Source organism: Marmota flaviventris, chromosome 7 (genome assembly GCF_047511675.1).
Source record: "Marmota flaviventris isolate mMarFla1 chromosome 7, mMarFla1.hap1, whole genome shotgun sequence".
NCBI lineage: Eukaryota > Metazoa > Chordata > Mammalia > Rodentia > Sciuridae > Marmota > Marmota flaviventris.
In genome coordinates, this window is record NC_092504.1 from 55,219,532 (window position 1) to 55,291,620 (window position 72,089).

Genomic DNA, 72,089 nt, shown 5'->3' on the forward strand with positions numbered 1-72,089 from the left:
ATAAAATGTTTCATTAAGGAAAATATATAATTTTACTCAAATTCTACTTAATCATTCTTCTGCTTAGGTCATGTGATTTCAACCACAGTGAGTTTGTAGTCCTTTCTTCTGCTTTGGAATTTTCATTTTTCTACTTCACTCACATTCGGAAGTCATATACTTTCTAAAATGTCACTACAGTAGAAAGGGTATGTGAAATTGTCTCTAGGCCCTTGACCTTCATTTTGTTAAGCAGACATCACTGCTTGAGATATTATTATACATTACTTATTTATTTTATGTCTATTTCTCTCAAGTATAATGTAAACTCCTTGCAGGCTGGAATCTTCTATTTTATTCCTCGCTATATCTGCAACATGAAGAATGGTGCCTGACAGCAAATATTACTCAATTAGCACTTATTTAGTTAAAATCATTGCTGTCACCACCAATAAAGGATATTGGTACTCTGTATGTATGTGTTCCTTACTCCTGTGACAGGAAATGGAGATTTTTCTTCTTCCCTTAGAGACTGACCTAAAGAATTTAAGACCTCAGAACTTTAGGATATGCTTTATGGCAAACTTTAAAAAGGAGCAAATCACAAATCAAATATTGAAATAAGCTGACTATATAATTCAGTTGAGCAGTTGAGATTGGGGACCATATATTTGGAAAATATGAAATAAAATTATTTTGAGGTCCTATTATGTAAAGTTACTTCAGTGCTATCCAAACTGGGAAGAAAGTGATTAAAGGAATGGTTACACCAATTTAGCCTGTGAATATGAAAACAGATGTAAAGAACATGCACAGAAGAATGTGTTTTACATATTGCTTTTAGAAAAGAAATGGGTATCTCTTACCCAGAATCATTAGCCAATCAGTTTAATAGTTTAAAATTGACAGTCTAATCAAAATTAATTATAAAGGGAGATATCACAAAGTACAGAGAATACACTAAATCATGATCTTTATTTTTTCATTTTGTATCTTTGATTATCCTACCAACTCTTCATGGAAGTAAAATGTTATATGAAGTATTGAAAAAATATATGTAGTGACTGGATTTTCAAGTTAAGTCTATACAGGAAAATAAAATAATTAATTATCTCTGAAATTGAAAGGATATACAACTATTTTTACTTTGGTTTGGTTCATAGTACCAATTTATAGATAATTTCAGTGTATATAATCCAGTGTCCAAAAGGGAATCTCACACAGATAAGGCAATTTAATAACTGTTCAATAAATACTTGAATAAACGTGTTATCAGACATCTTATACAATATAAATATTTTTATGTCTATCACCAACCTATTACATTCATTCTATATATGTAACACTGACATTTTATTCATATTTCTCTTCAAAATAATATTTTAAATATATTCTTCCTTGATTAAATATCTTCAATTATCTTAATGCCTATAGGATCATGTTCAAACTCTTCCACATCATTAGTAATAGATAATTTTGTTGGAATAAAATCTCAAAGTGCACTTAAAACATTTTATTTGTGAAAGAAAACTAAAGTATCTAGAAATAAATCCAGGTATTCACAGAAAGCTCCTTTTTGAAAAAAGCAGGAAGAACAAGTAATGAAGAAAGGACAATGTCTTCAACTAATGCTGCCAGGAAAATTTCATTGCCATATGCAGAAGAAAGAAATTAGATTCCTGTCTTTCCCAGTATATAAAAATGAACTGAAAATGGATCAAATTCATAAACTGTCACATCAACACTGTGAAATTACTATAAGAAAGCAATAAGGAAAACATGTTACAACGTTGATCTGAGCAATTTTATTTTTGTTTTTGTTTTTGTTTTATTTCCATGGTTGAGTACATTTATTTATTTAGTTAGTTATTTTTTAGAACACTGGAACAGTACAGTATATACACACATAAGCCATCCAACATATATAACATTGGGAAATATGATATCCATTTGTACATTACACAATATACAAAGAAGTGACTTTCATGACCTGTTCGACAATTAATTTGAAGGAAAGAAATAAAACACTTGAAACAAACAGTGCCTTACATTTTTGACAGTATGTTGCCAGTTTTACATGACATGGCTTGTTTTGACATCAGTTGTTCTTGCCCTTTGAGAATCATACAGCTTCTCAGGTCCTGGAGAGGAAGATTACCTCTAGATAGGGAATAGGGGTGGGAGGGAAAGGGAGGGAGAAAGGGAATAGCAAGGATGGTGGAAGGAGATGGTCATCATTATACAAAATACATGTATGAAGATGTGAATTTGGCGTCAACAATTTTATTTTTGCATATGACCCCAAAAGCATAGAATGATGCCTGACAGCAAATCTCCCTCAATCAGTACTTACTTAGTTAAAATTATTGCTGTCACCACAGATGAAGGACACTGGCATTTCTTATGTAAGTGTTCCTTATTCCTGTGATAGAATGGAGATTTTTTTGGCAGAAAGTGAAGTTAACAAGTAGGATAACATCAATTTTAAAAAGCTTCTGCACAGTCAAACAAATAATGAAAAGAAATAAGAGACAACCCAGAGAACGGCACGAAGTAGTTGCAAATTATTTACCTGACAAGGTATTAACTTCCATAATATGTAAGGAGCTCAAACAACAGCAAAATAACAAATAATCGGATTTAAGAATATATGAATGACATGAATAGACATTTCTAAAAACAGGGTATATAAATTGCTAACAAACATGGAAAAAATTATCAGAAAAATTCAAATCAAATGGCATCTCACTCAAGTTAGAATGGCTTGTCTCAAAAACAAAGAACAAATGCCCTGAGAATGTGACAAAAGCAGGACTCTCACACACTGTTTGTGGGAATGTAAGTAAATGCAGCCATTATTAAAACAGAAGTTTCTTCAAAAATTTAGAAATAATGTTATGCCACAACGGTTGTGCGTCCAGGCTCGAGCTTGCAAAAAAGACTAGTGTGATTGCATCACATTCGGCTCCTGAAGGTCTATTGGGGTCCCACGAATCTGGCATAAAATAGAACATCCACATTTTCCAGGTATCCCACAGAAGGGTATATGTTCAAAGGAATTGAAAGAGTATGCTGACAAGACATCTACGTGTACATGTTTATTACAGCGCTATCCATAGTGGCTTAGTTGATTCTGGAATCAGCCTAGGTGTTCATTGATAGGTGAATGGATAAAGAAAATGTGGTGTACATACACAGTGTAATATTCCCAACTATAAATAAGGAATAAAATTATGGAATTTGCAGACACATTAATGGAATTGAAGGACATTATGTTAAGTGCAATAAATCAGGGACAGAGAGACAAATACTTTATGTTCTCAATTATATGTGAAAGCTAAAAAGTTAATCTTAAGTAAATAGCACTGAGAATACTCATTACCAGAGACTGGGAACAGTGTGGGTGTGGGAGAGGAAGAAATGGAAAAACTATGCTTATTGGGTACAGGGGTGCAGTTGGAAGGGTTGAATACTTTCTTTGGCTCAATAGTATGTTAAAATATTTATGGTTGACAACAAATAATTAAGTATTTCAAAATAGCTTATAGAGAAAATTTTGAATGTTCCTGTATAAGAACAAATGTATATGAAATGATAGATATGCCAGTTAATCTGATTTGGTTATTACATACTATATATATGAGGCTGGTGTGGTATATCTGATCTGTAGTCCTAGCCATTTGGAAGGCTGAGACTGGAAGTTTGCTTGAACCCAGGAGTCTGAAACCTGCTATTCCTATTCCAAGAACATAAAAAAGTAATTTTACATACCATTTAAATGTGCAATTACTATATCATTTAACATAAAAATACATTTAAAATAATTGAGATACATATTTAGACACCAAAAATTTAAATTTATTTTCTTAATTATCATGGTTTGTTAAACCTATTAACTTTGTAATCCTAAAAATATTAGAAGGTAGAAACTTAATGTATCATATATGTCATTCCCTGCCTCTACTCTTTATTAGGCATATCTTATATTTAATAGAATTACAACTTGAAATATCATTTGCTCCAAGGCAATTATTTATCAGATGAAGATAGGTTAGTTCTGGAGCTAATTTAGATGTGTATCCAACTATTGCACAAGATATTCAGTTCTTTCTCCAATGCATTTTAAATTAATAAAATCAATATGCATATTAATCATTCATGATGTACACACATTTCAGACAGAAGTATTGTTTTTTTCTTATAGAATTATCAGGAGAAAATATATTTTTGGTCTGTGCAAAATCATCAAGGGAATATTTACACAATGTGTGTCTTTATTCTTAAAATGTTTATTTAAAAATAACAAAAATAAAAAAATTCAATAAATGTTTGATTATACAGTTTTCCAACAAATGAATGTATCTTACCCTCCATATGAATCATCTCTCTGGGGGAATATAAGAAATTAGTTAATATTTTAATTAACTAATTTTAAAATTAGTTAACATTTAATTTTATAATTTGAATATAAAGTGCACCATTTATTGCAATTATAATTGTAACAAATTGAAGGCAAAATCTTAGCAGATGAACACTGTTTGTTATTTTTATTTACAGCATTTTAAAAAGGGGTGGAATGAATGATTTTTCTGTAGCTAATTTACTATATTCAAATACCTATTCAATTCAACCCATACTTCTTAAATGTGTGAAATAGAGAAAAAATTCATTACCATAGATTGGAGATGAAAATTAAAAATAAAATTTTATATTTTATACGGATTTTTAAAAGTAGCTCAAAAACTACTTATATTCAAATATATGATAGGCTGATAGAGTCTATCATTATCTCTTTTTGTATCATCCTTAGATTTTTTTCTAATCTGTTCTTTAGTAACATACTGTAATAAATGGTACTCTCAGAAGCAATGTGTTGTCTAAAATAACCATAGAATTAGTGGTTTATTTGAAGTATTATTAGTTTTTGTTGACAAGTTTCCCATAGTTTCACTAGACATAAAGAAAAAGAGAAGAAAAAGAAGAGGACAAAGAACAAGAGTTCCATCCAGATGAATACCGTCTTTCTCAGCAACACAGATGAATGAATGAAAAACAGAAGATGGGCAGTAGAATTTTAGTAGATTTACAACTTATTTAAGGATGAAAAACAGCAGCTTTATTTGAGCAAGGCTGGAATGAGTGTTTGTGAACTTGAGCAGATAGGCTGTGTGTGAAACAACTTGAGAATTCCTCTTTGGATATACTGCAAAACTGGGTTACTTTAATTGACTTTATTCTTTTTCAAATTCTTTTAATTTCTCATAACCTAGAGGTTTGTATCCTATTGAAAATTAATAAGAATATATTCTTCACAATTGCTTATGATTATGAATATGATAAGAGCCAGGAGAAGCCAAGATGAGGAACTTCATATTGGCCTGAGTCCTGCAAAAGCACAGTGAGAATGAGTAATACTAGCCTTCATTCCTGCATTCACACAAAAATATTTATCAATTATATATATATATATATTTATTTATTTATTTATTTATATTCAAATATATGTAAATATATATATATTTGAAACACATATAACAACCTCATTCTACCAGGCTACAAGTGAAAGTTAAAATGTTTGAAGCTACAATAACACTAAAATGATGGAACCAGAGTTTGGAAGGTCAAAGTGTACATATTATTTCCTTCCTTTTCTGATTCAACAGTTTAGGAACAGGGATTGTATACGACAGGGAGAAACAGGAACAGTGGGTTATAGACCAAAGGAAAACCTTGGGCTACTTATAATTTTAATATCAGTCACAGTAGTAGGATATTTTAGATTGATGGACCAGAACATATCTGATATATTATAAGTAAGGGAAACAGATATCTGATCATCTATAAATGCCAGCATGGTCTTTGATAATGCCATGGTGTTCATTCTCACGGAAATATCATTAAAGGTTCACAGGTCTATCAAAAGTGTGGTATTACATAGATGCTTTAACAATGCTACTCAAGTATGGTATTTGGAGTGATGTTTGTGCCGAATGCTCCTCCATCACATCCTCCTTATCCTATATTTGCTGATGGTCAAAGCATGGTGTGTGTAGTCTCTTACCATAGTCCATCATATTTATTTTAAGTAATATTAAAACTAACAGTATTTATCTCCTTGAATTATCAAAAGGAAAACACAGCAGCTGACAATATTGAACAACATGTGACTGTGTAATGGATATCATAAAACCTCTTTGGCACTGGAGGCACAGTGATGAGCTGCATTCCAGATCTTCAAGGGGTAAACTACATAATAGATTAAATAGACAGGCTGAAGGCAATTATACTACAGAAATGCAGAAGTGAGTTAATTACATGAGTTGATACTGGGAAGCAGAACATGTATACTATAGCTGCAGCTTTGGGACTTACCAGCATATTGATTGCAATCAGCACTCTGAACATAGAAGACATTGTACATGATGTTTCATTCAGAAGGGAAGTAGGCTGAGGATACATCCTCCATATCGCTCCATTATAATATATAAGAGAAAAGAGATGTCCAGGAAAATCTCTGAGGAGGAAGAGAATAGCCAAAGGGAAGACAATATCATGCCAATGTTTTTATCATGGAAGCAAATAGAATGAAACATCAAGAAGGAAAGCCTAATTCCCATAAGCTAATTCTGCTGTGACCTTAAAGTTCGCTTATCATCATGAAACCTCACTTTTCTCATCTGGAAGGTGTTATCATAATAGTTGGATCCAAATTAAATGGGAATGCATATGTCATGTTACAAATGAGAAATGCTCAAATGTAAACTTTAGGTATTATCATTAGTTTAGTCATCATACTGTTCATTAGAAATTCCTGAATAAAAACATCTCTAAGAATAATGGAGGAAATAAATACAAGAAGAAGTGACAAAGTATCTTTGGACAATACAGGGGTCATCTCAACTCTTAGGACTGGCAAGGCCTTCCCTTCTAGTACAGGCCAGATCTTAGGTCTACCAGTTGCAAATATTTTGTATTATAAGGAAGTGTTTTAGGTAGACTAATTATTTCTCAACTCTCAAAGACATTCACATTCTAACTCCTAAAATCTGTGAATATGTCAAGTTGTAAGGCAAAAAGGAATTAATGTTGCTAACCATCTGAAATTGAGATTAGGCAGGTGAGCATATTGTAATCACAAAAACTCTTCATAGTGGAAGAGGAAGGCAGAAGGATGAGAGTCATGTGATGTGAGAAAAATTCAAGTAGTCATCAATGGCTGGAAAATGAAGAAGTCAAGCACTGAGCTAAAATCTCAAGGAGCCTCCAGATGTTAGAAAAGAATGGAAAGTAGATTCTCCTCTATAACTTCTAGAAATGAATGCAGCCCTGAGGTACCAAATTTTATTCTGAAAGCATCCATTTTCAACATATGACCTACAGGTTTGACATAACAAATCTGTTTTGTTTCTGGTACTTTGTTACAACAGCAAAAGAAAGTAACACAGGCAACTTGCCTCAAATATGCAGTGTTACCATGAACACTGGAATCTAATAGATCTGAGCATAGGTGAATTTTTCTAAAAGTTTACTAATTATGAGATCTTGAGCTCCAGAAGCCCTTAGGGTATGCTCCCTACCGCAGTTCTCTGAACTATTCCTGAGACTTCCTTTCCTGTGGTGCTCATCCATATGGCTACTTTCCTGTATTTGTATATATACATATGATTTTATACTTGTATTATAATTTATATAAATACATACATATGACATTGCTTCCAAAAGTAAGTGGAGCAACTTCTAAGAAAAAGTTCTTAGGTCACAGACTCTTATGTGCTCAGCATATGTGTTCACTATACAGCACTCTGTCTGAACTCTAGAGTGAGTAGGAAGAGCTGAGCTCTTTTTCTCTGTAGATTAATGAACAAACAATAAGATATGCCTGTAAAATTTTTTGAGGAAGATAATGAAAATGATATCATGATAAATTACATTTATATAGTTTTTGAAATGTACATAACACTTTCATAATGTTCACTAAATACTCAATATTTTGTGTGATTAATATTAGTTTCTCGTATATAAAGAGAAAATGAAATTAATTGCTTCTTAATAGTTCAGGATGACAGACTTAAAATGTAATCACTATTGCTCATATAACCAGCATTATTATCTGTTAGTAGAAAAAAACTGATATTTTCTCTCTTTAAGTCAGGATGAAGATGCTGAGGAGTCTCTTATACATGTTTTGCAAGAACAGCAAGTAGAAGGCAGACAAGGGTGTTTCATGTTTATTTAGTTCTAAGTGAAGTAGGGAGAATCAGTAAAACATTTTCTAACTTCTATATTTTTACATTTATGTATTTTGTCACTGAACTATTAAGTAGCAAATAAAGACAAATTTTTCAGATCATTAAGGTGCACCAAAGCCACTGTGTTCTTGAAATATCTTTTGTGTTGCACAATTTTTCATATCTCTGGTTGTATACAAAGTATATTCACACCAATTCATGTCTTCATACATTTACTTTGGATAATAATGATCATCACATTCCACTATCATTTCTAACCCCATGCCCCCTCCCTTCCCTTCCAACCTCTCTGCCCTATCTAGAGTTCATCTATTCCTCCCATTCTCCTTCTCCCTATCCCACTATGAATCAGCCTCCTTATATCAAAGAAAACATTCAGCATTTGTTTTTTGGGGGGATTGGCTAAATTCACTTAGCATTACCTTCTCTAACTCCATCCATTTACCTGCAAATGCCATGATTTTATTCTTTTACTGCTGAGTAATATTCCATTGTGTATATATGCCACATTTTTTTTATCCATTCGTCTATTGAAGGGCATGTAGGTTGGTTCACAATTTAGCTATTGTGAATTGTACTACTATAAAAACTGATGTGGCTGTGTCCCTGTAGTATGCTGTTTTTAGGTCCTTTAGGTATAGACCGAGGAGAGGAATAGCTGGGTCAAATGGTGGTTCTATTCCCAATATTCCAAGAAATCTCCATACTGCTTTCCATATTGGCTACACCAATTTGCAGTCCCACCAGCAGCGTATGAGTGTGCCTTTTTCCCACATCCTTGCCAACACTTTTTGTTGTTTATATGCATAATAGCTGCCATTCTGACTGGAGTGAGATGAAATCTTAAGTGGTTTTGATTTGCATTTCTCTAATTGCTAGTGATGATGAACATTTTTTTATATATTTGTCCTTTATCAGTGGTGACAACAATGACTTTAATTGAATAAGTACTGACTGACTGAGATTTGCTGTCAGGCACCGTTCTATGCTTTTGGGGTCATATGCAAAAATAAAATTGCCCAGATCAATGTTCTAACATGTTTTCCTATTGCTTTCTTCTAGTAATTTGGTTGGAATTTCTGAAGCAATATTTTAGATCTCAAAGCAATTTTAGAAACTCTGTCATGAACATTATTAAAGAGACCAGAAAGAGATCCCTTCTCCACTGAGGCCTCAAAAGAAGCAGTGAGAACTCCAAGACCCTTCATTCAGAAGATCCAGACTGGTGGGCCTGCATATATCTGAAAAGTTTGCTCTGTAACCTGGCAAGATATCCACAGTATGGTTTACCCCTTGGATAGTTTTCCAAAACATTAGAGAAGAAAATAAAAAGAAATATTTCTACCTCTGAAAGAATTTATTGAGGCTCAGAAGTCATATTGACCCTGAAGTAAGAGGCAAGAAGAGGTCAGGTCCCTCAAGGAAACCTGCCCATGTTCAGCAAAGGACATCAGGACAGCACCTGTGCTGGCCTCAGGAAGGTAGGAATTTCACATGGGAATGTAAAGGAGAGAGAGACTGGTATCCAGATTTGTTGTTCACATCTCTTGAAAGAACACAGTTTCTCAGAATTCAGTTCCTCTCTATATAAAGAAGCACCTGAATTAGTTGTGTTTTTTTTCTTTCTCTTTTTTTCCTCAAGTTTTCATTCTTCTCAATTTCTAAAGTTAGCAATGTGACATTTTCCCTTACCACTAATATACTTAAGTCATGATTTATTTAATAGTTTTCTTAAAATTTCTCTTAAAAAATCAGTTATCGTTAATAATGTGTTATATATAATCTCACTCAACTCACAGGTTTGATTATATATTTATTTTTAAATAAACACAAAAATATTCAAGTAAAATTCTATCTCAGTTCACCTTCTTTTATCTTTTTATATGTTTTGAATATACATTTGCAACATGAAAAGTACATTTCAAAAACACTTGTTGGGAGTGTAGCTCAGTGTTAGAGCACTAGCCTAGCATGCTCAGGGTTCTGGGCTTGATTCATAACTCCACCATAAAGAATAAAAGAACAGTAATAGTAACAATAACAATAATTTATTGAGGGTGTACGATTTACCAATCACAATTCTAAGCCCTTTGCCCATATAACTAACTTAATGTTTACATCAAACCTGTGACAAGTTAATACTATCAATTGATCCAAGATAAGGAATCAGAGGCCCAATGGAGGTTAAATAAATTGCTCACAGTAACTCTCAGAAAACAGAGAATCCAAAAATCAAACACAGATTTCTAGTTCTAGGGTCAAACCACTACTGATACTAAATCATACCCAAAACCAGGTTGGGGACAGAGGAGCGTTGAGAGGCAATTTTTTAACTTTAGATGTAGTGTGACAAACTTGATTTGCTTTTTCATGCCATTTTGGCCCTCCTAATGATGCAAAAGGGTCAGACAACAAATAATTTCAAGTGATTTAAAAAAACATAACTATTATAGATAAGAGCTAAAAATAGTTATATTTTATAAATGGCAATATTTCATTTACTGTCATTATTCATGTTTACTCTACATTTTCTTTAAAATTTACCATGTGTCTCATGATGTGTGTGACTAGAGAGATACAAAATTAATAGACTGAACTTAACCGTTTTTAATCCCTTTTCCAGAGGGAGACACAGAAAGGTTAATACAGTGTACTAAATGCTAAGATAGAAGTAGCAGAAGGACATGGTAGCACAAGGTCAGGTGATGAACCAGAGAACTAGTATAAGAAAAAAAAAGCACTGAATTGACCAAAAATTAGAAAAGAAACAGAGAAAACCAAACAATATACAATGGATTTTGAAAAATTTATTTTTAAAATTATTTCTTGAAACATAATTTCCAAATCATTTTGTTTATTATAATCTAGATTCCAACTAGATCAAAAAGTTTTAAAATACAAGAATAATAATATTTTGTATGACTAATAAACTCTTTGGAAAATAAGAATAATTAAAACATTCCTTCAAAATTGACTTAAAATGTAAATACCATTCAATAAATGCATAGAAATGTTATTTTGTATGTAACATTAAAGAATATATTAACTTTCATTCATTATTTTGTTCAGATTTGTCTAACCAGAAAACGGTGTCTCTTTATAATTCATAGATCTCATTGAGTTTTTTAAGCATAAACACAAATAGGTATTAAAATCCTTCTCTGTGTCAGATATCCTCTCAGGCACCAGAAAATATTAACTAGTAATAGTTCTAAATAATAAATTCACTTAAAAAACTATACCAGACTAGGATGAATGAGTGTACATGTGTTCTGTATGAAAATAAACATTATCTTCTGGAATACAAATTCAGTATTCCCCTTTTTTTTAGGTTTGCCTAGAAAATCTATCTGCTACAGTTTTCCTTTCTACCCTATCACTTCATGTTTTGAAGTATATTTGAACAAATGTGTTGATAAAATAAAAACATTGAGCAGAATATCTTCCATATTTCTTATATTATTCTTCTTAGTTCAAGTTGAACATGTTGGGTCTGTGCTATGGTTTCATATGTTCTGAGTATATGACTTTTTAATATGTTTTCAGCACTCTGTATTATAGAACCACAGTACTGTACTTTTCCCCAAAAAGTAAAATGTTCAGTGTATTCTTTGGTGTGTAATAATAATTTCCATTGCTTATACTGACTTACAAGGCTTGTGATGCTAATACAATGAGAACTTCAACAAGGAACTTTTAACATTTTCACTACCATCAAAATAACTTTGTACACTTTTAGGGCACTTCAATTTAACTCCTCCAACAGCTGGTTTAGCAGTACTGTTCAGCTGTTATTTTACCATATCTCTGATTTATTCATGCTTAAATTTGCCACAGCACTAATCCAAAACCTTCTCCTAAGCCCTTCTCTCTCATTCCACATTATCACATTAAAGTAGGGAGTCAGGCATTAAGAACATAACCCTCTTAAGCCCCAGCCTCTCCACTAATGGTGTCACCACATAAGAAAGAGAAAAAGCAAACAATTAGATGTATGAATGAGTTATAAAGAAAAAAATATAGGGGGGTACAAATGTCCAAAGAAGATAGAGGGTTGGGGAAAGCTGTTGGAAAATTCATAAGGGAGGGAGGGACAAGAATGCAGGTTATTTGAGCTTGGAAATTTTTGTGAAGCATTTGGCTGTGATGGGAAGGTATTAGTGGGGTTTTATAGGTAAGTAACACTAAATGTAATGCCTCTGAACAGTGAAAAGATCAAGTTTGAAGATTTTATCTTTGACTCCATAAGATCTCCCAGGCCTTTAACTCTCCTAATCTATTCCAATTCTATCCAAACCCTCTTAGCCTGGCTTCCTTTCTTAAAGAGCTTCAACACTGAAAGACCTTTGAGGAGGGGAGGACAGATGGTACATAGCTTGTAGAGGTAGAACAGGTAGAAGCTAAGAGAATTCTTCTTTGTCTTCATAGAACCTTCAGTCCCTTAACACTCTGATTGTACTACATTCTCTGTATTCTCTCTACAGGGCACACTTCCCTTGGACTTCATCCTTGACTAAATATTATCTTGATTGTTCCTATAACTCCCCTGCCCTTCTACTTTTAACCAACCTTACCTGGAAAACACTCGACCATGTGAGACTGAATTTAAGTCTACTACCACTCTAAGCAGCTGAATCTTAAAGTAAGTTTATGTTTATCCCTGGGTTACTAAGGATATCTGATCAAAACTACTTGGTGGTATTATTAGAGTTAGCTGTCTTAACTCTCTTTAAGCTTCAAATATTTATCTCACCAGACAACAACTTCCCTTTCCACTTTATCCATCTACCTTCTGGTGTGACATGTAAATAACTTGATCTAAATCTGAATATAACTTGAACTCTCTACTTCAAGTTTCAAAGGATATATGGTCTTTGAAGCTCATAGCTCTTTAGAAATATTTTAAAATTTCTTCTGTGTTCTATCCTTTTTAATGATGTTCATTTTGGCAAAACTAATGATAATGATTATACCACCTAAAACTGACCAAGTTCCATTGTTGGGGGTATCTTATATATATGTCTAAATTAACTTTACCACTATTAAAATTACTACTATATTACTAATGTAGCTATTAATATTATACCTTGTAGAAGAGAAATTACAGAAACAAAATGCCCTTTCTCCAAGGGTATTATCCTATTTGGCCCTTTTAATTAAAACTGACTTCTTGGTAGTTCTTATAATTTTCTGATATTTTTATGGATTCCTAAATATTTTTCATAGATTCCTCTTTTTTCTCCTACAAAAACCAGGTAGGAAGCTGACCTCAGCCACCACTTATCTAACTTTAAACATGTTTCTTATAGGATTATATCCACTTTAATCATTTAAAATCAATTTTTAACTGTTCAGATTCACCTCTAAATTTCTACCCCCTCCAAAGATAGACAAAATACTTAATTGTCTCCTGAATGTAACATAAATTGAGGAATAAGTATAAGCATTTTGAGTACTGAATCTCCAGTACTCAAAACATTATCTAATATTTAGATAAATTCTCAGGTTGTACTATATATTTTATATATTTCATTATAGCAAATTAAATTGGAAGATAGCATCTACATAGCTCTTTTTTGCCATCAGTAAATAAGCATCAAGGATTTGTCAGACATCCAGATTCAAGATTATCTCATTGGTACAGATGAGGGGGGGCTAAAGATTTTTCCTATGATTGAAAGAGACTTAGAAAATATTAAAACATAAAACACATTACAAAAATTCAACCATGGGTTGCAGATTTATGGCAACATATTTAGTAATACATATTTGTGGAATATTTATCTTGTGAACTAAGCCCATTGACATTTTCCAGAGCATAGCAGTCATTTGTGGATGAAAAATGTCCTCTTTTCATTACTACAAAAAGGCAGGATATATATATCTGGTCCATCAGTCTTATAAAATCTGATGTTTACAGAGTATGAGATTACACCTAACAAAATAGGTTACTCATGTGCCTATCATGTGTTCTTCAACTGTTAACATAATCCACAGTTTTTCATTACGTTATTGGATTTATTCATATCATTTTTAAGATTCCATTCTGAAAAAAAAAAGGATCAACTAAGTTTAAATGCAGCTTATCAACTTCTTCATTTGCAGAAGGGATTATCTGGGTGATCTGAATTTCAAATACCCTGTATTAATTTTGTCCCTAGATTCCTTTTATCCACAAGAGGACATTTCTCTTGTATCCAGGGCCTTTTGTAGTACCCTGCAGTCATTGTTTCATCAACTAAGGAGGGCAGAGAGTGAAGGAACAGAGAGAGGGAAGAAGGTGAGGCAGAGGGGGGGGGGGTAAAAAGAAGGAAAATTCTTGGCCATTATTTCTTTAAAATTTATTCTGTGTTCTCTTGTGCACACGTGTCCTGCACCCCATCTCTCTTAGGGTTACAATTACACATATATTAGACTATATTAGAACATATACTGTTTTTCAAGTTGTAATTTCTGTGATATCATCAGCTTCTGATTCTTTCCTGGGCTATGTTGAATATGATGAACCATTTTCTCTGTTAGTTAACTTTTTATTTCTAGCATTGCTATCTGGTTCTTTCGCTTTACATCTCTGTGCTGAAATGATCTCTGTAATCTTTCTTGTGTACATTTAACACCAGAATCTTCCATATAATAATCAAGGTTATTTTAATACCCTTTTTAAGAATTACAACATCTGTGTTAACAACCAACACTTCTGACTATTGCTTTTGTTTTGGGTGGTACTAGGAATTGACTCAGAGACATTCTACCACTGAACTACATTCCCAGCCCCATTTTAAAATATTTATATCTTGATACAGAGTCTTGCAAGATTCCCAAGCTCAGCTCAAACTTGCAATATTTCTGCCTCAGCCTCCTCAGTGACTAGGATTAACAGGTATATATATGCCACCATGCCCAGCAAACTAGTGCTTTTTTAATCTTCAAACATTCTCTTCTTTCTTTTATGTATTTTTATAATTTTTGTTGAATGACAGGTACAACTTATAGTTCAATAGATAATAAGGTAAATAAATGTGTTTACGCTTGAACATAATTACACTTTTTCTTCTGAGATGTCATTAGTGTGGAAAATTGTGTTATTTTAGTCCACATGAGAGAAAAGGTGGACCACCCCTTGGAAAAATGGAGTACTCTCACCCCTGAAAAACACTACAGCCACTGTTACAATGCAAGAATATCAAGCTAAATCATTTCATATTACTCCAATGTATGACTTGGGCACTTCCAGCCAGTTCTTGTGTTATCATAATTTCTTATTTGTTACATATTATGAGGGATATTAGGTTGTCAATAATACATTCAAAGGATATGAGTTATTTCAATTTTTAATATTTATTCATAGTAGGTAATTCATGTTTATAGCAAAAATACAGGAAAGGAAGCCAAGCTATTGTCTAAAGAAGATATATTTATTATTCCATTATATTATATGCTTAATATAAGATGAAGTAAAGCATAAAATTTTTTTATCACCCTTTCCTACTGATGCCAAAATACATTCAAGTAATGAATATTTGCAAAGTGTATTTAGGAATTAAGTTTAAGGTACTTACTCTTTCTATTATGCTATGGAACTAACTTCCCTTGTTTAATTGTTCTACCAAATGAAGTAGTAATTCACACCCAAATTAATGGGCTTTAATTATTGTTTCATATTTTATACTGATTATAAAATAGAAAAATAATCCTTTTGCTTTTAAAGGCCATTTTATAAATATACCTGGAAGAAAGAAAGTGAGGCATATTTTTCAAATAAAGACTTAGGACTTCGTTCCTTCCTACCCTGGAAACAAGGTATCCTCTTTTCATATAAAGATGCTCTTGTGTTTTGTTTTTGTTTTAGATTCTCTGCTTGATCTCAGTAAGACTCTTATAAGGTACCTATAAATTCAAGATGTATTAATATTCTCTTCGGTTTGGAGATGTTGGAACACAGGGTGTTGTGAATATCTAATATGAAACTGCCATTTCAATACTGCATAGGAAGAGACTTACCAAAGGAATTTTTGCCTCTAGTTTAGGCTGGACTTAGGCATTGGCAAAAAAAAAAAAAAAAAAAAAAAAACTAGAAAAATAGGCTCATCCTGTTTAGAAAATTATATCTTCTTCTGAAGAACTGTACAATAGGGTCAAGTAAACTCTTCTCTCTTTAGACTCTACTTGAAAGAAAAAAAAATACTGAGGAAAAGGGAAGGCAAAACTTCTGCTATGTGAATGAGACATAAATGTTTTCTTCTTTCTAGAGGGTTCTAAAGTTAGATGTCACAAGTGACATATAGGTAGATGATAAATAAATTGAGAGGCTGTGCAACACTGTCAGAAGATTTTTAAATGTTAAAAAATCTGAGATTTTTTTCATTTCTGAAATTTTTAAGAACTCAAATTATAATTCTATAATTCTTCATTATTAGTATTCTTAATAAAACATCTCTTGTTGAGCATTTATATTTTTCACATTTTGACGTTCTAAATAATGTCAACTATGTCCTGTGTACACTTTTTGTAAAAATAGAGATATTTTATGCATTTGAAGAAGGGAAAAGCTATACAGTTTAATATAGAGATTGGTTTTGTGTTTCCTAAAGAAAATTGAACCCAACCTAGATACACACCTAAATATATGCCTGCCACTTTTACTCTTCAGAGACAAACAAAAGGTTTGGCCATCAAAGACCTAAAGTTTAATGCCACAGGGCATGCTTGCAAAAAGTTTCAGACTAGAAATTTTTCCAAGTAGGTGATACCAATCTCACATTGAATCCATAACAATAAATTCCAATACAGCTCCTACAGAATGGCAACTTTTAAACAATTTTAGTTCCAGCTAAACCCTCCAAGACAAATTAATTACAAAATATGCCCCCTTTGTAACTGAGTTAACTTCCACTTAAAGACAGTTAGTTAGAAGTCATTTAATTGTTAAAGGAAAGTTGCTGGAAAAAAATGTTTTTGGTGTTAGTTTCATTCCTGTTAGATCATACTCACAGTAGTTAAATAGTAGGACCCAATTTCTGTTAAGGGTCTTCCTCGTCAAACTAACAAAACCAAGTATTCTTTTGATTGTTTCTCTTTATCAGAGAAATAATTATAATATATATTCATATTTTCTGAAGCAACAAGTTTATAATCTTCCTGTTCATAGGGCCAATCAAAATGAAGCTGCTTCTTTGGGTTTGCATCCTGTGCATTGCTTTTGCAAGGAAGGTGAGTAAAATGGACTTTTACAATCATACCAATGGTATAACTATGAAATAATCATTGGAAAAGATTCATGCTAAAGATAAAATTATTGCCCTGTTTATTAAAAAAGCAGAGAAACATATTGATGAGCATGTGGTTTGTTGTATCATAGTCTTCAAAGGAAGTTTTAAAAACCAAAATAATGACAGTTACAAAAACTAGAGCAACCACAAGGATAAGAGTTAAGTAATGTAGGAGTCTGGAGGAGGAAAGAACTACAGAGAACCAGAATCCCATGTAGACAATTTTAGCAGAGTTTTATCTCTTATAATTATAGAATGCTGAATTGGGACTTCTCTGGCAGGGAAGTTCCACTGCTAGAGGTATTTATACCAAGTCACAAAGAATTCTTGATGGGACAAAAGCAAATGAACATAAAGACCTGCAGTGTAATATAAATAGATAAAAGATTATTTGAGGGCAAATTCTTAATCCTAGCCAGTGAGCAGTGAGTGTGCCGAATACCCTCTTTGAGAAAATAATAACACCTTCACCCAAATAATTGTTTTGAATACTAAATAATTATGTAAAGTGCTTAGCAGAGTATCTAGGATATAGTAGGAAATGATGCACTACTATTATTTTGTCCAAATTTAAAATATTATTCTACTTCCTAAAATTACCTGAATCAAGCTTTAACTCTTCAAATGGTAAATGATGAATTTACTATTCTCTCTATCTCTGTCTCCTTCATACACACACACACACACACACACACATTAGCAAAATTAGATAAATAAGAGCTGAATGATCTTTCATATGATGAAGATTTATGTACACATAGGATATTACACACTAAAATTCATCTGGCCAAAATAAAACTTCCTGATATATGATGATGATGATGATGGTGATGATAAATAATTCATACTGATGATTCCTATCTCAAAGAAACTATAATAATTATAAGGTTTTGCAAATTTCTTCATTAATAAATAAATCTGGGTACAGCATTTTCAAATAAATAACCTTACTAAACTTCTTTTTTCAGAAGTGTTTTCCCTTCAATAAGGTAAATCTTTTTCATTTAAACATAAATATGTCTAGTTTTACTTTAGACTTTGTTTTTTTGTTATGTTGTTGCTGTTTTAATTTTTTTAGTTGTTGATAGACATTTTTATTTATTTATTTATTTTTATATGATGCTGAGGATCACACATGCTAAGCAAGCACTCTACCACTGACCCACAACCCCAGCCCATAGACTTCGTTTTAAATTTAACAATTCTCTAATTCCTTAACAATGTAATTTAATGACTGCTAATGATATTGAAATAGTACTTGTATTTATCTTTTCTGATTTGATGGAAAATATTTATTAAATATAAATATACATGACCTGAATATATTTATCAGCAATTCTTTATTTCTTTTCAATGACCAGGAGCATTAAATAAATGCAATAATTTTGTGGTATAATAAAATGTTTGCTTTGTCCAGAGTTTCTTTCATGCCTCTGTAATATTTATCACAAGGTAGTTGAACAAACTACATGATGTATCCAGCCAGGCTTTTCTTGCATGAGCTGTAGTCATTCTGAATGTAAGTAGAAATCTGAAGAAAAAATGTCTTTCAGTGCTGTTTAATTTAAAATAATCATTGTTTTCTTTGTTTTAGAAATCTTTCTCATCCTCATCCAGTGAAGAGGTAAAATATATTCATATTTATTTATATCTAAGGATACTGAAATGTATCTTACATTATTCATTTTTTCTTTAAAATTGATTTTTTATCAAATAATGTTCAGTGATTTAGCATTATTATATTTTTCCTTGAAAAGCAAAGAATTTATTTAGGAACCTATTCATTTCTTTTCCTCTGATGGGCACATTTAAATACACAAACAGAAATATAAACATATTTACATTTATACATTATATAACTTCTTATTTATACTGATATCCTGTCTAATTTTACTGCCTGTTTATTAGGATAAATACTTAAAAGTCAAATGTAATTATATAATAAAGTTTTACATTTCTAAAAGTATAGACAAAGCAGTATTTTCCAATAAATACAAAAACTGAGTCTGTTTATAAATTGCATCTATTATTGACAAGTTAACTTTGAATACATGTAAAAAATAACTCCATAACACTAACATAAGTATACAAGAAATATTAATGTCGTTTGTCATACTTTAAATTGATATTTATCAAAATTCAAATTTTCTTGAATTTTAATTGAGATATACAGTAATCAAAGACTCTGGGGGTGGCCTTCCCATGAAAAACTGATAAATTTATGAAAAGAAATAAAACTTCATGAATATAGGCCAAGAAACATAAATTTAAAATGTAAATTCTTATATAATTTTGTGGCTTTGAAATTCCCTATCTCACACATGTGTAAGAGACAAACCTGGAACAACCAGAGAATAATATGGAGTTCTTACCAAAAGAAGTCATTTGAAATTTGATGATAAATTCATGAATAATGTTAATAAGGTAGTCATTTAAAATGCAAATTCCATAGGGAAAATTATATATGAAAAGCCAATTGTATATCATCCACATGCTAACTGCCTACTCTCTTGATAACAAATTGAGAAGCCTGGCTTGAAGTGAATGTGAATGGACACTTTGATGAAGAAAGGAGTTCAGAGATAGAAATCTGAATTTGGGAATAGAGGGACCCCTGTCCCTGGAACAACAATAAGGGAGTGAAGAAATGAGGGCTTTTGTAGACAACTTTAGAGATGTTGGGCTAATGAGGACAGTACATGGGGTAGCGCAGAGAAGGCCTGGAAGCACCAATCCTACCTCCTTATATCAACTCTGTAGCATACATAAACATCTCTTAGTTTTGCCCAGGTCTACACTGGCATAATCTGCAGTCTATAACACTCTTATTTGCCTAAACACAAAATACTTTTCCCTCAATTTGGGTTTGTTCAATTTTTTTAAGTAATTATTATAAGCTACATTCAAAACTTATGAAAAGACTAAATTTGAATTCTTCTTTAAAAAAAATCATTACTTATATAATACTACAGCCATAACGTAAGTAATAAAAAGATAGAACATAAAGTTACTTATCATTTACTTCTTTGCTTCTTCCTTAGGATGTCAGTAGCTATGGCTACCCACTTAATCCATCTCTGGATATTCCTTATGGCTCACCAAATGATGATTTCCCAACTCGTCGTTTGCCTACTCTTTCCTATCCTCAAATGAATAGTGGAATGAATAGTGGCCCCAAATACCCTGTAGCTGACTCTGAATCAGGGCAATCTCCATATCCTTGGGTTCAGTCTGCTTCTGGCTCTCCCTATGTGTACCAAGTCCCTAGTTATTCCCCACCTCAAATGAACGCTCCTGAAGCTCCCGCTGCTACGGCTGGTCCTTGGGCTCCCTCTGCTGCTGCTCCTCTAGTTCCTCACTATTATCCTCCTCCACCTCCTCCTCCTCCTCCTTCTCCTCCTAGGGCATTTCCCTTTTCCCATCCTTTAAGTATGTCTGCAGCATCTGCAGAACCAGCTAGTCTATCTTTTGAATCTGAGTCAGCTGCAGTTACATCTATGCCTGTAGCAGCTGAGCCTGCTGCAGAGTCACTTTCTTCAGAGTTGACTGCAGATCCTCTTTCTTCAGTTGACCCCGGTGAAGTCACAGATGCCCTGACTGCTGCAGCCAAACATGCTGCCTCCCAGTCTGCTGCAGTTAAATATGTTGCATCCCGGCCTGCTGATGTCCCGTCGACTGCAACTGAACTTACTGGTGCAGATATGCCTGACACCCAGTCAGCCTCAGCCAAATCTGATGCAGCTGAACATGCTGTAGGCCATTCTGCTTCAGTCAAACCTGGTGGTAATAAGCCTATTCTAGACAAACCTGCTATCTCAGAATCTCAACCCTCTCCTCTTGACCAGGTGGGTTGCCAGTACCTCACCACTGGAATGCATGAGATTTGTAGGAGAAGAAACACAACCTCTCCATAAGCAAACATTTAGAGAAGCTTTATTGAAGTACAATTGACATATGCCAAAGTGCAGGTATTAAAAGAGTACACTTTGATAGGTTTTGACACATGTATACACCCACAAAATCACTACCAGGATAATGAACAGCCAGATTTTGCCCATTCCTTTGTAATCCCAGGTTCCCCTTTCTCCCATTCTTGATCTGTTTTTGTTTGTCTGTTTTTGTCTCTAGAAATTGGCTTGGATTTGGTTTGAATTTTATGTAGGTGGAATAATACTGTAAGAATTCCTTTATGTCTGGCTTCATTTATTTTAGATAATACCATGAAGATGTGTAAACCAATAGTAGGGTTTGTTTGGTGTGTTTTTTTAGATGGGGGGGTTGTTTGTTTGTTTGCAGATTATGATTTTATTATATAGACAGAACATAATCTTTTACCCACTCTTCTATTGATGAGCATTTTGGCTTCCAAATCGAAACTATTTATTTATAATTGTGCCAGCTTACTTCATTATAATGGTAAATGAAAGTGGCTAGATATTATCCCTTTTTCCTGATATTAAGGGAAAATATTAATTTTTCTCATACATGCACAGAGACATATATTCAACATGTAATATACAATACATATGTAAGTTCTGGAAATTCTCCTCAGCTAGTGTCTACCCTCCTTTGCTTCCAGTCTCTTAGTAATCACCATCCCACTGAGATCCTGAAAGAGTCTTCCTCTTCCTATTTTTGTACATATTGTGCTTGTTTGTTTCAGGAAAGAGAGTTAATATAGTTTCTGTTACTCACCTTGGCCGCAAGCAAAGATTTTTAAACTTTTTTAAAGCAGTTGTCATTTAAAAATATTAAGAAGACCTGTGTCCCTATATCTTGTTAGATATTTATTAGGTTATTTTATAAAAGACAAATGTGATTTCAAACTGCACAGAAGGTACTCAAAACCCAGGAACATACTGAAAAAAAATCAAAGCTTAAATACATCAGTGAGTAGTACACAGTACATTCACCGCTACATGAATATATCTAGTACTTATTTCCTAGAAGAAGATAGGAACTGTCCTTAAAGATAATCATCAAGGAATTAAATTAAATGTGTGGGTTTTTGCATCTAGTTCAGTTAAATATAAAGAGCTAGGCATATTCTCCATTGTTCCACACAATAAACATGCTAATTTGATAAACCTCTTCCACATAAGTACTTTTCATCTCCCAGGATATAACTATAGTCCCTGCTTCATTTGAGAGTACAAGGGACATGTTAGAAAGTGAGGATAAGTTGAAGCAGGACATGATCAGAAGGGACCTTGAAACAGTTAAATGCCCTGGACTTCATCCTGTAGCCAAAGGAACTTATTAAGGAACTTCATTGGGAGGAGTGATTTGACAGATTCTCTGCTTTAGAAAACGAACTCTGGTGGCAGTATGTTAAAAAATGAGTTATAAACTTATCAGTAGGACACAACTTCTTAGAATGATTATTTAGAAAATATAGGCCAGAACTATTCAATGAAGTATATTTTGCTGTGTATAAAAAAAATCTTTCTCTTTTTTTTTCCTTTAGAGAAATGACAATTTCGACAGAAATGAGTAACATGCATTTGTTTCTGTAAGTCAAACATGATAATGAGATTTAGAAATCATAGTTTAAATAGACCAAATCTCATCATCTGAAACTACTTTTGAATATATTTTTACTACATGAAAATGAGAAAGTGGGCTATGGAGAAGTGCTAGCAGTCTACCACCCCAGAATTCTGAAATTATGAACTCAAGTCCTATGTAAAGAACTCAGGTTACTTTGGGAAAACTAGAAAGTTCCTTCCTAAATTGATCCAGACTTAAATACTTTGAAATAACAGTGGTCAAAATAGGAAGAAATTTCCATAAGCAGAGAGGGAATTAAACTGTGGTTAGGAAGAGGCATTGTTGGCTTAAAGTTCTCACAAGTCATTATGTACAATGTCTACTTAGCCACCAGTCTTCCCACATTGAGAACCACTGTTTAGGAATCAAACAATTTAGACCTGAAGTTTACCATTATCCACCAAATCCACCACCCTCTACACACTCCACATTACTCCCCAACATATATTTTCCTGGGAAGAAAGGCACTGACCAAAAGCTCAGTTGGATTTATTCCATCTTAGTCATCTGATGAGGAAATAAGTAAGACATTTGGTTACCTTAATTTCAAGTTCTCATTCCTTTAGCCTTTCCCAAAACTGTTATAATTTTAGTGTTCTAAATACTCAGTAGACAGGAAAATGACAAGACTTATTTGATTGTCATCCAAATCAAAAACTCTACTGAAACAACATCAATGGCTCAAGTGGAATTAAAAAACAAATGTGAGGGCAATTATTATTGCTAGTGGTGCTTCTTAGTTGTAGCCATTGCCAGGGCCATTAAAAAGTTTCAGTTTTTATTGGAAATTCTCTGACTACTGTTTATTATTTTGGTTTTATTTATTTTACTGGTATGACAGATGAAAGGTTGGTTAGTGAATTATTTCAAGATATTGATACATATAACAATTTCATATATTCAGTATTTGTAGTATTTTTTACCATACTAATTATGTAATTTACAATAGGTAAAGAGAAAAGATACTACTTTTCTGAAAATGTCTCCCTATTAAAACAGAAAAAGAATGGTCCTTGAAATCATTCCATATCAATAAACAGTGATAATATGAAAAAGTACCCACATTAAAAATCCTGTATAATATGGATATATTCAGGCAAATAAATTATAACATTGAATTAATATTGCATTTGAAAATGAATTGTTATTAGAATAACATTGTTACAGGAATGTATAACTGTGGTAAGAATGCATAGTATTTATAAAAACACAGAAGAAAATCTTTTCTTAACTATGTGTATTCATGGCATGGATTTTTACATGACTGTTATATAAAGTCTTTTAAAATAATCATAAACACAGAATAACAACTTTGCTATAAATGCAAGTGTATTGACAATGTATGATATAAAACTAATATGTTGTTTTTCTCTTTCAGAGACTGGTGCAGAAATCAATGAAATTTAAAAAAAAACTTTTTCAATTTCATTCTGTTATATTAAAATTCAGTCTTACCATATTCATTGATTTGTGATGGTTTTTCATTGGATTTAACTCATACTGAAATAATATTCATGGTGTACTTTTTTCCAATTTAAAATATAAAAAGCATATTTCATAAATATGAAATAATATAATGGTCATAAATTTAAACATATGCTAAGTGCCTTTCTTTTGAACACTGTCTAAAAATATGACACAAATCGACTTTTATTTTTGTTTCCATATTCTTTTTCCTGCAAATAGAAGGTAAAGAAAAGATCACCTTAATTCATGATTTTTCCATCTCCTCCTTCCCAAAATGTTTCATCAGCTTTTTAAAAAATCTATTATCAACTTACATAGCACTTTATAGTGCTAGGAGCTATTCTAAGCTCCTTACAAATATTAACTCATTAAGTCCTTGTGATATGACCTTATTAAGTATAATATTATTCTTCTCGTTTTAAAGATTAGAAATCCAAGTATAACAGAAAAGACAAATAAATTTCCCAAGAGTGAGAGGCAGAATGAGAAAACATACCAAGAGAATGGGGACTCCAAACTGGATTGGAAGATGAAGATGAAGCCAACTAACAGGAAGTTAAACATTGCGTTATGGTGGTTGCAACAAATTACCACAAAGTTGATGACTTTGAAGAGCAGAAATTTATTCTCTCTATCCATTCTGGGAGTCAGAAGTCCAAAATCAATTTTACTGGGCTGAAACCAAAGTGTCGGCCTGGTTGTACTCCCTTGATATGCCTTGAAAAGGAGCCTCACCTCTTGGAGGTGTCTGCAGCTGTTGACTTCCCTTGTTTCTGCCCACCTTCCCTTACTTAATAGGCAGACACAAGATCCCAATGGAACACAGAAGGGAGCTGAGAAAAACTAGATTGGTGAATACATAGCCAGTCTCTCCACAACTCCCCTTGCTAGTTCACATACCTCCATTTCACTCTTCCTCCCCAATGTCACTTTCTTGTCAGCTATGACAAAATTCAGGATTCAGACTGTCTGCCAGGTCAGAATGTGACATTTCCTATTCCTGAAAATTGAGACAAAAGACAAGGTATCTGCCTGCTGCACTCACTTTGCAATGATAAAACTCAAAACAGGATAACCAAAATAAACAATTTAGAAACAGTCATGGCCATACAGAGCAATTCTACGAATCTCTTGAGATGGGAAAGGTTCATTTTTCTACAGATAGAAAAATATCCTACATCCATTGTTTTCCTCAGTCATTTATCTAAATTAGTTTTTCATCTTTAGTCTTTCAATGACTACCTTCTGCTGTGAGATGATGGAACCTCAGGAAGTAATTGCTTTACAGAAAACAAAAGGATAATTTCAAGGATCCAGGGGCTGGGAGAAATGGGGAGATGTTGCCAAAGGGTATGAACTTACTGTTTATTATAAGATGATTAAGTTCTGGAAGTCTAACTCGCAGCATGGTGACTATCATTAATTTTCATACACTTGAACTTTGCATAGACCTTAAATTTAGTCAGCACAAGGGGGAATAAAAGCAACTATGTTCACTGAAGGATATGTCAGTAACCTTGGTTGTGGCAATCATTTAACAATCTGTGCTTGTGTAAATATCACATAGTACACTTTGAAGATATACAGGTTTGGTTTGGTTTGGTTATTTCATCCGACTCAGACCATTTCATTTACTATCATCCTAATTGTAAAACTCTTCTCACATGTTGAACCATAGGTCCCGTTTGTTACCTAACAAACATGCTACATCTTCCCATGTAACTGTAGAAAATTGTCAGGTATTTTTAAGCCAACCATCGTGTTCCTTTACAAATATTCTTCTTTTTCAAGGTAAGTCTATGACTTCCTGCATCTTCTTTCCCATGCTGTAATTTCTAGTCTCTTCAAATTCCCATAACTTTTGTTTGGTTCTTTTAGTGATCAGTGAGTTTAACTTCTCACAGTCATTTCACGTCTTCATATTTCATTTCCCAAGGAACTATCTTCAAAAAATATGTTGGGAAACAAAGCAAGTATTCTTATTTCCTTGTTTATTCAGATGCAGTAAGAGGATCGAGAGTTTCAATTAACCAGAGTGCAAAGAAGATTGGTAACAGTTATGTAACTCTGTTCTATTCTTTCTTCTTTGTAGTGTGCACTTGCAGGTGTGTTTATTTGTGTGTAGGTGTGGGGGGGCAATTTGATACAAATAAAAATAAATAGGGTCTGTTCAGTCATCACTATGTAAGGAATTCTGCCTACTTGGTTATAGGAGTGGGAAAGTGATTATAGATTATCTGATGAGTACATTCACTTTAGGAATTTTCATGAAGTATCTAAAGGAATTTACCTATGGGTTCTATAAAGACATTATAGAATTTATAATGAATTTAGTAGTGCCTAGTCATCATCTCTTAGCTTTAAACAATCTGAGAAATAGATAAATCTTTATGAATAATGATTAAAATCCACTGAGAATTTTGTTGTTGTTGTTGTTAAGTAGTAGAGGCTAGATTGAGGAGAGTATTTTATCCCCTACCCTGATTTGGCCCTTTAGGTATCAGATGGCAGACAACATGTGTACTCAGATAAGCTAGGAGCTCTCAGGGAAGAAATTGTAGAATACAACCTTACTGTTTCTGTGTGATACTTGTTATCAGCTGCATATGATGAGGTATAACAGGAATAAATAAATTTAGGAAAGAACTCCTTGTTTTACTAGTATACATAAAAGTGAATAGAGTAATTGCAGAATATTGGAAATTCACAGGTTGACTTCTTACTCACCCCAAACAATAAAATTATTTAAAAGACTAAACAATGAGGGCCAAAGAAATGATTTTAGTTGGATAAAGTCACTCAAGGAAAAGATCTGATTATTGATGTTATTTTACCATATATTATTTTCTGAAACCCTCATTGAACCCACCAGTGAGGTAAGAGACAGCAGCAAATGAGGACAGAAAATTATTTTCAGAACAGGATTTGGGTACAGTTACTGATAATGTGAAACTGATTGGAACCACCTTCATCAAAATCCTACAGTATTTTTATTGAAGTAAGTTGTAGAAGAAATCTTGAGCCCAAACCAGATTAGATCCTGTTATTGAAACTTAAATAACCTCAGAGGTGGTCTAATTCCTGTAGGAGTGTCCACTCCATATTTTCTGTTGTCAAAATTTTTTCTCTGTATTAAAATCGTTAGGTCATTTAAAAGGAAATAAGTAGCCAGGCACAGTGACACGTCTGTAATCCCAGCAGCTCAGGGGCTGAGGCAGGAGGATTGTGAGTTCAAAGCCAGCTTCAGCAAATTAGCAGGCCCTAAGCAACTCAAAGATCTTGTCTCTTAATAAAATATAAAAAAAGGGCTGGGGATGTGGCTCAGTGGTTAAGAACCCCTGGGTTCAATCCCTGGTACCAAACTAAATAAATAAATAGATAGATATAAGCCACCACTTATATTATAAAAGATTTGGTATAGTGCAATAGCTCAAAATCATTTCTCCATATTAAAATATTTTAAGTCATTTATAATGACATAAGTCACCATGTATAAATAAAATTAAAATGAAGGCTATTTTCACACAAGTAGTAAATATATATAATTAAATGCCTTCACCGAGTTTCAACTCTTTGACACAAATTATGTTTCTATGACACAATCTAAACTCTGAAATTATTTTTTTTGGAAAAGGAATGAAGATTAAAATGAATTAATTGTTTAATTTTAAAAGTTAATTACATTAATTAAATATTAAATTGTAATATTATCATCTTTTTGACTTGAAGAAAAGTTTTTTGGGGTTTTTTTTTTGTTTTTTTTTTTTTGTTTTTTTTTTTTTTGAGTATTCTCTTGAGAACTGGGACACTGGGACTATAGTTTAGAGGTTGATCACATGGTATGAGCAAGGCCCAGGTTCAATCCTCACCACTAAAAAAAGAAAAGGCAAAGTATTTCTCTTGAAATAGTCTATAAATATTTCATTATCAATTAACATTGAATGTTGCATTTAAGATTTTATAAATGCATTGACTAGTTTTTCTTATTTTAATATTTTTATTTCAAAATACAAGTAGAATCTCTTTTCGTTGAACAAAAAAATGGCCTTACGAAAAAAATTATAAAAAGTAATTTTGTCAAAATGTCTGTTAATTTAAACTACATAGTCTTAAAAACTTCTCAATTTTAAAAATATTGGCAAGCAGAAATTGTGAATGATCTATATGCATTTGCACTCTGTTACTCATAAGGGAGTTTCTTTAATAAAACCTTACAAAATTCACAATTTATGTTATGTACATGAGAATTTATTTAACATATTATTAAAATTTGTGATAAGAACCACTTTTTTGAGAGAATAAATTATGATCTCTATGGTCTTTATCTTTTCAATTAGCTCCACAGATTTGTAACACCTATAACTAAAAGCCAGGGAGAATTCAAATGCTCTAAAAAAAAACTAATCTGAAAAATGAATAATAAAAGTATATTTAAATATTACATGTATTTCCCCAAATTTTCTTTTTTTTGTTGTTATTGTTTTTTGTTTTGAATTGAACCCAGGGGTACTTAACTACTGAGCCACGTCTCCAGCCCTCTTTTTTGGGGGGTAGAGGGCGACTACAGCGTCTTGCTAAATTGTGTAGGGCCTTATTAAGTTGTTAAGGCTGGCCTCAAACTTGTGATCCTCCTGCCTCAACCTCCTGAACCACTGGGATTATAAGCATGGGCCATCACACGTGGCCCCAAATGTTTTCACTCACAAAGCCCAGAATTAAATACAAAAAATTAAGGCATTTTCTGGTGCTTTCCTTAATTTAGTATCTCCATATTTTTACAACATAACTTTGGCTTTATAGCCCAACAGCTCATACTATTTGGAAATAAATGTGAGATTTTCATGGTAAACTTTGCCACTTTGGGGATAGGGATCCTACAGGTAGTAGGTAGTATGTCTTTTTCTGTTACATCATTACCCAACACAGACAAAGCAGTAAAATCCTATAAACACACTCAGTATTTCACTTTTTTTTTATTAGTTGTTCAAAACATTACAAAGCTCTTGACATATCATATTTCATGCATTAGATTCAAGTTGGTTATGAACTCCCAATTTTACCCCGAATACAGATTGCAGAATCACATCGGTTACACATCCACATTTTTACATAATGCCCTATTAGTAACTGTTGTATTCTGCTACCTTTCCTATCCTCAACTATCCCCCCTCCCCTCCCCTCCCATCTTCTCTCTCTACCCCATCTACTGTAATTCATTTCTCTCCTTGTTTATTTTCCCATTCCCCTCACAACCTCTTATATGTAATTTTGTATAACAACGAGGGTCTCCCTCCATTACCATGCAATTTCCCTTTTCTCTCCCTTTCCCTCCCACCTCATGTCTCTGTTTAATGTTAATCTTTTCTTGTTGCTCTTCCTCCCTGCTCTTTTCTTAGTTGCTCTCATTATATCAAAGAAGACATTTGGTATTTGTTTTTTAGGGATTGGCTAGCTTCACTAAGCATAATCTGCTCTAGTGCCATCCATTTCCCTGCAAATTCCATGATTTTGTCATTTTTTAGTGCTGCGTAATGCTCCATGGTGTATAAATGCCACATTTTTTTTATCCATTCATCTATTGAAGGGCATCTGGGTTGGTTCCACAGTCTAGAAATTGTGAATTGTGCTGCTATGAACATCGATGTGGCAGTATCCCTGTAGTACGCTCTTTTAAGGTCTTCAGGGAATAATCCGAGAAGGGCAATAGCTGGGTCAAATGGTGGTTCCATTCCCAGCTTTCCCAGAAATCTCCATACTGCTTTCCAAATTGGCCGCACCAGTTTGCAATCCCACCAGCAATGTACAAGAGTACCCTTTTCCCCACATCCTCGCCAGCACTTGTTGTTTGACTTCATAATGGCTGCCAATCTTACTGGAGTGAGATGGTATCTTAGGGTGGTTTTGATTTGCATTTCTCTGACTGCTAGAGATGATGAGCATTTTTTAATGTACTTGTTGATTGATTGTATGTCCTCCTCTGAGAAGTGTCTGTTCAGGTCCTTGGACCATTTGTTGATTGGGTTATTTGTTATCTTATTGTCTTATTTTTTGAGTTCTTTGTATGCTCTGGATATTAGGGCTCTATCTGAAGTGTGAGGAGTAAAAATTTGTTCCCATAATGTAGGCTCCCTATTTACCTCTCTTATTGTTTCTCTTGCTGAGAAAAAACTTTTCAGTTTAAGTAAGTCCCATTTGTTGATTCTTGTTATTAACTCTTGTGCTATGGGTGTCCTATTAAGGAATTTGGAGACCGACCCCAAAGAATCAGAATATGAAATCACTATAATAGCATTAAAAATGTTCAAAAGGGTCAAATGTATTTTCCAAAGCTATTCCTTGGAAAATCTGCATTTCATTTCCAAGGACAATTCATAAATATCTTCAATCCCATAGAGGAAAATTCTTCACACTAATGACATTTTTGTAAACATACCAGTTTAATACCCTATGATCCATTCAACGCAACAGAACATGCTAGAGGGGGTGGCGGTGTTAGATGTGTAAGATTTCTCAGTAGACAGATCCTTTCAGTAAAGTTCTTCACCTACAGTCTTCCCGAACAGTTAATTCACTTCCAAGAAAGTTCAAGGTGGGAGTTTTTATCCTATCTGCCCATTACCCAGGACTTCTGAGGAAGAAATATTTTTTCTTTTTTTTTATTTGTTCTCTTTAGAAATACATGTCAGTAGCATGTATTTTGACGTATTATACATACATCAAGTATAACTTATTCTAATTAGGAGCCCATTTTGGTAGTCATACCTGATATAGGGTTTCACTGGTATTATATTCATATCTCAACCTAGGAAAGTATGTCTGATTCCTCACAGTGTGGTTACATTAGGCAGAAGATGATTGGCTTATGGATATTGTCTTGCTTATGTATGATTGACAGGCATGCCCCACTGGAACCCTATAACAGTTGTGTGCATTCCAAAAATAAACTGAGCTACTGGACAACGACTTAAGGTGGGTCTCCAGCCAGTTCTCTCACCAGCTCCCGGAGTCTGTGTGTTGATTCTGCATCTCTATCCCCCGCAACTGAGGTAGTCAAGCAACTAATTGACCACACTATGGAACCACATAGGTTCCATAGTGACAGGAACCTATGCATGTTTCGTGTATGTACAATATGTACAAATACATTCTACTCTCATGTGTATCTAAAAAGAAGGGGGGGGGGTTGTTATTGACTTCCAAAAGCTTATTTTCAGAAGTTACAACAAAAAAAGATTGAAATTATAAAACCAGAAGAACTTGAGTTTTGTTTTTATGATCCTTTTTACATTCTATAAATGCAACTCTAATATTATTGGTGTCTTTCATTTTACAGATTAGAATTAGAAATCAAAAAAAAATCTATATAAAATTGTTCTCTCTTAAAATTCCATTTATAATTATACATTAAATCATATATATTTTTACTTCTCTTCTTTAGTTGACTTAACTACTGAATTAATGACCATATATATGGATTTTTCAAGAAAAAAATATCTATTCTATAACTATGAAAGATTAGAATTTAAAATGTATGAGGACAATGAACTTTCTTGAAATAAATCTACTTCATTAAAAAGTGTAATTATTTTAATTAATCTTGTTCTTTCGTTTCTGATACCTTCTTCCTGAGAGAGTGCAGGAAATATCAGGAGAGGAAAGAGTCATCCAGGATGATCCTCCACACTCCCCTGTGCCCAAACCACATTTCACCTATAGTGGAAGGGCAGGGCCATCTTGGAGGTGGTCCAAAGTAAATTAGGAGCTTGACTTCATTTCCTGTCCACCTTCCTCCCACTCATGACTAGTATTTTCTATTCCTTAAGCTTTACATCTCCATTATCCATTTCTGCCACTGCATCCCACTAAGGTGCCTTTTCCCTGTCACTTGGATGTCATGCTTGCCATCCCTTGCAACATCCTAGTTGCTCTTAGTCTGATCTCAAAACACAAATTGACTGTGAAATACAGTATTCTTTTGGATTTCACACTCAATTTTGCTGTGAAATTTATAAGGACTTATATTTTATTGATAATATTTGATAAGGTCTGAGATCTTATTTAGAAGACTTGCATATTCTGACACTTTGTTGAATTTTCTTTATTGCTATTTTTATGATATTTTATTGAATTGTCATATACACAAAAAGTATACTACTTATAATGCTGTAGTTCAATGAAACATTACAAAGAAGTCATTTTATCATTGGAATAAAATCTGAATAGCTCCCCTCTGGACTCCTGAAGACACTCATCTGTACTGTCTACTCACTCTTGTATCTCAGTAAATAAAATACTATTGGTCTAGTTGCTAAGAACAAAAACAATGAAGTCTTCCTTTGCTGTGACACACGACTAAATCAGTGCTGTGATCACTCCAGGTGAATTGGGCTGGCCCTAAATAATCACACAGAGACAGAGAAAATCCCTTTTTATTGGGGGTTCAGTGACGGCTCCTCTGCCTCAGCTCCCCAAGGGAGGCAAGAGAGGCAGGTGAAAGAGAGGGTGAGCACACCTGAAACCCCATTTATTGAGAAGAAGACACTTGAGAAAGTTCCACCCACATGAGGCAAGGGATTGGGTTAGCCCGGTCCCATTGGGTGACACCCACTCCCACAGTTGTAAGCTTTCGTGCTGCTAACTAGCGAAAGCCAGTTCCACACCTTCATTGCTCAAGGCTAAGGGTACTGCTCAGCTCCTAAGTGCTCAGTTCCTGTTCATGGTGGCCCCAACATTCCTTGAGTCTTTTCTTTGTCACATGCCACACAGGAGATCATTAGTAAATTGTAATAGCCCTACCTTCCAAATATTTCCAGAATTGTCCATATCATCATCTACATTGCAAGAGCCTTGCTCAAAACCACTCTCATTCTCATCTGAATTTTACACTGGCCCCCAAGCTGAACCTCTTGCTTCCATTATTCCTCATTTCGAGTCTATTCTCAACATTATGTGATAAGAACAGATACTACACTTGATCTTAGCCAAAAGGCCAAGAAGCAACAACATTATGGCAAAACTGATATTTTCAGAGTTTTAGCTACATTTTGTCACTCTTCTGCTCAAAACATTCTATGAGCTCCCTGTATCAAAATAAAAGTTAAAGTCCCTTTATGTGTTGGCTCCTAAAATCTGGCTATGTCCCCTAGTATTATCCTTTATTCCTTCTACTTAAACTGTCCTCCTCTCTATTCTTTGGAAAAACTGGATATATCCTCAAATCAAAGCTTTCACACCTGCTGTTTTTCCTCTGCCTGAAATGCTCATGTTCTACAATGTTTACATCCTTCTCCAGGTGTTCATTTATATGCAGAATTACCATATTTAGCAAAAATAAACAATGAACAAGATATCCAGCTCAATTTTAACTTCAAGTAAGTAATAAATAGTTTTAAGATGAGATTGCCCCATTTAATATTCGGAACTTACATGTACCAAAATTCATTAACGTTTTATCTGAAACTGGCTAAAATTCTTCAGGAAGAATGAATAAAAACTAACCTCTTCACTTTATCTGTTCTAGTTAAAATAATCCATTAATTACTTAAATAGAGTAGACACAATTTATGTGGTATCACTGTCCTCATGCCTGGATCCAGGTAAATCAGAATTACTTACAGAACAATTTTTGCACAAGGCTTATTTATATTTATATTTGATTTTTGTTAACACTCTTGACACTCTTACTTTCAGTTTCTCCCTCCTGCCCCCTCTGGTACACAACTGTGCTCAACTACATTTACTTCAACCACTATCGTTGTTTGCACTATTATAGTTGTAGGTTATACAGTTTTCTTCAACAAAGGAGAGGATACAAAATTTTACTGAAATAAAAAAGAATTAATGTCTGAAATTATTGTGGAAGATTAATGTTTCCTATGAAAATCTGCTCATAATAAATTTTTAAATTGTAGTTCAATTAAGTGAACTCAGTTTTTCTACAAAGAAAGGAGTGGGTCCTGAGAGCAAACTACAGAGAAAGACTGTGATTAGCAGGTTTTAATGTGGCTAAAATTTTCAAGTAATTACGGAAAGGAGAAGTTGATCCATTCTGATGAATTCAATGGAAAAGAAGAACAATGCACAGGAAGAAAGATAAGCAAATATGATGTTTGAAAACCCGTCACTTTCCTTCAAATGTGTTACTACATTTTCATGGGCACAAAGCGATTATCACATGAAAATATATGAAAAACGTTTTATATTGTCTAATTTGAATCCCTGCAACTTCTTTGGTAGCTCTGGTTGTAATTCCTTTCTTTTAAAGAAAGAAAACAGTCCCAAGCAGTGACTCCAGAAAAATCTCAAAATCAGCTCTCCTACTCCCCCACTAGGAGGAGGCTGCTATGACAAGGAGTCCAAGTCACCACTTTGTGCAATGTAGTTCCAAATACTGATGGTACCCAGAAATACTACTTTAGTCAGGCCAAAATATCTTAATTCTTTAACCTATATACAGAAATCAATTTTCCAGACATGTAATTGTCTTAATTATATCCCTGAGATTTCCCATAAATCCTCATACACTTCAAATCTAGACACAATAATCTAAATTCTTGACCTTTAGTTTCCTAATTTAGAATAAAACTTCCTTATCTCAGGAAAGTTGTTCTTTAACTCCAACAATTTAATAGGTCAGGAAGATAATAATACACAAAAGGCCATCTTCAATAATTTATCAGCTCCAGAAATAACTATGAAAGGTCAAAGTGTGTCGTTAGTGTTCCCAGGCTAATAAACCTGTTTCTTCTACACCAAACATGTTCACTCTCTTCCTATTTTAGTCCCGTCTAATCCTGGTCTTTCAAAGTTACCTTAACAATATGAGGGATATTTTGCAAGGCTCCTTTTTGTCCCCCCTGGTACAGCCTGTACTTCCATCCCTAACCTCCTAAGATTCTAAACCCCTAGCATTTCTTCATGTTAAGTAAATGCTTACATATTCCTTTTCAAGTAAAGAAAGCACTTGATCAGACTCAAAACTTGAATATAAAAAAAATACAGAGATCAAAAGCTCTGATAAAAATGAGATCTCACTTTTCTAGGGGAAATTCTGGCCTCACTGAGAAGATGATAAGCAGAACAGATGGATGGAAAAAAAAAAAAATCTGATGCTTGAAATTGCCAAGCCACCTGAACAATGAGCTAAAGGACTGTTCAGTTTTGCCTTTGTGTATGTACACAGGTGGCTGGCCTCTGACCTGTCTTTTTAAGCCCTAGTGTACCAATAATGACATTGTCTGTGAGATACTTTGAGGAAGCCATTGGGTTGATCTGGGGTAGTTCCAGTTCTCCTGGCTTTTCTTCCTGTCTTTATTTCCTTTGGCATTTCTCTGGTTGACAAACAAGGTGCCCCTGTTCCTGTGTATGAATGTCTTCATTGATTTCTGCTGTCACACTTATTTTCCTGGCACTAAACAAAACATTAATCCCTGGTATATGTCTTGGGTAAATTTGTCCTTTGTTGCTGTAAGTGATTTAGTAATCCTTTTCCTTTTTAGTGGAAATTCTGCTGAAGCTGAATACACCTCTCAATGTTTTCACATGACCGGAGGGTCACTCTGTAAGCTTCTGGGTTGGCACTGAATTTCTTCTAGCATTTAACATTCTAAACATAAAAAAAGAAAACTCACACAAGTATGCTTAGATTTTTAACTATTCACCCTGCAAGGGATATCACTCTATTGCTTTATCTTTCCAGTAGTCTTATATATTGACATTACTGAATTATAAACAGCAAAAAACAAATAGCAACTATTCCTCAAATGTTAAATTGTATAGATTTCCATAGAGACAGAACCCTCTGACAGAAGCAGTTTGAATATATTCTGATTTTTCACAGAAAAGCATTTTATATTCATCTACATTTATGAAAAACAGTCAGCATTATCTGGTTTATCCAACATTCTATCAACATTTGTTTCTTAGTCCTGAAATCTACAGACTTTCAGATTTCTTCAACATATTTAGCTGGCTAAGATTAAATTTAAATTATCTCAGTTTGGGAAGATTTATTTCCTATGGCATGGATCTATGTATGTGAAATGTACATGAAAATTGCAGTTCATATATATATTTTTTTAATTAGAAAAAAGAATAATACTAAATGGGGGGGGGGGAACAACACCAAATTAAATTTCTAATGCAGAGAGCGCCCTCATGTGGTAGTGCACCAAAAAGACTTTGGAAACATTGACAAAGATATTTAAACTGCTCTATCTATGGATAATATAGTTCTATGGTATAATGGAGCCCACAGTGTGCCCATTGCAGCCATTAAAATTGATTTGCCCTAAAAGTCCATTTCAGTATAACGTTGTAAGTAACTACATACAGTCAATGATGACAGGCACTTAGGATAAAAAATTAGTGCTTTCAGTTAGCTGCAAAACCATTCAGGAAAAACATCCAAAGTAATCAGATTCAGCAAGAACTAGTAAGACTAATTTGTTTAAGTCTCTTATTTCATTCACTTATTTTCTTTAAATTTTATATTTTCTATGTGAAAGTTTTGTCAAACAGAAAGAAAAAAAATCCTGCTACTGTAGCACATTACCAATAATATATTTTCTTTTTCATACACACATGTGTGCATATACACATATGTAGATCATTCTCATTAAGAACACCTAACAACATTTATTCTACCTTCACCCAAACAAGCAATAGTTACAAATGGAATCAAATGGTTTCTGCATATTTCAGGAACCTGAAGATGTTGCATCCCAAACTAAAATCATTGACAAAATATGTCTACCCTGTATTCATTAGTGGATTCCCTCAAGTAGCTGATAGAGTTTCAAGGGTTAAGTTGTAAGCAAACATCATAAGGGGCTTTAGCATTGAGCTCACTATTTCATCAATGAGGTGCAAATAAGTGTGGAGATGTTAATAACAGAGTAACAAGACTTGAAGTTCAAAGGAATACTGTTTGGTCACTGAATAGAGTATGTGTTACAAAAATTGAGTCCCTTGCATTACGAACTACCAGGAATTGAGAAGTTAAGATGAATGAATTGGGAATATTGCAGCATTAGTAATAATGAAGTTAGAACTTCCATTTAATCAGTACTCACTGTATGTCAGATAATATACAAAGTCCTTCCTATAATGTATTTTAAATTTCACAATACTCCCACAAAGCAAATACTATTAATTAATTTTAACTATTAATTAATTATAACTACTAAATTTAATTTTTGTGGTGCTGGAGATTAAACCCAGGGCCTTATGCATGCAAGGCAAGCACTCTACCAACTGAGCTATATTCCCAGCCCCTTAAATATAATTTTAAAGATAACCAAAACAGTCCCTGAAGAGGTTAGGTATCTCAGCAGAAGAATCATAGGAAAAATATCACAAAACTAGGATGTTCTGGTGCCAATGAAATTTACTGCCCCCACTGGAAAGTAAGATTGGAGGAAAAAAATCTCAGGAAAGGGCTTTAGTACAATAAAGGGGAAAAGTAATTTGGTTGGAATATAAGGAAGGATTAAGGCCAGGGAAAATTAAAAGCAGAAACAGGAAAACTTACTGAGATCAATGATTTATTTTTTTTAACTTTATGTAAATCAGATACTATTATTCCCTGGGTCTAGTCTCCAGGTCTGTATAACTGACTTTTAGAATTGGAAAAATCCTTACCCTATGAAATAAGTGGTCTCAGAGCTTAATAGTAGAAAAAGGCAGTGTCAGAAACAGAACAGAGGTTGGGTCCATGCTTGACACACATTTCAGTGGTGTGTTTCCTTCACAGTCACCTTGCTGAAGTCTGTCTAGAGACACTGCTATAAGAGTGCTCTTGCAAAAATAAAAATCTGACAATAATAATGCAGTAACAATTCCAAAATCCCAGTGCTTGAAACTATAAGGTTTATGTCTTCCTTACACTATACTTTCACTGTGAGTCAATTTAATATCTTGTTCCACATTGTTCTCAGGGGGATTCAGTTGAGGAACTCAAGTTGATGGAAAAGTGATCATCTGAAACATTTCTAGGGCTCACAGCAAAAAAAAAAAAAAAGAGAGAGAGAGAGAGCGCGCATGGGGCATTATTTTAAAGTTTCTGATCAGAAGTGACAACTGCTATTTCTTGCTCATATTTAACTAAAGCAAGTCAATAAGTTCAAGGGCTAAAAATTAAAACTTAAATGTGCCCAAGAGGAGGAAAGGAAATATTTGGTAGTCATTACTAATAATGGCTGACACATTTATTTTCTTGTTTAATTGACAGAAGCCATCTGACAATAAGATAAAATTGAATTATCTCAATTTGTCTAAAGAAACCCTGTGATGTAGACCTCTACCTGCTGTACCTTATCTCCTATTGACTTATCATTGGTGTTCTATATGTTAATTATCTTGAATTAGTAATTATTCCCCAAATTGTCAAGTATGTACATTTGCACATGATGTACATACTTGGAGTGTGCTTGTAGTTTTCTTACCACCTATGTCTTATTGATGCAAACCTACTTTTTCTTCAGGGTCCAGTTTGAGGACTTTCTGCACTATCAAGTTTTATCAGATAACTACTTCCTCCATCCATACAGCCCATGGCCTTATCCTTCTTCAACCCTCATCAGAGAGCATCACACTCACTTGCTTATGAGTAATTCTCACTTATTATGTTGTGAGTGCTCTGAGTGCAGAATTTCCAGATCATTGCTAGTAATAAATAATGTTTGGCTGAATAAATAAATAAATCTGCATTTTAATAGAGGATACCAAGGTTTTGAGGTTTAGTAAATAGATAATAATAAGCCAAGAAGATCTGAAAAAATCAAAATGGAACAGCAGGAAGATAGGCATATGGGCTGCAGGCTTATTATTTTGTTTTGTTTTCTGTTACTTATAAAGCTAACATTTCTTTCTACATAATTTTTAAGATTTAACTCGGTGATTAAATTGGATGAGAAATTGGAGTGGGGGGGTATATATATATGAATCACTTTGGAGGCTCTTTCAAATTCCATGAGGATGTCTCCTTGGAAGATCAAAGTGGATAAAGTTTCCCCTAAAATAACTTAATGAGAATCATCACTGTGCTGAGCAATGTGTTTTCTCATTTGGTGGTTTTGCTCTTCATAGGTAACCTGACAGTATATAATTTGTCCCATTTTACGGGGGAAGGAATAGGTTCTGTGAAGTTAGAACTTGCCCAAAGTTACATGGCTAGTAAGTACCTGAAATAGGATCCAAATCCAAGACTTTTTGATGGTGCACCCTTACTATCAGTATGCCATCTAAACAATAAATCATAGGTGGATGCTGTGAAGCATCTATGTACAAATGTATCACATGTATGCATCTGTGGGAATTGATATTCTAATGAGTCACCCTAACCTAGGTTCCATCAGAAGTCTTCTAACAATTTTTTTTCTAAATTGCATTTATAAGTTGGAAACTTCAAACTTTTCCACTTATGCAGATGAAGGTTTAGAACTCACACTTTTTACTGAAGCCTTACTTCCTAAGAAGCTTCCATTTTTCCAGTGTTGAATCTATGCTCATCCTGGTGCTGTGTGGTTGTTACACATCCAAAGTCTCATGACCATCCCATCTTCCTAGAACTGAACTCATCATTTGGATGTATTTCTTTGAATTCTTTAGTACTTTCAATATTTAAAGAAAAAAATATACAATGTTTTTCAGAAACTTCTCCTACCATCAATTTCATAATATCACAAGGTAACTGCCAGAGGTTTCTCAAATACATCCTCTGAATATACACAATTAGTTCTGGGCCTGGTCTTCACAATTATTCTTTTCTGAACTCAAATTGTATCCATCTGTGCCAAAAGAATTTTTATCAGAAGGCTCATTTAACCTTTGAATCTAAAAAAATAGTTCCTTAAAGTATCTATCAAATATAAAATGAAAAAAATTGTTTGGACCATTTGATTCTACAATCCTTCACAGACAGGTTTTATAGGAAAATATTAAAAGCATTTCCAAAACTTGTACTTAGAATAGAGATTTTACTCCTTTATTCCAACTTGCAGTGATATCCTGGGCTTAGAATTTGTGTGAAGGCTGCAAGCAAGTGCAAGTTGCTATTTCAACATTATAAACACCCAAGGAGCATACATTACAGGAGCAAATAGTTAACATGACTACTTAGTGAATTTTGTGTTATACAGAAATCAGGATGAGTAATAACTGATGAAAGAGTGCCAAGTAGTCAGGCTATTCTTGTTGTCCTTGCAGACAAACAGACGAACATGTTGCCTCAAAATTATTTCCTTCACGTTATTTCATTCCTCTTGGTTTTTAGGAGAGTCATTTCAACCTAACCTAAGCCTTATTCAAAGTCTAGGCTTAGACAAATAACCCATCCTCAGACATTTCATAAATCATTACATAATGTTTTTTTCATTTTTTTCATTTCATTTCAACTAGTCTCCTTTACAGAGACTAGTTGCCAGTAGTGAATCTCAATGGTTAACACTTTTTGGTCCACTCGTACCTTCTAATTAGAACATATTTAATAACACTTGATAAAACTGATTTATCTCCAAAACACAACTTCTTTTCTTCTTCACCTCGTGAATAACTGCAGAAGAAAATTATCTTTTCCAGGATATTGTAGAGTAGGCAATTCAAAAAAATAGAGATTTTAATAATAATGTATCAATAAAGGTTAAACATTTTCAACTCATGTATGGATATTACAACAAATAAAGAAAAATACATTGTTAGTATTGTAGGTTTATATCCATTAGAGCCAAGCCAAAAAACCATTTGACTCACTGAGTAACTTTTTGAAACAATGCACATGTTTGAAAATACAAATATGAAGATTATGGAATAGGCCCTTTAAAAGTACATGTTTCAGGAGAGTATGATTTTCAAAAAGAAGACTTTGGAGTTAGACTTAATTCAGTTCAGACTCTGCCACTGGACCAAATTAACCACACAATCTTAGGAGGATATTTTAATCTTAGTGAGCCATATGTTCCTCACCTGTAAAATGGGAATATCAACATCATACCTAAATTTCAAAGTTGTGGTAAGGATTAATAAAATTGAGCTGATTTTTATGTAAATGAAATATTTATAAAATACTTGATACTATCTGCCTGTTAGGTAAACAATATATGATTTCTGTTCTACTTAACATCATCATTCAAATATGTTGTTGAGGGTGATGCTTCATAGGTCCATACAAGTAATTGCCTGCATCTAGAATACATGCAGACATGTTCCATACATGAAACAACAGAGAATGTGAAAGTAATAATATTCTCTGGAAGATAATAGCACATACATTGAAAAACTTTGATGATGTTTCCAATGTAGTCATAAATTTGATGGCAAAAAGAAAGTGGGACACTGCAAGTACCCTCATTGTTATACTAAATTACATATAAGAGAAAGTGAGGGGAAAGGGAAAAAAAAACAAGGGGGAGAAATGAATTACAGTAGATAGGGTAGAGAGAGAAGATGGGAGGGGAGGGGAGGGGAGGGGGGATAGTAGAGGATAGGAAAGGCAGCAGAATACAACAGACACTAGTATGGCAATATGTAAAACAGTGGATGTGTAACCGATGTGATTCTGCAATCTGTATATGGGGTAAAAATGGGAGTTCATAACCCATTTGAATCAAATGTATGAAATATGATATGTCAAGAACTATGTAATGTTTTGAACAACCAACAATAAAAATTAAAAAAAGAAAACAAATAATTGTAGTTATAGCTATATAGATAGACTTCCTACTGGTTCTATCTCTCTGAAGAACTGTACATAACAGCACTAATAACACATATTTTTTAAATAAAAAAAAAATTCACAGGAAATTTTAATTGGATATAAACAAATTGACTGGTAATTTTTTAAAAAATCTGACTGCTGAATCTAAAATACCAATTGTAACAGATACTTTATTTTACATCATGAAAATAAAATATTGGTGTTTTCACGGTGTTTTCATATTTTTATTAGCAGTGCCAATGAGGAAAGTTGTCTGTGACACTAGTTTCTTAGTTCTTGGCTTCTGTTGTTTTAAGTGATTGTTTTTGCAGGTGGAAAAACCTCTTGGAAAAGGAATAGAGAAAATCAAAGTTCTTCCACTAAAATATGACCTGAACAATAAGCACTATTATGAGGTGACCTTCATGGTTGTTAATCTCAGTTTAGGGCACTTATGTTGTTGTCTGAAACAATCTGATTTTTTTCCCTCATATCAGACTGTGTTTCTTAAAGATCTTAAAGAAGCAGAGATAAATTATCTAGCTTAGTACCTCTGTCTTAGAAAAGTTCCCAAAGATCTAACATGAGTCACAGAAAATCTAGAAATTGGGAGATACTGAATACATGTTAAAGATATATATCATTCAAGATATCTGGGAAATCTACAACAAAAGATGAGAAAGACATGTTAATCAAAAGAGTCAAGAAATTTATTTAATTATTCTCAGAAATGCACAGAAAAATTATCCAATATCTTGGTCCTGTGTAAATCCATAAAATACAGTGTTGAAATAAGTACTTGTTTTGGAAAGAGACTTATGTTCTATTCTGAGCTCTACCAGTAAAGAACTATACCACCTTGGGAAAATTACTTAACCTCCCTGAGTCACAGTATAATGCTATTTTGCAGATGCTTATGAGAATTAATGGAAAAAAGTGCATTCAGAAAACTTAGCCAAGAACCTAATATATGACACTAAATAAGTGTTAGATTCACACAACTCCAAATACCTATATCCTCAGCATCAATTATGGTGGTGGGTATTATATAAGAAATATCTTGTAATATATTGTGACCAGGGCAACAGTGCTATATCATTTGGGTGATTTTAGCATTAACCATTATTATTTGCATGATTCTAGCATTATCCATCGTGTAAAGGTAATGATATGCTCTGGAAGATAATAGCACATACATTGAAAAACTTTGATGCTGTTTCCAATGTAGTCATAAATTTGATGGCAAAAAGAAAATGGAACACTACAAGTAATATCTTACTACAGCTTAAGATTCAATACGCCAGGTAAGGTGGCATGTGTCTTAAGTGCTCAGCTACTTGGGAAACTGAGGCAGGAGAATCAGTAAAACCCAGGAGTTAGAGGCCAACCTGGGAAATGTAGCAAGACTGTATGTTAAAGAAAAAAATATATTCAGGAATTTTTAAAGTTCATTGTTAAACAATAAATTTAAATCAGCCTTGGTGGAAGTATTTACACTATGAAGGTTGGGATGCTTAAAATCAGGGGCCTTTGTCAAATGAAATATATATATTTATGTATATGTAAATAAATAGAAGAAAAACCAGAAGTTTAAAGAAAGTAGAAGAGGGCGAGGGAAGAGGGAAGACAAAGGGAAGTACCTGGGAATGAAATGGAACAAATTAGGTTGTGTGCATATGTGAATATGTTACAATGAAACCCACGATTAGTGTAATTATAATGTACTAATAAAAACAAAAACTAATTTAAATTTTAAAAAGCACCATTGATTAAAAAATAAGTTCATGTAGAAAAAATTAACATGCAGTGTCCCCCAAAGACTCACATGTTCAAGATTTGCTCCCCAACGCAGCTGTGCTCCTTGAACATGTGTGTCTCTGGGGGGCACTTCATATCCAAACTGTAACAGTGAGTACCTTATGTTGAAATTCGCCCAGAAGCAGACTGAAGTGGAGATTAACATGCAGGACATTGATGAAGGGTCCTTGGAATTAACTCCCTTTGAAGAGAATGGAATGAAGCAAGAATAGGCAAAGGGAGAAGTCAAGCTTCTGTATATTCAGCAGAGTTCAGTCAGCCCCACAGGGAATTCTGGAGTTGGAAGAGTGACACACCAGAGCCTTAATAGATCAGTAAGCGGATACTCACTGGCTGAAGAAAGAATACACTTGGAGGAGGCAGCGGAGGCAATTCCTGAAAAGGCTGCCTGACAGCAACACTCCCCAAATCTTGGGCATAGTCCTTGAATCTTCAATGGGCCTCTGGTGGGCACATCACAGTGTCTGCTGCAAAGATTGGTAGAGAATTGTGAAGAAGATGGAGAAATTAAAAATGGCAGATTCTAGCACTAATTCCAGAAGACAAAATGCTATGAATATGGATAACCAATTGACCAATGCCAATGACAGAAATACCCTCACAGCAAAAGCAGCAGGATGACAGACTAGATCTAGCCACTTGTAGCTCTTTTACCCATACTTGTCCCCATAATATGAGTTTCTTAAACTGAGTGCATTATTCATAGCATTATTTTTCATAATACTGTATTTAATTTCTACTACATTTGATGCTGCTGATAATATAACTACATTTTTACCCTTTCCTCAACATTCAGATTTTACATTCTCTTATTTTCCAAGCAACAAATATCTATGTTTCCCCTTTTATTGTTCAAATAGCAAGTGGGGGAAATGTAGTTTTTTCTAAAAATGCTGAAGTGTGGATTAAGATCTTCCAAATACAGAAAAATGTAATTACAAATTTCCACTCTTTCTTATAGAATTCCTCACATAAATACCAGAAATGAGGTCACAGATTCTATCACAGAGAAGCATTTAGATCAAGCTAGATGTATAATCTTTTTTGGAATATAAAGGATATATTAATAATGCATTAACAATTCTGATGCATTATATATAACATGTCTATATGAAAAAAAGGGTTTCTAGAAATAAGACTAATCATATTACGCAGTACAAAAAATTTCTTGTCAAACATTCAAATAACTCAAAATTGCCATTGCTGTTAGTAATATTAATCTCATTATGTAAAATGGTGTCTTTGAATTTACAAGTCAGAACAATTATCATTTAGTTATTCAACAAACATCTGAGTGCTTATAATGGGACAGGTACCAGGGATACAGCAATGAACAAAACAAATATTCTGTTTTAACAAAGTTATATTCTAGTGGTGGAAAGTAAAATATGAAAACAAATAAATATGAATAATACTAAAAGAATAAATAAACAAATAAGTAAGCAAATTGATCCGTTATAAATCAGTGACACACGTGCTTTGCAGAGAATTAGGATAAGATAACATGACAGAGGTGTCGCTCTAGGTTGGGCAGTCTGGGAACATGAACTGTGATCCCCATGACAAAGTCATGTCAGGCACAGGAACAGTAAGTGGAAAGTCCTTGAGGCAGCAAGAAATTCATCATGTTCCACACTCAGAAAGAAAGCCAGCATGGCTGGAGCCTAAGAAACAAGAAGAGGAGTGAGAAGTCAAGTGGGAGAATAAAAAGAGGACCAGATCACTGAGGGCTTTTAAACCTGGTAGAAAGACGAAGAGGGGGGAAAATGGAAAAGAGGGGAAGAAAGAAGAGTAATGGGAGGAAGAAATAAAGGAGAGAGGTGGGGAAGAAGACAAAAGGAAGGCAAAATTGTTTTTTGTTTGGTTTTAGCCATAGAATCAAATATCATGGCTATCGGAAAATACAACATATAAAGAGAGAGATTTCAAGTACCAAAATGGGGGCATGCTGGAATTCTAGGGGAGAACTAAGGCAGACTGGCCTCCAGGACCCACTGGGTTCCACTGAAAATTCACAAGAAAGTCCCCTGACTGGATGGGTCTGAGAAGGAGAAGAATACCAGAAATTAGCCAAACATTGTGCATTCCCTCTCTCGTGACACCAATCTAAAAAAGTTGACTTACTAGAACTGTAAGATTTTAGTTGAAATAAAGTTGTCTACAGTTTTGTTTTGTTTTTCTGGACATTGTAAGTATAGAAACAGGATTGAGGGCAAACTAATCACAGGCCCAAAAGCAAACATGCAAGGCAGGTCTGAAATTCACTAAATAAATAGATAAATAAATAAATAAATAAATACCACAAAAGTTTAGTAGGGAAAAGAGAGTATTTCAGGCCAGGGGATAAAAGAGGTGATTTTCAGAGAAGGTTGTAATTGACATATGGTCAAGCCAGGACAGCTACTCCAAACAGACTGTGCCTTCCATTAAATGCTCTGCTTGCCACACTTAAGGGATCCACAAGCAGTGCTAAGAGCCATAGCTGAGTAGGAATGACACATGGCATTTTTGGTTGAAAGGTGACTCCAGCAAGCCATTGAGATGATAATGATTATGTTAAGATGTGCATTCAATTGGATATTAGACCCCTGCTGTCCGCCTAGGCCTGCTACTTTGGAGCTCTCCCAGGGACTCCCGGAGAGTTCCCATTGGTTGGGGAAGTGCGGTAGGAGGGATTTCCGGAGGAGGGATTTCCTGTTGGTGTGGTGTGTCCCGGGAGAAGGCCGCGTGCGTGGCATTCGCAGGAGTTTTGGAAATAAAGTTTGTTCCTGCTTGAGTGGCTCGTGATTTTGTGCCCAGCCAGACTGCGGCATTTGGTGGCCCATATGGGGAACGCCTGAATCTTGGGGGTAAGTGAAATTCCTCGCCCCTGAGGGAGAGTGAGAGAATGGGTGACCATTTCAAAAAACAATGTGTGCTTGTTTTGATTTATTTTGTTTTTGTTTCAAGCTGCCTATCCCTAGAACTTTTTCAGGCAAACTGGGAAAAATGGTTGGCTCAAGGTTTGAAGTTGTTCAGCCCTGAGGAAGAGAAAATTGATACAACGATTTTTTGTTCCATTTTGCTTCGGTTTTGTTTTGAGTTATCTGTTTGAGTTGCGTTATCCTTGTAGCAGAAATATGGGGTTGTGACTCAATTTGGCTATTGCTGGCCTCTCTCAAGTCCTCAGAAACTCATGGGTCCTTCTGTAAAAGGAAAAAAAAAGCATAATACTTTACTTTTCTTAATATCTGTATTGTTAAAAATGCTACTCCTAGAAAAACACCTGAGAGTCATAATTTACATGCAAATATCTACAAAATCCTAAGTAAAATAAAACTAGATTAATATAATCAAGCTAGAAACATTTATCTAGAGTGTATAATCTTAGTGAACTTGTGATAATTAATGTCCAGTACTCACAATCTCAAACGGATGAGGGTACTTTAGTAAAGTCTCACAGTAGTTAAGCATAAACACCCATGTAATAGAAGAGTTTAGGTTGAAAGCTTGCTTATCTAATCTCTGGTTTACTGTATAAGTTATTAATGAAATAATTCTTGACCCCAAACCTATTGACCTCATTGGGTTGAGATTCACAGTTCATCTCTGGCAATATTTAAGAACATTTTTATCATTTTTTTTTAAGTTTTTAATTTTCTTTATCATGATACTATGTCACTTCCTTTCAAGTTATGTATCTTAATACCTTAGAAATACTACTTGATTAAGAATCAAGAGACCTGAATTCTAACCATAATTCTGGTACTTTTTTGGCTATGGAAAAATAATAATTTCCATGGAGGTAGAAACTACATATATTATTATTAATACCAAGTTTTCAATGCCTAGCAGAGATATGAGCTGGCACAATAACCATTTGTTGCATGAATAAATAAATGAATGGAGTCATTTAACCTCCTGTACCTCAGTTTTCTCATGGAAACAGAGGTGATATATGTATCTTGCCTGTATAAGGTGATATATGTTATCAGAAGTTCCTGGGAATCCGTTTATATACAAGAAATTGTTTTTATTATAAGCAGTGCTAAAATTTAAATTCAATTATCATGATTCACCTAATATTGGTCTATTTTACAATGTATTCTATAAGCCTTTTAATATTTTTTTAGGATAAAGGGGAAAAAAGCAAACGTAACATTTTGAAAGGATTAACATAAGCCATTACTGTTTACTCTTTGTCATTTTTGTTATTGGAACAGAGCAAAGATACAGATAATTTCACGGGTACATAATTCAACAGTCACATGTTCTTGGCATTATAATATGTCTTTGTACTTTTATTTGAATGAAAGTTTGTCTAGTTCTGCTAATCAAACTAAAACAAAATGATGCAGTATTGGTGAGTGTATCCGGCTCAGGATTTCCTCATCTTGGACCCTGCACCTTACTCCACACAGAATGACATTACTCTAGATATGTCCCACTTGTTTATCCTCTCCTGAATCTAATCACTTATTTTTAACAAAAATCAGTGAAATACCTAGTGAGTCACAAACACAGGCAAAGAAAAATGAGTAAAGTCAACATAGTTGAATGAGAGAAACAGAGACATACCATATGCACATTATAATGTGATGAGAATTGACCCAGAGCTCCTTGCTATGTCCCCTACCACCCAGAGATAACCCTGCCTCTAATGACACAGGAACTTGGAAGCTATCAAATGTGGCATTCGCGGGAGTTTTGGAAATAAAGCCTATTCTTTTCCACATTGTTATATAAATGGAGAGTTTCAATTGCTTTTCTTTAATGGAAAATAAAAGCAAAAAAGAACAGTGACAGAATCCTGCCAGTTACCTTCAGTTTGAAGAATGTAGCTAAATGAAACTATTCCTCATCAGGATATTTTTAAATTTACTGTGTTTTGGCTCCAGAACATAGTCCCGACCTGCTCAGTTCTTGGCCATGATGACTTTCTGGCTCAGTAATGGGGTCAGCTGCCTCAGACCCTACAGAATGCAAAAGGAAATCTCAAGAGACTGACAATACTCAAAATAGACCAGGTCACTTATTGCAAATATTAACATCATCAAGTAATATAAAATCTTCTGCCTAGTTCACCCACTCAATCAACCTGCTGTACTTTGCAGTCAATAATTTGTCATGTCACCAAGCTTTAGTTAAATTTGCCATCAACATCTAGGGTGTTCTAACTATTTAATTCAGAAAGACAACTTTCACAAATTTTGGAAAAGTTTCTTTCTAACAGATATAAAATCCTAGTGGTAACTTCTCTTTTTTAGTAAAGAAAAAAGGTCTTGTTATTTTAAATAATGTTTTGGTTGCTTGTGAGGTTTCTTTTGACTAGATAAATAACAAGTGGTATAATTATTTTAGTATGAGTGAGTCCACAAAATTTAAGTCTCTAAGAAAGTCACATTTATTGAAAGGCAATAACTTTTTACTACATTTTAAGACTACTATTAATTGTTCAAGATTAAATTAGCTAAATAACTCTTTCATAATGGAAACTGAGAATACATTATCACAACACTTGTGATCATGGACTGCCTGTTAGAGTGGAATCAATATTAACAGCAACCAAACAAATAATGAACTTTTAAGAAGAAAATTGAAATGATATTATACAGGTAGTAGTATTTAGTAATATTTTGAATGTTAGTTATATTTAACAAAGGGAATTTTTAAAAAATACAAAACATTGATTTGCAGTATTTTTTAGTACTTCATATTTAATTTATTCAAAGCAACACAATCTTGTGTGGATATACATTTCATAGACATACAGAAATTTAGCAAATGTTTATGGCTTTATTCCATAAGGGAAGAGAGATGTACTAGTATTTTCAAAATCAAATCTAAAAGAAACTAGCTTATATTCACTCAGCCCAGTGTTGAAACTGTGAAGAATCTTGAGTGCCACAAACTACACTTTGGAATTTTTGTTTCTTATACCTGTGACCTCTGTTTTATAATTCTGTATTTTACTCCAAAAATAAAAATATTCACCCATTTATCATTGAATTTAATAAAGAACTTCAGGTTATTCAATTAGATACTCATTTTAAAGATGGTAAGAGGAGTAGAATAAAATCATTCTTAAAGAGTTAGTCATAACCAAGGAAAATCCAGGTGTGATCACAGGAAAACATTTCTCGGGGATAATTTAAGAGCATTACTAAAAGTGTGGGAAGCCATACCCCACCTGGATGATGAGGAAAGAGATGATTAGCTGAGCCATTGTCTGAAGCCCACTGAATCACTGGTTCCTTTTAAAAATGATTGGCTCTTTTTTCCTAAAGATGGGTTTTAAATTTTAAGAGAAATTTCAACCAACAGAGCTGAGAGAGAAAAAGAACACAGATCTTGAATGGTTCTTAATTTCTTAAGCCAGGAGTAAGGTAAGATATGAAATCTTTGCTTTCATAACTTTCAGAACCAAACTCAGTGAATTATGCTCTGAGAGATTACCAAAGTCACCCTGAACTCTTGGTTAGGTCAGTGATTTGAGCTATGTCAGGAGCTTTTACATCAGAGGACAAGAGGTAATAAACTTCCACAGTAAACTATAAATCAATATTACATTTTAATTTCATACTCCATTTCCCTAAATTAGAAAAATATTGACTTAATTGCTACATTTAATATACTTCAATATTAATAGGCCTTTAAATGGAAATTATCTTGTTTTGGACTAGTATCATCAGATCTTTATTGTAGCACTTTTTCAATGTAAATATTAAGATTTTTTTAATAAGGGCCAGTTAGTTGACCCCAGTCATGGGCATCCCAAGTTCTGATAGACACAGTCCCCCAGTGTAGAGTGGCAAAAGGACGAGATCGTCTTGTTCACTAACCCATTCAACTACATCATATGCCACCAACTGAGTCTGTTGGTCAAGCAAACAATGTTGGTTTCTATAAGAAGTTGATTTGAGAGAGAAGAAAGAGTTCTGTTATAAATATTTATTTTTATATTTTAAATCCTAAGATGTAATACTGAAGAATGTGCACAACTGTTCCTCTGATTGAACAATTTTATATAATTATTTTGTCATGACTTTATTTTTGTCATGATTTTTAAGGAAAGAATTTTTAAAATTAAGTATTATAATTCATTTTCTAGGTATAATCATCTGAAAATGAAAATTATAATTTTTCTTGGACTCTTGGGAGTTACATTTTCAGCCCCGGTAAGTGTCTCATTTTACTCTTGATCTCAGAGTGTAAACCTATGGCTATCCCTTATTTTACCTTTTTTTTTTTTTCTATTCTTAGCTTATCCCACAACGCCTTTTGTCTGCAAGCAATAGCAATGAGGTTAGTTTCAGTAACAATATCTCCTGCATTTTTTTCATAAAACCTCAGTGGGAAGAGATAAAAGTCTTCTTTCGATTTAGCCTACATCCTATCCACTAGCAACAGCATATCCAAATAAATTCCAAACTTAGTGTTTGCTACATACAGAAACTTGCTTATAAAATAAGCTTTGCCACCACCTTTGTTTAATTGTGAGTTCTTCAAAGGCAGAGACAATATCCTCTACATATTTTGTTCTAATAGCAGTTAATTCAGATGTATGTTGATATACAAAATGACTATTTAAACCACTGAACTGGGATAAAATTGTGTAATCTCATATACAGCAGAGATGATGTTACTAAATCCCAACTTGTTATTTTCAACTCTAACCTCTAATAGCTGTGATTCAAGCACATAAGTTTTGTGGAAATAACATCTCACTTCTAACAGGGAACTGGTTAACCAACTCTGACTTGTACTGTATTTGTAGTAAACATTGTTATTAATCATTTTACCATGTATAGTAATCTTTTCATATTTTCTTTCCTTTTCTAGTTACTTCTGAATCTGAATAATGGTCAGTTTTTGCCACTACAGCTTCAGGTATCTCCACCTCAATTATCAGTTTAAGGAAAACATTTTCTTCTGCTCGACATTTTGTATGAGAACAAAATGACATATTCTGATTCCACAAAATTTCCATTTTAAAAGTTATAAATTTGCTCCACATATTATTTTCTGTTTGTTTGTTTTGTTTTGTACCAGGGATTGAACCCAGGGGCACTTAACCACTGAGCCACATCCCTCTGCCCCCTTTTTATGTTTTTTTTGTTTTGTTTTGTTTTGCTTTTTTGTTTCTAATTTTGAGACAGGATCTCCCTAAGTCACTCAGGGCCTCACTAAGTTTCTGAGGCTGGCTTTGAACTTGCTGTCCTCCTGCCTCAAGTTACTGAGGTTACAGGTGTGCACCACTGGGTCCAGCTAGTTCTGTATATTCTAATTTTATTTGAAGATTAAAGTAAAAAACTGTAATCTAACTAGCATTTATTTTTTTTTTTTGAGAACTTCTTATATGCCAGGCACTAATTATCCTACTATAGGATAGTTAAATTAACTATTTTACACAAAGTCATATCCACCTAACTAGTGAGAAAGGAGGAAAAATCAAGATGTGAAACCAGTCTAGCAAGTACAGAAGTGGCACTCTTTTATCTCCCTCTTTCTGCTCCATATTTCTCATGACCACTAAAAATGAAACACTGTTTCTGTGGCTCATGAATCAAGATGTTGTCCTTTTTGGTATAGCAGCATTGAAAATATAGAAATTGTTTAGATTTTATTTTTTTCTTGCTTGTGACTGATTTTAAATCCTTTTGATCTAAAAGAGACGTTCTTTCTTTCTTTGGTATGCTCCCAGGGCCCATTTAATTCATGGATCCCCCCCTTCTCTGGCTTTCTACAACAGCAGCAGCAGGCTGGAATTCCAGGACAGCCGCAGCTCTCACTGTCAACTCTAGACCAGTTTGCTGGACTATCCCCAAATCAGATATCTTTCCCCAGACAAGTTGGTTTTGCCCAAGGAGCTCAAGCAGGCCAGCTGGGCCCCTCACAGCCTCAGGCACTGCCACAGACCCAGCAGGGTCCTAATCACGTAAGTTGGGCCAATGTTCTTGTCCTAAGAAAAGAGAAGTGCACATGGAATGTGACCATGAAAATGAATCAGCCTTTGGAATAAGGCAGAAGAGACCTAGTCAAGAATTTTTTCATAAAATTCTGAAAGTTCTTCCTTATATTCTTTGATTTTTAACACACACACACACATAATAATAATAATAATAATAATAATAATAATAATAATAATGTTAAAATCAGCTAATAATAATGTTAAAATCAACTATTCTGGATATAACCAGAAATCAAAAGCATCACAAGTTTTAGAGAAGATAATTAGGAAATTTTCATTTTAAAAAGACAAATTTTGTTAATGATAGTTAATACAATAGGTCATCCTTTTTTGGTAGATACTTGGTAATGCAAATGATAAAAGTTATATGGCTAGATCTATAGATAGCAACTTGAAATTTTTAAATAACAAAGTTTAGTTTTTTTAGACAGCTTTTTTTTTTTTTTTTTAGCAGATGATGCCCTATGTATTTCCCTTCAAAATGCCTCAAGAACAAGCACAGGTGAGTGAAGAGAATACCATTACTAATAAGTCAAGTGGCTACTTATACCCTCCACTATGTTTTCTTTTATTCCTTAGCTCTCTGATAGCCTGGTTGTAGACACTCACACCATGGTATCATTCTGTCTAAATACAACCATTATTGAACTGGCATTAGTCTGTTGATGATGGGCTCACTTTGCAAGTTAAGAACAGGCAGCTAAAAAGAATCTCTAGGATCCCTGAATTCCCAGGAGATTGCTATATTGGAGATAAAGGAACTCACTAAGCCCCAGGGGATGCCCTCTCTGCATCTAAAGTTCTGGCATTTAAGAATAAATGAAAAAGAAATCCAGGGGCTGAATGCACAATTCTAAGTGTTGTTGCAGAAGGAGATGCATTCATATTTCTAGTTCTCCTAGAGCAGAGCTATAAAAATACACACCTATTAAACTGATAAGATAGGGTATGATGTAGAGATAAGAAACACTTTCCTACATTATTGGCAGTTAAATTCTGCTGAAAACATATCCAAGTCCTCACATGCAGTATTTCCAGTTTGACTCAATATTATAATCAATGAGTTCCACTAAATAAGAGAAATTTTTTAAATGAATGTAAACTAATAGAATAATTATATTAATATGGAAAACTCTATCAGTGTTAGGATAATTTATAATACTGGGGTTCAAAGAAACAGGACTATAGATAAATTATATCATTCACCAGTGGAGGACTAATCTTTTTACCAAAAGTTATACTACTTGGCTCTTCTGTAATTACAATTATGTGACTTTGTCTCACCCTATTCCCATTGCAAAATAGAACTTAATTCTAGACATTATCTCATTCTATGCCAGAAGCACTTAGAGTCAAATATGTGACAAGTACAACTATTTCATTTCAAGGATCAGGAAAGTTAATCTTAATGAGATTCAATTTCCAATCCCAATGAAGTAAATAGCTGAGTTGGAATGTAATTCTCCACCCTTTTTTAAACCACTAAACCTGTGGCTCATCACCCTAACTTTACATCAAAATCACTGGTGATAATTCTGAAAAGTACAAATGCCCAAACCCTATTGTAGACTTTAATAAATCAAAACCTGCAATTAGAAGACAAACATGTTTATCTTCCAAAATGCTCAATTAGGTGACTTTGATTCTTAACATGGATTAAGAACCACTTCACAAAATATACTTCTCTGGAACAACCATTGCTTGTTGTTCTGAAATTTCATGTCTAATATAATCACTTATTTAATGATGCAAAGAAACAAAATAGAAGCTTTATGCATGTACTATGATATGCATGAAGAAGAATAAGTGGAAGCCGATACATGATAAGGTGGGTGATGGGTATTTTGCTACTTGTCTATTATTGGATTTTTCTAATATTTTGAATGCATGTGAATTATTTTAATAAAGTGGCAATTGTTACATTTTCTAATAATTTAATAAAGAATAAATGTCTTTTTTCACTCGTTATGGTAGGATTTCTAATATCATGTCCTGTATAATGATGATTCTCAAAAATATTAGGAAAATGTAGCATAGGTTATCCTCCTCTTGGGTATTTGCAAAGTAATTTATATATGAAGTTTTTAAGATGTATTTTATTTTAAAAAGGCCTCTTTTAGCTTGTTGAATCTGCTATATCCTAAATTGTTTTATTAAGTAATCTTACAAACAAAGTCCAATATAATGTGTGCTCTAAGTTTTAATCTCGAGGAAGACTGCTTTATCCACTCTTTTATTCATACCTAAAAATAATATGAAACTGCTATACATAAAACCACTTTAAAATAATATTGACATTAGAAGATTAAAAGTATGACATATGATGATCTAATGGAATCTCTTATATGCTTCTGTGATTATAAATAGATGCTTCAATACTATCCAGTGTACATGCTCCTACCCTGGGAACAACCTCAACAAACAGTCACTCAGTCACCCCAACAAACAGGGCAGCAAAAATTTGAGGAACAGGTACTGAGAGTGTTTTACTTATTTTTATTTTTTTCAACTTTATTTATGTATGTATTTTTCAGTGCTGGGAATTGAACCCAGGGCTACTGCATGCGAGACAAGCACTCTACCACTAAGCTACATCCTCAGACTTATCTGACTAGTTCTACCTGAGAATATACAGATTAAGGCAAACTCTCAGAGAAAAAGTAACTGAATATATTTGATGCAAATAATCAACAGCTTGACCTGGTAGATAAAAGAGGATATAGTGTTTTCTTCTATAAATCACTTGTGTAAATTGACTTGATAATACTCCAAGTCTGGATTCTAAATGAATTAAGTCAGTGAATGAACTGTAATAAAACCAGAGGCCAAAAGCTGAATCACCTCTGAAAATAAAGTTTTCTTACTTTAAAATCTGCTAGCATCCATCTTTATCTATAATATATGCATGCATATAGTTATTACTTAAAATAATAAAATGCAAAAAATAATAGCAATCTTGAAATATCTCTTAACCACTAGATCTTGAGTTAAAATAAGATACAAATATATTTAATTTTGTGAGCCTACAGTGAATATTCAGAATTACACTGTAAATTTAGGTGGCCCATGCATAACTAGCATTCTTTTAATCAAAACAGAAATGTCTTTTTTAATAGTTTAATTACCACTTTAAAATTTGTCATCACAAATTGCAGAAAACTGAAAATTATACTTTAAATAACTGGCGATACTAATTCTAATTCAATCATGTTACTTTAAAGACAGTTTTTATCCTAGAAATAATATAGTATTAAAAGGATTCTTATTAATTTAATAATTGTTACCAACTGAAGCATGAATTTTTAAAAAAGCATTTAATTAGTATAAAAGATGTAATCTTAAGTAATAATTTATCACAAACTTGTAACAAAAATCATTAGTAAAACTAATGCATGTTTCAAAAATCCAACAGATACCATTCTATACTCAATTTGAATATATTCCACAACAAGAAGAACCTGTGAGTAGATGAATATCTTTCTTTTTAAAAAATCCTTTGAAACCATTTGCTTAATTATTTATTAAATATATAACTGTCTTTCAGCTAAATATCACCAGCAACACTTCTCTAGTTGAACAAAGTTGGATTTATCCACACATTACTAATGAGGCCAAAACACAGGAGACCCATGGGGTATGTTCATAGGAAGTTGTGAGCATGAACTCACAGGACTTGGATTTACATTAGATGTCTGGGAGAGACTTCAGAGTTTGTTCTGAAGTGGGTATATTCAAGAAGTTCTTTGATAAGTACTTTCAGGATTCCTACCCAGAAGGCAGGATAATATAGCCAAGGCAAAGATTATAATTGGTGAATGAGCAACAGTCATAGTATTTTCCAGGCTGTGAGGACACAAGTACTTTTGTGACTTGCACAGTAACCTTGCTTTAAGCAAGACCAGGAAGTTGTCTTGTTTTTTTAATTTCATCAAGTGCAGAGACAACCTTCTCTGGTGTTGGTGTCCTGAGACTGTTTATGCTCATCAAGAGAACACCAGGGCCTAGCAGGAATGTCAGAAAGCAGAGCTTCCAGAAGTGAGGCAGAACTGGGTGTCCAGCCAGGGCTCTAATATAAACACATCTCTCTTTCTCAAATCTAAACTCCTTGCTACACTTTTAAGAAAATAATTAAAGAAGTTGGGAGCATTTAAATGCTTTGGCAGAATATGTATAAGTACCACAGTTTAGACTTTTTAAAACTTTCTGGTTTTTCAGGGTGTACCAGGAGGACAACAGCAATTGGCTCTTGACACCCTCTTAGGCACAGCTCCTGAAACTGTTGTGATGGTAAGACTCCTGACAACACTTTGCTAACAACTGGAAATCAACAACTGATGATTTGTAGGTTCCGTCACTAATGTTTGTTTCAATATAAACTTTATTATATTTCCATCAACAATTATTGGTTCTTCTTCTATAATCTTTTGCTAGTCAGGATTCAATTCAGTCCGTTCCTCAAATATCATCTATTCCAGTCACTTTTGTTTAACCCTTATTTAAAAGCAGCATCAAGAGACCATATTTGTGGACTATATTCAATCTTGCTAAAAATAATTTATGATACGGAAAACCAATAAAGGCCTTATTGATTGCTTTTTATCTCAACCGGTGGCTTTATATTCTTCCCAATTTTGATGTCCTACTTGAACCTATAACCATTTTGTTTTCATTCTCTTTCTATAGCCAGGAGGAGGAGTGCTACCATATTTACAGAAAGAAGTGATAAAATTTAGACATGACAGTGCAGGAGCTTTAATGCCTTCCACCTCACCAACACCCAGCAACACCAAGGCTTTTGCTTCTGCTCTAAATCCAACTATTGCCTCAGTGCTTCCAGAAGAGAAGGTAGGGTATCCAAAGATTCATTTAACATGAGAAATTTCTGTGTAATAGAAAACATAAAGCTAGTACTTCATTTACAGGCTCAGTCATGAAAATAACAATAAAACAGGAAGTGATATTGGCCAAATTATATTGTTATATTTTGTTCACATGCAAATATGCAACAACATATCCATCATTATGTACAACTATAGTGCACAAATTAAAAATATGGCAAAAACAATATAATCAATACTATAGTAGAGTATATGGTCTGAAGCCTCAATAAGGTGTCAATCACTTCTGACTAACAATTAATCAGACTGTAATTTAATTTTAATATAATATGAGTTTCTTATGGAATTCTATTTTCTCACTAGGCCAAGACTGATAACCTAAGAGAACCATAAGATGTTGTTTTAAGCATTCAGAAATTTTGGGTAGGTATTGGCCAAAAGTCATGCATCAAAAAAACTAATAAAAAATTCTTAACAAAATGATTATGAAAAAACAATCTAGTGATTATTTCTACCTACAAAAACATAATAATTATGAGACTTCTAACAATTTTTAAAAATCAATATTGACTCCTGACTATATTGAATCAGTTCTCCCACTTCATTTCACTTTGCCAGCTAAGCATTTTAATAATGCCAATATATCCATATTAGCTTAAAGTAAAACAAAATCTCAAAATAATAAAGAAATTTCATAACAACCAGGAAATTTCAATTTTGATGTCCTTAGCAAACCATAATTGATTAATTGCCTGTCTCAATGAGCTTGGTTGGCTGTTGTAGCTACAGTGGGAGTTTGATAGAAGGGCAGCACTGGAATGACACTAAAAAGTAAAAATACACATGAAAAATCCAACTATTTGACCCAAAATGAAAACCAAAAGACGAATATTTTGAAATCTCCTTCCTGCTGCCTGTGAGTCTCTTCTGATCCCTCCTTTCATGAAAAAGAATATTCAGAATTCTTCAGATAAAAAGTAGTTTATAGAAATACAATCAGGAGTGAGTACTATCCATATCTCTTTAAAAAGCCTTCTCATTAAGGTACTATTTTGCACAATACAAGTCAGTTTATTTAGTCAGAAATACTAAAGAGATTTCAGTACAGCTTGACTTTGCTTAATGTGAAATCAATACCAGTGTAAGTAAAGCTTTCTAGTTCTTTAATAAGCAATTTACAAACATCTAGAAAAATTTACACAAACCATTCTAATGATACCAAAAATGCTCTTCTACCTTATTTTACAGAGAAAAAGATGCAGCAGTGCCCTGGATGTCAATTTAGACTATTAGCTTCCTCAATGCTAGTATCAGTGCTTTGAAATGTGCAAAATATCTTCACTCTTCTCCTGAATTTGTCCTACTTACAAATGGTATTGTAGTATTTAAATATGTTATTCAATTATGCAGTAAGTTCTATATTCACAAAACTTGATTTCTTTTCAAATATTCTATCATTGCATAATCTGAAGTATAATAACACGAAGAACAAAGCTAATATCATTAAATCAATTGGAAAATTGTATTAATAAAGGATGACTCTGAAAAATTGTATTATCCATGAGAATAAAGATATACTGTCAATTGATTTGTGATGGGTGTGGTGATTGAGACTGATGAACTTAAATATGTCCCTAGCTTTCATATGTCATCACCTCTATATTTCTTCCTGAACACATTCAGTCAGCTTCCTTCTGTTGCTTTCCTTATGAAAACCAAATTTATTTGGTGACAGACGTTGTGAAATATATGTTCCCAATATAACACATCTTCATAGAGAAATAGATGTCCTCTTCCAAAAGGATAAATTCCCAGGAAGTTATAGGCTTAGTCTGCCTAGGCAGCATTCTATAGAGAAGAGAGCACTGATTTGGGGTTTCATCAGATTTTTCCTTGAACCTTTAAGTTTCTTAAACAATCTTAGATCTCTCAGGTATAAATTAGATATAAAAATACTTAACTTTCCCTATTTCTGAAAGAACTACTTGAAATAGCTAAAGATTAACTGGATGACTAGTAAAACATTATTTCTGGATGGTTCTGTGAGGATGTTTGGAAGATAAGAGTATTCAAATTAGTAGGCAGTGTAAAGATTACCCTTACAACTGTGAGCAGGCATCATATAATCTAAGGGCCTGACTAGAAGAAAAAGGTAGAGGAAAGCAAATTTGCACTTTCTGCTTGAGCTAGGGCAAGCATCTTCTCATACTGTTAAACATTGGCATACCCAGTTCTCCGTCTTCAATCTGGGACCAGGATGTACTTTGGGTGTGGACTAGTACTTCCCAGCCAGCTTTCCTGGGCCTTGGATTTGCAGAGGGCAGATTGTTAATCTTAGCTTGCGTAATTCCATTCTATAAACCAATAGTTTTCTATGTATTCATATTTATATAATTACTTCTGTCTCTCTGGAGAACATTTTTTAAAATATATGGAGAGTATATAAATGCAATGTCAATTATATAAGGGCATGAAACAAATAAGTATGACATAAATAAAATTAATAATAAACTCTCAGAAGCTTATCAAGAATAAATATTTTATTGAAAAAAATTAGCATCAAACGAAATATGTTGAACTCATTTATTTATTCCAGGCAATATTAACAGGCCATTATCACCCTGGAAAATTCTAACTGATCCAGTTGAATCACTCAAAGATTGAAAATAAACTACTAATCTTTGTTCTATACCAATCTGTTACAGAAACATGTTGAGTTTTGTTCAAGTATTCATCTGCAAAAATTAGGTTTGAATACCTGAATATTAAAATCACTGTCAATGAAATGTTCTTTGTTTCCAAAATATTTTATGAAAGAGCTTTAAATTCTATCATTTTGGCTACTAAAAGTAGGAAGACAAGAGGTAAAGCTCATGGAAACAGCATGAGAATACCTGCAACGAACTATGGTTTTCATTTGTCTTAACCCTGTCAACACACTTCTCTCCCAGCCCAGATTAAAACAAAGCAGAAGCAGTTATATTTTGAACAGGTTATGACCAGAAAAATTCTATGTAGAATAATTTTTCTAAAAATCAACTTTGCTTTTACTTCAAAGGGGAATGAAGGGAAAGGAGGGAGGGTGGGAATGGGAAAGACAGTAGAATGAATCAGACATAACTTTCCTATGTGCATACATAAATACATGACCAGTGTAATGCCACATCACGTACAACCATAAGAATAGGAAGTTATACTCCATGTATGTATGATACGTCAAAATACACTCTACTGTCATGTATATCTAAAAATCACAAAATAAATAAATAAATACGTAAATAAAATACATTGTCTTCACTTGTAATTCACAATAGAGCTTCAAAACTTTCCCTATCCACCTTTCTCCACTGGGTTCTTCCTATCTAAATGTATTTTAACAGCATTAGTTCTAGACTGTAATACAGAATCCATGCATGACCTCACCTCCAGTATTACATCTGTTATTGAATTAAAATGGAGAGGAGATGTGAAGAATCTCCAAGAAGACAAAGTCATTTAGGCCTCATGGTGACTTAACCTTGCTTGATTTGCAATCATAAGCCAAACAACTTGAGCTATTTTTTATTAATGCTTATATTAAAGCAAAACAGAAATTCAGAAATCAATCAGAAGCACCAACAAACACAGAGTGAGTATGCAACAGGATAGACCAAATAAGGCAACTGTGTGTTGGTAACTAATGTTTTTGCTTTAACTCTGAGACATTGAAAAGTAGATCCTCCCCCTTGTGATTCCTCGGTGAAGCTCCCCAATCACTTATGGTTTGGAGCTACCCAATTAATTCATTAATTGCTATTCACTAAAATAAACTCTTAAAAGTTGTATGGTGCTTCCATTTAACTTTTTAACACATCCATATCCAATCTTTCATCATAACCTAATAATACTTTAAGTGTATAAGTGAATTGTACAGTTTGACAAGTCTAAATAAATATATATACCTTATAATAACCATCCCATCAAAAGAGAACAATTCTAACACCCCATAAATTTCTTCCTGCTCTTTTCTGGTCAATCTAATCTCCTTACTCTTATTGTAAGCAATTTCTTCTTTTATTTCTATCACAATATGTTACCTTTGCCTATTTTATTTAAATCACACCCTATGCATTGCTTTGGTTCTGGTTTCTTCTACTCAATTTAATGCCTCTGTGATTCACTCACGCTTTTGCTCCAATGTCAATATTATATTGTAGGACTATATATCACATTTTTTAATCCATTCTCTTATTCTGGAACATTTGTGGTATTTCTGTTACTGAACAGCATGAAGTAAACTGCTTTGAATATTCATGTACACCTCTGTTTGTAAACATGTGTTTTCATATCATAGGATAAGTATATGTAAGTATAATTTTAAATATGCATCAGTGTAGCTGTGCCATCTGCACCCTGGTAAACATGTATAAAAATTCTACTTCCTCCACCTTCTAGCCAACATTGATAATTGTTTGCCTTTTTTAAAAAATATTTTCCTGAATTCCTCTCCTGCTACACATCACTTAAATGATAATCTTTGCAGTTTGACCTCAGTTCTGTTTTTTTCTCTTTCAAAAACCACTGCATGAACATTTCTATCGTGACTTTAATAGCACTTATAAGGAATCATTGACTCTTAAATCTGAACCTCAGCATCCTTGTAGTCTAATATATTAAATACTGTAGTTAAGATTCTGTCTTTAATTTTAGCTATTTTAATGAATAGGAAGAGACGTCAATGACTTTTAATTTGCATTTGCTTAATGACTAATTATGTTACTTTATTGTCAATGATTACTGGCCTTTTGTACGTGTGTGTGTGTGTGTGTGTGTGTGTGTGTAGTGTGCTTGGGTTTGAACCCAGGGCCACTCATATGCTGAGCAAGAGCTCCACCACCCCTTAGTCCCCAAATATCTTTTTTGAAGCTTACTACTTCTTTGTCAATTAACTTTTAAAGAATGTAAGACAAAACAAAATATTCCCTTTTCGCTCACATTTTTTGATTCTCATCCTCCTTCCTATAGGTCTATTTTCATCTGAAATAATTTCCCTTTAATCTGAAAATTAAATCTCCAAGTTTTATTTAGTTTATGCTTAATGGCTGTGAATTCCCTTCATTTTTATTTTTTTAAAAAAGTCTTTTTTATCCCCACATTTTTGTAGATAAAATTTTTTGGTCATAAAATTCTTTTCTTTCCATACCTTAGAGATGTCATTACATTATCTTCTGGCTTCCATTCCTCTACTGGTTTGGATGAAGTTTCCCTGTACAACACAATGTGTCTTTTTTTTTTTTTTTTCCTTAGCTGTTTTAAGCCTTCATGTATCTTTGGTATTCAGCAGTTTAACTACAATAGGCAAATTAGGTGTGGTTACCATTGTATGAATCCTATTTACACTGAACTTCCTGGATTTGTATGTTGGTTTTGATCAAATTTAGAAAAGTTTTCTTGTGATTCTTTTACTTGTTTTTGGTTCCATTTTTTCTCTTCTCCACTCTCAAACTCCAGTTGCGTTTATATTAGATTACTTGATATTATTCCTCAGACCATCGAGACTTTGTTAATTTATTTTTCTTGAGTGTGTCAGTTTGGAAAATTTCCATTGACCCTCAAATTCATTAATACTTTCTTTATTATTTTCATACTGCTATTTAATATCATCTACTAGGTTTCATATTCTGTATTTTTTTATTTTAATTCTATTATTTCCATTTGATTTTTTGAATAGTTTTCTAATCTCTCCAGAAATTTCCATACTCCTCATTCAATGTATTAATCTTATTTCTGTCAACATTTAAACACGTTTATCCTAGTTGTTTTAAGGTTTTTGTCAGCTGATTTCAGTGTCTAGATTTTGAGTCTGTTTCTAATGACTTTTACTTTTGAGCGTAGACACATTTCCTTATTTCTTTCACATATATATTTTGTTGTTGTTTCTTTTTTCAACTGTGTGTTAACATTGTAAATGACAAAACAGAAACTCTGAATTCTACCATTTTCCTCCAAAGAGTGTCCCTCTACATTGATTTTGTAGTGGATTTTTTTGTTTGTTTGTATTGTTGTTTGTTATTTACTTGTTTATATATTTATTTCACACTAGTCCTTAGTACTAGGGCAAAACTCAGTCCTATCAATGTGGGCTTTGACCTGTGGGTTCCTGTTCTGGTATTCCAGTGGAAAGCCAGGGTGTCTATCAACCTAAGTTGGTAGAACTCTAACCTTGGTCTCTAGAGCAAAAGGAAACTGCTGGAATCTCTGTTTGGCCTTTTCAGATTTGTAACTGTTGTAAAACCCTGGGCTTCTTAATATCTCACCTTCCACGTGCATGGTTTGGAAGTCCATCGAGGATTTGGGTGAAGAGTATACTCAGACTTTAAGGCTCCCACTTCAGAGTTTCCCTTCTTTATGAGACTTATCCCTTCAGCTATTCCCAAACTTTCTCCTCCAATGCCTCAGGTTAAATGACTGACTTTCTTCCTGTGTAGGATAGCTGTCCCCACACCCAGCATGTGGGGAATGCCTATGAAGGCAGTCAGACAGATGTGGCTCTCAACCTTATCACAAGAGTCTAATTTTCTTGGGGTTTTGCCTACATTTCATCATTGTGTCTTCAAACTGTTGTTTTATCTTTCGTTCATTTATAGTTGCTACCAAGATAAAGTTCAGTGCAATATAAGCCTCTTTATCACTGTCAGAGGACGCAGATCTGTACTCTTAGTGTTTTGATAGACACCTTGGCTTTCCACCGGAATACCAGAAAAGGAACCCACAGGTCAAAGCCCACATTGATAGGACTGAGTTTTGCCCTAGTACTAAGGACTAATGTGAAATAAATATATAAACAAGTAAGTAACAATCAACAACACAAACAAACAAAATCCACTACAAAATCAATGTAGAAGAACACTCTTGAATGGCCTTCTCTTCATTTTCACTGTCACTGGTTTCCTGAAGGTCACCATCATCTTTCAGGAGGATTAGTAGACAACACCTACAAATGTGACAGACTAATAGAGTGATCGTTCAAAAAATGGAAGCCTGATTATGTCCCCACCTTGCTTCAAACTACCCAATATCTTCCCATTGACCTCTGTTTAAATGTCAAACTCCTTTACCTGGCTTAAAAAGTCCATTATCACTTGGTCCTAATGATACCTCCGTTGTACATGCCCTTATCATTGTACTCCAGCCAATGTTAACTCTTTTGTCTTTCATGGAATAAGTCATGTACTTCTGATCTTTGAAATTCCAGTCTCTTTTTCCTCTTTTTATAACATTTTTCCTAATCCTTTTAATATGTCTAAAACCTTATAAACTTTTAGATCTTAATTTCTGTGCATTTCTATGGTGAATACCATAAAATTTCCTCAGTCATTTCACACACAAAAAAATATTCTTAATTTTTTTTGTCTAATAAGCTATAGGCAAACTTTCCTGATTGCCATTATACAGTGCCTTGCACATAATTAAGGCAACATAAATACTTTAAAAATTACCAAAAGTAATCTGCTTTGGAAATTATCTAATTCTCCCATTTCATAACTTAAATGGCAAAGGCCAAAAACTGAGCAGCCCTATTTCTCTCAAAAAAAAGAAAAATAAGATATGAAAACGCTATGGATACACTTTGTATATAAATCAAATTCTATTAGCAAAATGCTTATTCTTTATATCTTGAAAATAAAAAGTTAATATTTGCCTTCTAATATGCCCCATTATGATAAAAATCATTTTATGGCTGGTTTCAAAACTTTTCTTATCCCAGTCAAAATGCATCCTATTTTTAAATATAACTGCTTAGAGTATTTAAAATTAAAGAATTATATAATATATGTGTTTTGTTCAACCGAGTCTGAATGAAACCTTTTATACAGAAAAACAATTTTTAAATAATAGATTATAAAGTTATATAACCCCACTATGATTCACTAAGTGCATTTTTCCCTAATTCATTTCCTGTTCCTTATGCTGTGGTTAGGATCTGACTAATTTTGAATTTAGTCACATAGTTTATTAGATTTCTAATCCTATGTTCTTAACTCGCTAAGCCCACTTTATTCATCTGTAAAATGGAGATACTTTATAGTTTATCCCACAGGGCTATTGTGTGTACTTACGTGTGTGTATACAGTATTATTATGTATTTAGAGAAATTCACATAAAGCATTTGTCAGTTTTTAGCACATAAACTTTTTGGAAATGTTACCTTAAGTAATACAAAGCTAACACATCATTTTCTAATTGCAAGGACCTTTATGATTTAGCTTAACTGGAATCTTTGTAAACCCAGAAATCTTACATTTTGATAATTCAAAGACAAAAATAAGAGTGTAAAAACTTGAGATTCTGGACCATGAATGTGGAGATCAGATGTATACCTAAAGGAGACTATCAGTTCAAACACAAAACTTTTAATATTGATGCACTGTCATGTAAAAACATCATTTTTGTTTAAATTGTTAAAGCTAGGTGGAAAAGTGGGAGGGGGAAATTTTGTAATTTAATGCTGAATAAGTGAGTGGTTATCAAAGGTCAAGAGACTTATCCAAGTTAAATCAGCTGGTAGGTAGAAGGACATGATTCATACAAGGAAGGATGAGTATGCAGGCCTTTTCCTAAACCTCTGCAAGAGGAGCTGAGAAATTTCTATTCAGAAGTCACAGGAGACTGTCTACAGAGCACCATATAGTCAGACATGGTAGAAGTCCTGTAGACTGTGTTTATTTTAAAGTATTTATCTTCTTTTTAAACATTTCAGAAAATAATATAATATTTGTAACTGATGTGATTCTGCAATCTGTATATGGGGTAAAAATGGGAGTTCATAACCCACTTGAATCAAAGTGTGAAATATGATATATCAAGAAATATGTGATGTTTTGAACAACCAACAATAAAAAATTTAAAAAAAAATAATAATATAATATTTGTGTGTATATATATGATAGTACATAAAAGGAGGTGTTTAAAGAAATTATATGTTTTTGCAGAAGGAGATGGAAGTTCTATATTGAACTACATACATTATGTTTTAATCTATGTCAAATATAATAATTTTTGTCATTTAAGACGTTTAATTATACATCAAATTATTAATAAAATTTGTTATAAAATTATACTGGTAAAATCATGTTATGTGTGGGGAGAAGGTAATGAACAGGGCTTTTCAGCTGCTGGCCTTTGGGCTATCAAGTATAACTGATAAAGAACATCAGGGAGGTCCAAACAGATGTTGAGCAGCTTAATTCATACACTGAATATGTATTTATTAAGCATATACTTGATGCCAATGTAAGCCGGACCCATTCCATCAAAAAGGGAGGTGAACATAGGCTTATCTGGTAGCAGCTCTAGCATTTTGTCATCGTCAACCTAAGCGCAAGAACTTTGCAACCATTTCCCTTTTTAATAATTGGTAGCCAAGTAGCCAAGGAATTGAAGAATTGACATTCACTGAGATTCTATGACATTCACACAAAAGGGTTCTAATTATTTTGCAGGAATTTACAGCCACTAAATTCACTTCTAGTTATATGTATAATGTCTGGAGAGACTTTGAAGAGCATGCAATCTCATCACAGATTTTTACAATAAAAATTTCCCCCTTAGCACTGACAAAGAAGCCAACCTTGTCAAAGCTAGATCATGTCTCATGATTTTCAGAGAAGACAGTGATGGTTGTTTAAAAAATACCCATGTACTGAATTTCTACAAACTATCCAGGCCACTGATGTAGAATAAGATATTTATGCTCCTTCTTGAGGTGAGAATCAGTTAATCCACTGCTAAAGCTTAACACACTGTGGTTTACAATGTACATTTCCCCAAATACTAATTCTAATCCATTAATGATAGTAGGGCTTTTTGACTTGGTTTATTGCTAAAATGTTCCAGCAAGTATTCTCATTCCTATATCACCCACTCTAAAAGTATTATAGTTGAAAGGACAGAGAGAGGTAATCTGACCAATTCCATTTGCTACACAAAACTTCCTTGCGCAGTAGTCAGTCTGTGGTCACCCAGCCTCTTCTTGACTATCCACAGAGAGGGGTGCTTTTACTCTTTAAGTAGTTTTTCCTTATAGAGCATTTTAGCATCTTGTCATATTAATTTTTGCCTCTGCCATCTAAGTCCCATAAGATAAGCTTATAGCTTCTTTATATGACAATGTTTCCAACTTCTTTATATGAAGCCACTCAAACTCTTTTGTCCAGGGAAAATGTCTTAGCTGCATGGATTGTACTTGTCTTTCAAAAACAAGCATTGGCTGAAAAGTTGGAGAGTGAACTGAGCATGCATCATCCTTTCCCTGGATCCTTCCCTCATTCAGAATCTAATAGCAGAGAAATACTTCAGAAACTAGTTTTCCTAAAATTTTGAGTTTTTAAGCTTCAAATGCATAAGGACAATATACCAAATAACTAAATACATTCACCTAGATTGACCAGTAATTAATATCATGCCAACTTTTGATATTTATTTCTTTATATTATGAAGTAAATTTTGTGATTCCCCTACTAGAATTTAGAATAAATAAATTAGGATGAAAAAGAATAGAACACAATAGCACATACCTCAAAGTAGAATGGCATAGAGCATTTCAGCCTGTTCCTCTTGTAGCAAGATACAAACTGTTTTATAAAACTCTTGTATCAGGTGTGTGTATATACGTGTGTGTGTGTGTGTGTGTATTATGAAATATGGGTTTTTGGTTTTGTTTTTGTTGTTGCTGCTTTATAAGAGCTTTATAGTTATACATAGTTGTTGGGTTCATCCTGACAAACTCATAAATGTATGGAATTCAATTTTGGTTCATGGTTTTCTGTATTCCCTTCCCCTTTGTGGTGACCATTTTTAAAACTTTGAAAGCCACTTTAGAAGAATCATTACAATCTTACCAAGAAAGATAGATTGGTATTGTGAACTGTGCTGCCACAAATCTATCTTTCTCAGTAAGATTGTAATGATTCTTCTAATAGAACCAACCTAGAGGCCCTTCAGTAGATGAATAGATTTTTTAAAATGTGGTATATATACCTGATGGAATATTACTCAGAAATAAAATAGAGTGATATCATCACATTTGCAAGTAAATGGATGGAGCTGGAGAATATAATGCTAAGTGAAGTTAGCGGATCCCAAAAAACCAAATGCCTAATGTCTTCTCTGATATAAGGAAGCTGACCATGGTGAGGTTGGGAGGGGAAGCATGGGAGAATTAGATGAATTCTAGATAGGGCAAAGAGATGAGAGGGGAAAGGAGGGGGAATGGGGGTAAAAAAGATGGTGGAATGAGATGGATATCATACCCTAAGTAGACATATGAAGACACAAACTGTGTGAATATACTTTGTATACAACCAGAGATATGAAAAATTGTGCTCTATATGTGTAATATGAATTGTAATGCATTCTGCTGTCACATATAACAAATTTGAATAAAAAAATTTTAAAAAAGGGGAAAGCACTTGAGTCAGGGAATCTGACTAAAGAGCTAGTATAAAGTCCAGGTGAGAACAAGGAACTAAACTAAGGAAAGAGCAATGAGGATGGAAGAGATTGACCAAGACTCTAGAGGAAGGGAAAATTTAAAGGTCCTTTGATGTGGAGGAAGCACAAGGGAAGAACATGGTGGTCTCAGATCTCTTGCTTGGATAACTGAGTGATGGATGATCACCAGGGAAGGGAATAAATTAAAATGAGGAGCAGATTTGAAGATAAAAATATTAAGTTTAGTTTTGAATTAGTTTAATTTGATGAGCCCATCCAGACATCTAAATGGATTTTGACATTAGATAAAGGACTCTGTGTGCCGGGAAAAGAGTTTTATCCATAGGCATAGTTCAGGGAGTCAGAACTAGATTATATTACTTGGTGCAAGTGAAGACTAAGAAGATAAAAGTTCAAGTAGAGTTAATTGAGGAAAAAGAATCAGCAGATATAAGGGTGCTATTAGAAGAAAAAGAACAGGAAATAGTGGTTTTAAGATGAAAAGAAAGAAAAATAGGTTTCTAGGATGAAAATAATTGCCATGATTGAATGTCAAAAGAAACAAAACAAGGAGAGGACAGAAAAGCATCTGTGGCTTCACAATTGAGCAGTGATTGGCAACATTTAAGAGTAATTTAGGTAAGTAAAGAAATCAAAACACAAGTTTTAGGAAAGGAGGCAAATAGTATCACACACACACACACCTGTCATCCCTAGCCCAGGAGAAATCAACTCTGATCCCAGAGTAGTTCAAATGAAAACCAATATATGATAATACTAGAGTCATTAAATTAGGTTACTGATGAAATTGGTTCTCTTTAAGTCACTGAGATATGGTTAGATGTTAACTTATAGGTAAGGAAATTCTAATGTTTTTTCAGGGTTTGTGCGGATTTTCTAACCTTCTTCAGTGACAGGATGATGCACTGGGTAAGAGTGTGGAATTAAGAAGCAAATTGATGGTGTTCGATACAGTCTGCATCAGTACACTAGTTATACTTCCTTAAACCAACTACTAATATCTTCAACTTCTCAGTATCTTTATCTGTACAATGGAATTATTTGATAATTGTGCTTATAGAAAGCTAATTTAAGAAATTTAATTTTATTAAATTTCTCAGTGTATAAAATAGCTGCAATACTCCAGTACCAATAACCAATAACTTAGCATTCCTCATAACAGCACCAGAGAGAAGAAACTGAGTTTTGAGGATGAAATAACATTATATATATATGTGTGTGTATATATATATATATATATATATATATATATATATATATATATATCACTATATTCGTGCAGTGATATGCTTTAAATATACAAGATATATAAAATATGTAAATAAAACCACAAAAGGATGTATTTCATAGTTACTCAGCTAGTTTCCATGAAACTGCAAATGTCAGTTATTCCCCAACTTCAACACGTTGCAATAGTGGATGATTCAACTGAGCAATAACTGATCCCAGGGGAGTGGCCTTCAAGCCACAGACCTCTATTTTATTAAATTTCTCAGTGTATAAAATAGCTGCAAAACCCCAGTACCAATAACTTAGCATTCCTCATAATAGCACCAGAGAGAAGAAACTGAGTGACAAGTCTGAGGTAAGAAATGTTTTCAGTATCATTGTAAACTAAGATTATCTATATCTTCCATAGATATATATACACATATATACAGATATATAGATATATTTCTAAAAGCTGTTAAATTATTGAAACTATCATGTAATGGTTGCTTAAATTTGTAAACTTAGTAATTAGACAATAATTTTTTGAGTATTTGCTTGCAAAACTTTTTTTTTTTAAATCGCATTCTGCTACAGTAGATTCACATTTTAGAGTGACCATAAATGAATCTTTGCAGGGGTGGGTGCTAACGTTTGGCGGCAGGGCAGGGTGGAGACTGAGATTTACAGAGCCTCAGGGTCATCATTTAAAATTTTATGGACTTCAAGTCAGCAAAGAGAGAATACACACTCCTAGGGATTATATATGAACAATTACTGATTTATTTGTAACTTTCTGTTTTATCTTTAAAATGTATACAGTATTTGTACTCCATTCTATTTTTATTTCAACATAAAAATTACTTGTACTTTTTCCTCCTAAGACTCGCATGCAATTGATGCCTCAGGACAATGGATCTGATTTATTCAGAGCATCATTCATTCTCTTGCACACAGCAACATACTGCTGTGGCTTGAGAAATAGAAAAACACAAGGAGCTAGCTGATAATTATGCTATCTCCTGACAAAAAGACACAATCTGAAAATGTCTGTGCTGTTGTTTATTTGCTTAACATGGTTTTGAATAGTTCTTGAATCCAATTAAAAATCATTATATTGTAAAGGACCCTCTTGAATTCTGTTTTCTCCAAAACTATTTCCTCCAATCTGTCTCTTCCCTCTTCTGTGTGCTCTCAATGTTTTGTAATTTCTATGTATAACATACATCACACTTTTCTGTACATTGTAAAAATATTTGTATCTGTCTTTTCTTCTAGTTTCCTGTGAAAGAAATCATGCTTTATCGTATAGCCTTGAGAGTGCCTAGCACTTTGCACATAGAAAATAGGATATGTGTGTGGATGTATCTGTGAGAGTGTGTGTGTGTGATTATTACTGTTAATTTTCAATCTGCTTATAGAAAGCTAAATTTGGCAAGAATTTTAAAGTCTTACTTTGTAAAAATACTTACATAATGATATTTTTAATTCTACTTAAGATTTTGATTTCTATAATCAAAAAAGAGTTCAGAACTTTGCTACTTTTTCTTTTATATTTTATCCTTCTTTCTCATA

The 72,089-nt window shown here is 33.6% G+C and overlaps 2 protein-coding genes and 1 pseudogene across 3 annotated transcripts in view; 2 read left to right on the top strand and 1 right to left on the bottom strand.

Moving 5' to 3' along the window:
- Positions 1-33,412: 33,412 nt before the first annotated feature.
- On the bottom strand, positions 33,413-33,515 carry LOC114104695 (U2 spliceosomal RNA; annotated as a pseudogene).
- Positions 33,516-51,130: 17,615 nt separating this feature from the next.
- Odam (odontogenic, ameloblast associated) lies at positions 51,131-58,205 on the top strand. 2 transcript variants are annotated; one of them, XM_027950851.2, is made up of 10 exons: positions 51,131-51,181; positions 51,267-51,308; positions 51,846-51,893; positions 52,708-52,941; positions 53,429-53,476; positions 55,342-55,446; positions 56,387-56,434; positions 57,190-57,261; positions 57,658-57,819; positions 58,176-58,205. In XM_027950851.2, exons 1-10 carry the CDS (start codon positions 51,131-51,133, stop codon positions 58,203-58,205), a joined length of 840 nt encoding a protein of 279 aa, XP_027806652.2. The 2 variants fall into 2 exon arrangements, with proteins under 2 accessions (XP_027806652.2, XP_071470903.1); XM_071614802.1 differs by lacking the exon at positions 56,387-56,434.
- Positions 58,206-70,838: 12,633 nt separating this feature from the next.
- Fdcsp (follicular dendritic cell secreted protein) overlaps positions 70,839-72,089 on the top strand; it is a 5,707-nt gene continuing 4,456 nt past the window's right edge. Inside the window, exon 1 of the mRNA XM_027950849.1 lies at positions 70,839-70,890. The gene's annotated coding sequence lies outside the window, so the exon portion shown is untranslated. The remainder of the gene's footprint in view (positions 70,891-72,089) is intronic.

Bases quoted from the DNA above. Each gene is read 5' to 3' on its own strand.
- Odam (XM_027950851.2), top strand. From the start codon at position 51,131: ATGAAAATTATAATTTTTCTTGGACTCTTGGGAGTTACATTTTCAGCC. The intron at 51,894-52,707 runs GTATCTCCACCT...GTATGCTCCCAG, and splicing joins TTTTGCCACTACAGCTTCAG to GGCCCATTTAATTCATGGAT. The intron at 52,942-53,428 runs GTAAGTTGGGCC...TTTTTTTAGCAG, and splicing joins CCCAGCAGGGTCCTAATCAC to ATGATGCCCTATGTATTTCC.